Raw genomic sequence first — 61412 nt, 5'->3', positions numbered from 1 at the left:
TGGGCGAGAGGGTCTGGAAACCGCTCTTTGCACCTCTACGCCAGCTCGGTTTTAAGTATTTCTGCACCCATGAATTATCCGGTAGCAAGTTAGGTATAGTGTGAACGCCCTCTCCCTCCGCCATTTCCATTTTGGACACTTGTTGTAGATATGGAATTGTGCCAGAAGCCTTCGTATTCCTCAAAGCACCATGAGATGAGCATTGATATACTCTGCTTTTAGCATAAGAGGAAATTTAAGATCGAAGAATTTAAGTAACTTGTTCAGCGTCACACAGACGGTCTGGATAGGCACCCAAGTATGACACCCTCAACCCTTGGATTTCCCAGTACTTGGCTGTTCCAGTATAGGAGGGCATTGGGAACCACCTCCAAAATGAGCCCTTAACTAGAATTTTTTAAACAGGCTGTTAAGTAAAAATTATTTGGAATTCAAGACTCCGGTGTGGATTAAAAATGAAATCTAGGTTAGAGTCTTGACGTTTTGTGTAATTGGTTATTCCTAGGTTTTGCTTTACACTTTGCAGACTGGTTTATTATTTTCTCCTAATATGAATACACTATAGGAAATAAATTATTGGTGCCATAGAATCCTGACATACAATACTTAGGTGAATTTTAAATAGAAGAGAGAGTAGCAGAAAGATATAGCTGAAGCTTTAAAATAATCTACATCCATGGCCAGGTAATTAAATACAAATATTCTTGTAAATTTCTTTAGCTATATTTAGCTTGTTATCTAAGATTCCCTCATGTCTTCACAAAAACATGACCTGTAAGTCTGTCTGTCTGCGTGTCCTGCATACGGTTGTGCCAGCTGAGGGCAGGCAGAATGAACGTCAGAGAAATTCTCAGGGCAATCCTCTCTTCTCTTTGATGATGTACTTAAGATCGTTTAAAAATCAAAATGGAGTAACTGTGGTACGGGCATGCAAAATGGAGCCAAGTGGCCATTGTGGATATGATTTCAGATGCATTCCTTCATCACTGAGAACTTGAATTTTCTTTACACTGTATCAGACTCAAGGACACTACCAGCTGTTTTCAAAACAGAATCTGCTAGCAGCTGCTAGTTGCAACCTTGTAGTTTCAAATTACCCCCACCTTTGCAATTTTGTAATTGTTTCAGACTCCTAACCAGTCCTTGCTTACCAAGCACCCTCACTTCTTGCCAGCTCCAATCCTAATTCTTGACAAACAGTTTATGTAACCTTGTGGGGTTTTTGCATTTATAAGCCCCCACCATTTTGTAGTCTGGTGGAACACAGTTCAAGTGCTTCTTGGATCTGTGTCTCCTGGGTTGCAGTCCTAACAAACCCCAAATAAACACGTCTTTATTTCAATCAGGTCTCTATTTCTGAAATTTTGTTTAACATTTTTAATACCGAGGAAAGTAGTAGCCAGAAGAGAGGAAAGAAACCCAGTGGGAGCCCAGCTCCAGGAAGTAAATCCGTTTGAGATCTACTTGCTTTGTTTTCTGTTGAGGACGCTAAACTAGCATTTTTGGGATTGCATTCCATGTTAACCATGGTCACGAAAGTCCTAAGTCTGGGAGCACTTTTAACCTCCCTCCCTGCCAGGCTCAACAATCTGAGGAATCTTTGAGCACCTGAGAGTTTTAAATGTCCTGAGAAGTGTTGTAGATAGGAATCTGTTTAGCATTGTTCATCATTTCCCAAACTTATTTGACAGTAAAACCTATTCTATTTGGAGCATCTTGTAGATTAGTATTCCACAAAACACAATTTGGGAAACATTGTGCTAAAGTATTATTTAAATACATGAAAATTTCCTAAAGTAAGTGAAAGATTTCTTTAAAAAAAATTTTTTTAATTGTAGTTGATTTACAATGTTGTGTTAGTTTCAGGTGTACAGCACAGTGATTCAGTTATACATACGTATATATAAGTATATTCTTCTTCACATTCTTTTCCATTATAGGCTATTACAAGATACTGAATATAGTTCCCTGTGCTATATAGTAGGTCCTTGTTGTTTATCTATTTTATATCTGGTAAGTGAAAGATTTCTTATGTACAACTATCCACAAGACAGAAATTATGCTGATATTAAAAATTTTCAGAGAATATCTAATGATATGGGAAAGCTGCTCACAATGTTAACTTAAGAAAAAAAGGATATAGAAAAAGATAAATAATAGGGAAGAAATAGCCCCAGACCTCAGTTGTGGTGGTTCTTTGGTAGTGGGATTGCTGATGAATGTTTCTTTTCTTTTCTTTTTTTCTTTATTTTCTTTTTGATATTGAAATTTCCAAGTTATCTGAAATAGTGTGCGTTAAATTTATTTATTTATTTATTTGGGCTGTATTGCAGTGCAGTGAAAGCACAGAGTCCTAACTACTGGACCACCAGGGAAGTCCCCTAAATTTATTTTTTAAAAGTTTATTTTAAAAAACTACAAGGAAAGTTTATTTGCTTGCACTTGTAATATGATGTTCCTCATCTTAAATCTTGTTTTGCATATTTGTTTAGCAAACTCTTTAGTTCATATAGTGCAGAAATCCACTCAGCAAATAAGATCTTTGAGATGTAGAGACTTAGAGAAGCTGGATCCTAAAGACCTCAGGCTGATTGAGTAGTGATATCTCTGGGCATGGACTCTTAAAGAGACATACCCAAAAGGTAGGACAGAAAATACAGACAGTGGTGTGTGCTTCTAAGAAAAGTGTCAGCATACCTTCTACCCAAGAAGGCCTGGGCCTCAAAAAGGTTGCTTTTAAAGTAATAGCGAAGGGGAGGGGGGAGGGATAAATTGGAAGACTGGGATTGATATATACACATTACTGTATATAAAATGGATAACTAATAAGGACCTACTGTATAGCACAGGGAACTCTACTCAATACTCTGTAATGACCTATATGGGAAAAGAATCTTAAAAAGAGTGGATATATGTATATGTATAACTGATTCACTTTGCTGTACACCTGAAACCAACACAACATTGTAAATCAACTATACTCCAATAAAAAATTTTTTTAAAGTAATATCAAAAATAATAAGACCATTAAGGAAAAGTGCAGGTATAACAGAGGAACAAGTTCTTAACTCCTGTTTTGTTTCTGTCTTCCTTACTAAGGACTGGACAGGGAAAATCACCTTTAGAAAGAGGAAATGGAAGGCCTGGGTAGGTGAAGTGCTTCTGTGAGCTAGGCCTCAACTTGGTGTTAGGAAGCACAGACAGAGCTGTATTCAGATGCCATCAACGTGCATTGTATAGAGGGTCTCCAAGAAGCCTATTGGACTCGGTGATTTTTCAGATCCCTTTTGAGTTTAGACTCTGTGATAGAATTGTCTTTGTTTGAAGCCGTGATAAGCAACCTTGAGTCACCCTAACCCATTATAGCAGAGTAGGAAGAGACTTTGGAGTCAGTATGATTCTGTACTCTGCCCTTATTTATCTGTATGATTTTAGGCAAAATACGTAATTTCTCTGGACATCATTTTCCTCAGCTGCCAGGCCTGTTACATAATAGAGGTTAGTTCTCCCTTTGTGTCACTTCGAAGTTAGTGTCTGCCCACCCTCAGTGGGTACTTCTATGGCCCTAGTTCTCCAAACAGCATTTTTCTTCTCTCCCATTCCTTCTTATTTTTCTTCCCTTTCTGTATTCTTAACGTCATCTCCTTTTCTTCACCCTGCCCTCAACTCTATACGCACACATTTGTATCTTTGAAAGAAGTCTAGTTTTTTTTTGGCAGGGGGGAAGCTCCTGGGATAATGTATATGTGATGAAGGGTAACGCATTTATTTTTCAGAAGCTGCAGAACCTATTGGCGGTCTACAGGAATATTATTATGAGCTATGTATGGAAAAGTCCCAGGAAATTAAACCTTTTATATTGCATATACTCCAAGAAGTGGATGAAGAAATTGAAAAGGGGTAAGGAAGACAAATACTTGATTATATCAGTAACATTCACTGATATTCATCTGTGTGAAAATACTGGAACACTGAGTGATTTGAAAGCCATTTGCAAATGCTTGATAAAGTGGACATACTTTTTGATTCAGCACAGATGATTGACATAGTTAGGTCTTGGAGGTAGTGGAGTTTACTGAGTTCCAGATTTGTCCTTAACTCCTGTGAGCTGGGTTTACTTATGCAAATCACTGAAGTCTTCAATGTCATTATCTGTCAAGTGGGAATACTTTGGTTTTCTTGTGGTTGAGAAATTAAACTATGCATATATATATATATATATATATATATATATATATATATATACACACACATATGTATATATATATATATGCAGGCTCAGCGGCCATGGCTCACGGGCCCAGCCGCTCCACGGCATGTGGGATCTTCCCCGGCTGGGGCACGAACCCGCGTCCCCTCCATCGGCAGGTGGACTCTCACCCACTGCGCCACCAGGGAAGCCCTAAACTATGCATATATTAAGGTGCTTTGCAAAAGCTGTAGCATATTCAGTAGTTTTAAGTTACTTGATATAAATCTGTATTGTGGTACATACTTGGTTCCAGTATATTCTATCCATGATGTTACTAAACATGAAGGAAAACTACTTTTATTTCTTTACTGGATTTCTTTTTTATATTTTAACAGATTGGCAGGAATCACATTAAATGTTGCTGGTAACTGTCACTTAATGCCAGTAGAAAGAGTAACAGGTGAAGATTTTTGGATTCTTTGCAGAATTTTAAAGAATAATCCATATATTAATGGTATGTCTCCTTGAGAATCATTCCTTCCAGCTTTCATTTTCCTGATTTTAAGTGTTCACTAGAAGGAATGTCAGCTTCTATTCATCTGTGTTCTTCAGGTTTGGATGTTAGATATAACCTCATAGGTGATGTTGGTGCATCCTATGCTACAGAACTGCTTCAGGTATTATTTTACTACAAAATGTTCTTGGTTAATTTTTTTTTTCTTCCAGGACCCAGTTAAGAACCAGCCCTTTCTTTGGAACGTGCAGGGTTTCAGCACCCCTAGCCTGCTAAGCTAACCCTTTATTGCAGACTTCACTTTGGAGATACCCAAGCTGAAATGCTGTTTTATGGTTGCATTTTATTTACGAAAGACAGTGTGGTCCACCAATCAGAATAGGTGTCGTTAAAGAAAAGGCTTTGTTTCAACCTCAGAAGATTGGCACATACGTATGTATGTCTGTATTTTCAGTTAAAATAAAATGTTTAAAGCAGCATATATCATTTTTTATCCTTCCCTTAAATTGGCTTTTTAATTTCCTATTTGTTCCTTTCTCACCTGCTACAGGTGCTTCTAATGAGCTTAAAATGAACTTAAAATTCTCATGTCCATGAAATGGCACACAATGTAAGGACAGAGTGAAGATTAAAAAAAAAAAAAGTGAAGTAACCAAGTTATTTTCATCAACCACAAATAAAAATGCTGCAAAAGCATCGTTATCAAAATATTCTTAGTTCTGTTTACGGTGAAATCCCCTAGTCTAATGACACACACACAAAACACTAGTTTTGCAAAATGTCAAGTGTCCTGACTCTGTGCCATATTTATAACATTTGAAATATACTAAAAACCCATTTGTGTATTTGGTCTCAGTAGAGCTGCTACCCAGAGCCTCCTGAGTCATCTTTTGCAAACTCATACACTACGGTTAAGTACATAAAGCACATCCATACTTTGAATCATTGATCAAAAATGAATATAGTTCTTTTCTTTATACTGCCATTATATTTGTTTAAATGATCATGTTGATTTTTTCCCTTAATGGTCCTTTCTTTTGCTGGACCTTGAAATTTCCTGGTTATAAAGATTTTTTTTGGAGGTAAACACTTTTACTTAAAAAGCAGCTCTTACATATTATCGATTTCTAATAATATATATGTAATAGCTTCTTTTCTCTCCTTATTTTAGAAACAACATAATCTCATTTACTTAAACCTTATGTTTAATGACATTGGGCCTGAAGGTGGAGAACTGATTGCTAAAGCACTACATGTAAGCATTCGTATACCTCAAACTAACGTTTTATTTGGGAATTTTAACTTCTTTAGTTTTAGCTTGGAACCAACAGAAACAAATGTTAATGTCAACTTATTTTAATATTGTACGAATGTATATTTTTTATTTCACTTCAATTTATTAAAATCTGGACATTACATGAGCACTTTTGAACTCATTTTTAAAAATAAACAGCTTTATGGATAAACTGTAATGGAAAATATAAAAAAAAAATGTATATATGTGTATAACTGAGTCACTTTGCTGTACAGCAGAAATTAGCACAACATTGTAAATCAACTATACTTCAGTTAAAAAAATAGAGAATAAAAAAATAAAGAGCTTTATTAAGATGTAATTCACGTATACAAAATTTACCCTTTGTAAGTGTTCGATTCAGTGTTTTTTTTAGTATATTGAATGCAGTGGACCCTTGAACAGCACAGGTATATGTAGATTTCTTTCACTAAATACATGCTGCAGTACCACACAATCCACTGTCAGTTGAATCTGAGGATGCAGGACCTCGGATACAGATGGCCAAATGTAAAGTTAAACTCATTTTCAACTGCACAGAGGGTTGTCGCCCCTAACCCCTGTGTTGTTCAACAGTCAGTTATATTCACAGTTATGTGACCATCAGCACCATCACTGTTTTTAGAGCATTTTCCCCCTAAAAAGAAGCCCTGTACCCGTTAGTAATCCCTCTCTCTGCTTCTCTCTCTCACTCTCCAGCACCTGGCAGTCACATCTACTTTCTACCTGTAGATTGCCGATTCTGGCCACTTATAAATGGAATCGTAGAGTTTGTGGCCTTTAGTGACTGGCCTAATGCTTTCAGATTTTATCCATGTTGTAACATGCTTCATTTCTTTTTATTGCCAAGTAATATTCCATTGTTTAGAAATATCACATTTGTTCATCCATTAGTTAATGGACATTTGGGTTTCCACTTTTTGTCTATAATGTATAATGCTGCTATGAATATTTGCACACATTTTTCTATGCATTTATGTTTTCAGTTTTCTAGGGTACATACCTAGGAGTGAAATGGTTCATTTGGAAACTCTGTTTAACATTTTGAGTGACTGCCAAACTTTTCCAAAGTGGCTGTCCCTTTTTACAATTCCACCAACAATGTATGGGTGTTCTGATTTCTCCATATCCTCACCAGTACTTGTTATTGTCTTTTTTTTTTTTGCGGTACGCGGGCCTCTCACTGTTGTGGTCTCTTCCGTTGCGGAGCACAGGCTCCGGACGCGCAGGCTCAGGGGCCCAGCGGCTCCGCGGCATGTGGGATCTTTCCAGACCGGGGCACGAACCCGTGTCCCCTGCATCAGCAGGCAGACTCCCAACCACTGCGCCACCAGGGAAGCCCTATTGTCTCTTTGATTTGAGCTATCGTAGTGGGTATGAAGAGGTTTTGTGGGTTTGATTTGCATTTCCCTAATGAATAAAGATGTTGAGTATCTTTTTATATGCTAATTAGTCATTTGTATATCTTCTTTAGAGAACTATCTGTTCAAATCTTTTGCCCTTTCTGGAGCCCCTTATTAGATACGTGATTTGCAAATATTTTCCCACATTCTGTAGGTTGCCTTTAATTTCCTTAGTGGTGTCGTTTGAAGCACAAAATTTTTTAATTTTGATAAAATTCATTTGATCTATTTTTTCTTTTGTTGTTTTGGGCTTTTGGTGATGTACCTAAGAAGGCTACAACTTCATGACTTTGCCTAATCCAAAGTCATGAAGATTTACACTTACGTTTTCTTTTAACAGCTTTTTGATTTGGCTCTTTGAGTTCTCTGATACATTTTGAGTTAATTTTTATATATGATGTGAAGTAGGAGTCTAATTTCATTCTTTTTCATGTGGATATCCATTTGACCCAACACCTTTTGTTAAGACTGTTCTTTCCCCATTAATTTTGACATCCTTGTTGAAAGTCAGTTGATTATAAATGTGAGGGTTTATTTCTGTACTCTCCATTCTATTCTTTCAATCTATATGTCTATCCTTAGGCCAGTCTCACAATATCTCGACTACTGTAGTTTTGTAGTAAGTTTTAAAGTCAAGAAGTGAGTCCTCTTTGTTTTATTCAAGATTGTGTTGGTTCTTCTGGGTCCCTTGCATTTCCACATGAATTTTAAGATCAGTTTATCAATTTCTGCAAAAAAATGCAACTGGGATTTTGAGAGGGATTGCTTTAAATATTTAGATCAATTTGGGGAATATTGCCATCTTAATATTAAGTCTTCCGATCCAGGAACATGGGATGTGTTTCCATTTACTTAGGTTGTTTTTATTTTAGTTTTTTACTTTTTTAATATTTATTTATTTTTGGCCACATTGCACAACACGTGGGATCTTAGTTCCCCGACGAGGGATTGAACCCATGCGTCTTGCAGTGGAAGTTCGGAGTCTTAACCACTGGACTGCCAGGGAAGTCCCTGTTTAGGTTGTTTTTAATTTCTTTCAACCATGCTTTGATGCTTTGTAGTTTTCAATGTGCAAGTCTTACCCTTTTGTTAAATTTATTCCTAATGTTTTATTCTGATGTTATTATAAATGGAATTTTCTTAATTTCATTTTTGAATTGTTCATTGCTAGTGTATGGAAATACAGTTATTTCTGTATATTGATCTTGTGTCCTGCAGTCTTGCTGAACTCATTTATTAGTTCTTTTTTTTTTTCGCCGGCTTGTGGGATTTTAGTTCCCTGACCAGGGATTGAACCTGGGCCCTCAGCGGTGAGAACACAGAGCCCTAACCACTGGACTGCCAGGGAATTCCCCATTTATTATTTCTAACAGCTTTTGTTTTGTTTTGTTTTGGGTGTTTTTGGTGGATTCCTTAGAATTTTCCACATATAAGATCATGTCGTATGCAAACGAGTTTTACTTCTTTTCCAACCTGGATGCCTTTTTTGTTTCTTTTTCTTGCCTAATTGTCCTATCTAGACCCTTCAGTACAATGTCAAATAGAAGTGGTGAGAGTGGACATCCTTGCCTTCTTCCCACTCTTAAAGGGGTTTGACTTAATTTTAAAGTTAATTATTTACACTTGTATGTCCAAATATTTATTCACTAGGACAATGAAATGTCTGTAATTTTGTGAAAGATTTATCAAAAGAAATGAAATAAGAGAAGGAATTAAACTTTGCAAATGTCTGAGAAATTATATCACTTTCAAAATGATACGGGGGAATGTGAAGTGATTGCTTAATGGGTACAGGGTCTCCTTTAGGGGTGATAAAAATGTTTTGGAATTAGCTAGAGGTGATGGCTACACAGCACTGCGAATGTAGTAAAATCCGTTGAATTGTACATTTTCTTGCTTATTTTTTTTTTTCTGCACCGTGCTGCTTGCGGGATCTTAGCTCCCCAACCAGGGATTGCTCCCAGGCTCTCGGCAGCGAGAGCATGGAGTCCTAACCACTGGACCGCCAGGGAAGTCCCAAATTGTACATTTCAAAATGGTTAATTTTGTGTTATGTGAATTTCATCTCAATTTTAAAAGGTGGTATAATTTCCTTAGAAGATAAATTTATAGATTTTCTAATGAAAGGAAAGTTATTAAAATCTGCTTCATTCACTGGTCATTATTTTGGTATCTATTTCCTGGGCATTCTTTCTACTAAATTATTAAACTAGATTTTTATCTGTTCTGGGAAATTGAATGTTACCTTGAAGGAATATATCCTGTTCTATCTCTATGAAAACCTGATGAGTCTGCAAATAGTAATACAGTCTCCTAACTCATGTAATCTAAAGAGAATTCTGTGGGTTAAAATTTTAACCAAGTTTTGCCTCTTTTCCTTTTCAGAAGAATACAACTCTGAAACACCTAAGAATGACTGGAAACAAGATTGAAAATAAGGGTGGAATGTTTTTTGCTGCAATGCTACAAATTAATTCATCCTTAGAGAAATTAGATCTGGGTGACTGTGATCTGGTGAGTAAAATTGGGTATGAGATAGTCACTCAGATATTGGATCATTCTCCCTGGAAACTAGCATAGAGAAGTGTCAGAGACCAGCTAAATGACAGTCTTATGAATGATTAAGCTTGTCTCTAAGGTCTAATATCAGAGAAAATATTTTTTTAAATAAGAATCAGATTATAATAATATTATGGAAGAATATCCCGTGTAATAAAAATCTTCCTAAACTTCCATCTGTTACCCCTCTTAACTTGTATGGGATTTTCTAAAGAAGATGATTATGTTCCTTTTTTTTTTTTTTTTTTTTTGTGGTACACGGGCCTCTCACTGTTGTGGCCTCTCCCGTTGCGGAGCACAGGCTCCGGACGCACAGGCCCAGCGGCCATGGCTCACAGGCCCAGCCGCTCCACAGCATGTGGGATCCTCCCAGACCGGGGCACGAACCCGCGTCCCCTGCATCGCCAGGCAGGCTCTCAACCACTGCGCCACCAGGGAAGCCCTATGTTCCTTTTAATTAAACAAATACTACTTCATTTGTATAATATAAATTTTTTACTTATGGAAACATCTTGCAGTGAGTAGTTATGTTATAGCATAAAACCTAAGATGATGCTAAGAGCTGCTCTGAGCCTTCATCTGGACTGATAATGAGAAGTTTGTCTGTTTTGCGTGTCTTCAAATTCTAGGCTTCATTTTCTCAAACATGCCTTCAAACCTTCAGGCCTACTGTTAGGAACCTACTGTTGATAGGTTAATGCAAAATTACTGGGACAGGAAAACAGTAAGATGGGCCAAGGAGGCTCTTTGGAGTAATAGGCTCTAAAGCTTAAGAAGCGGGTAGATGCAGCCAGTATGGTCTTGGGAAAGCATTAATTCAATACACAGTTGACTCTTGATAACACGGGTTGAACTGCTGGGGTCCAGTTATATGCAGATTTTTTTCAATAGTAAATACGACAGTTGCTACAGGATTCAAGGTTGTTTGAATCCATGGATACCAAGGTACACAGTTGATCCTTGACCCTTTAAGGGTCAACTGTGTATTGTCTACACATACCAGTCACAATTCTAGATTCTAAGGATACAGGAGTGCATCAGGTATGGTCTCTGCCCTTATAAAGGTTATATTTTAGTTAGGAAAACGTCAGTAAATTAGAGAAAAGTGCTACAAAGTTGGCAAAGTACTCTGATAATGGGCAGAAATATGCATGATAGGATGGTTCCCCGAAGACCTGAGGAGGTCATACTTAGTAGTCGTGAAGGATGAGAAAGAGCTCCCTTGAAGAGGGTCCATAGCAGAACATTCCAGGCAGGGGGTCCAGAACCCACAGACTCTAAGATAGGGCTTCCCCAAGTGTGGTATGGGTAGCATACTGACTGACATAATTTGAGGTAATTTTAATACATATTTATTTTTACAAATGCTTTCTATTTATTTCAAGGGACTGTGGCTTTCCATTTATGGTAGTGAAACAGTTTTAAAATAAATATAAGTGAAAAGTGAGTTGATTTAATGGAAAAGTATTAGGTAAAGAGTAAAACTGATAGAGATGGCAAAAATCATGAGGGGAGTACATGAATGATGAAATACTGAGTCTGAGAACTAAAAAGCCAGAGTAGCTACACAAAGGGAGTTAAATGCAAATTATGGAAAGGCTTTAAGTTGAGGGGTGACATGATATGATTGGTGCTTGTAAACGATCACTCTTGTCTCTGTGGGGAATTAGAGGGTGGTGAGACGAAGCCCAGTGACCACTTAGGCAGTTTCTGCAGTAATTCAGGTGGGTGATGAGGACTGGCGTTGGGGTGGTAGCTACAGAGATGGACTAATTTGAAACATCTTTTGGAGGCAGAAGCTGTAAGACTTGCTGATCAACTGATAGGCGAGTAAGAGGACTGACTGGTGAAGTGCAAGAAAGCCCAGGTTTTCTGGCATAACAACTAGATGTGTGTGCATCACAGAGATGGCGGAGGACTAGGCCCTTCCAATAAGGTAGAGCGAGGCCTGTGGCAGCAGTGAAAAAATGTGATTAGTTAAAAAAAAAAAAAAAAAAATGTGATTAGTAACCCTTTCCTGCCACAAACACACACTTAAAGTACTAGTATGAATGTAAAAGAAAGCTTGCATTAAGGATATACACTATAAGTAGTATAGAGCCCTAGCTGGGATCCACTTGTATGTCTGTATTTCTGTGCATCACATAGAACCTTGAGGGGTTAGGAGCAAACCTAGAGGTAAACACCGGAGGAGATGGATACTGAAACCTTAAGAAGCTCCCCGTGTATGTTACAGATTTTAGGGCAGAGAGAAAATAACACAGTAACAATTCATTTCTGAATTTGATCAACCTACAATTGAAGGATCAGGAAGTTACTTAAACTTTTTAAAAACACGATTTTGATTTGTCAGAATCCAGATTACTGATCTTGAAATATTAGGGGTTAATTTATATACTTTGTCAGTTTCCTTAATGAATTTATCTGTTTTTAGGGAATGCAGAGTGTGATAGCATTCGCTACAGTCCTAACTCAAAACCAAACAATTAAGGGATTAAACCTAAACCGACCTATACTTTATGGTGAACAGGTATGTATTCAAAGTGAGCAGTTAATAAGGCTACATGGGAATAAAACGAATGTACTACTTACTGAAGGTTATGTCAAGATTCATGAATGCATTGTATTTTTAGAACTGTAAACTACTGTTTACAAAGAAAAACTTGAAAATTTAAAATCTTGGTAAGAGTTTTATAAATATGGTTTTAGATGTTGCTTATTTAAACAGAAAACATGTCATCTATTTTTCTTATAAACTCATTCTCAGTGAGTAAACCTGTGAGGGGCAGAGGGCTTAAGATGAAAGCACAAATGATGAAAGTTTTAAAGGCTGGAGGATCATAAGAGCCCAGTGTGAACTGTTTTGTGATCTGTTTGTTCTTACACTGATGTGATGAACCATTGCATTTGAAATCCTGAGCTATAGCGGCAAATTGCATATGAATAGCAGTCTGGGAGGTCTGGACTTGGTGCTTCAGGCAAGCTGCACGCTAGAGACAGAAAGACGGTAAAAACAGGGTTCCAACTCTCAAGGCTTCTCCTTGCCCCTTAACACTCTTTTAGGTGGCTCTCCTCTCTTATCAGCAAAATGCTAGGGAATAAGAACTCATTTTACTATTGGTCTAAACAAAAACAGAGTATCTACTAAAAGAAAAAGTTCAAGGACTTTGGTCTTTAAATCAGCTACTTCACTGTTCCCCATTAGTATGAGTAATTGAGAACCATATTTTAAAAATATTTTTCATATTTGTAAGTATATTTTGCATTCGTTGTCTACATAGCTCTCTCCCTTTGAATTCTCTCTGTACTTTCCTGTACGAAAAATTTTGGAATTTTACATCATGTTAATTGCTTCACGTTTACAAATTTAATCTCAAAAAGACAACCAGAATCCTCAAATAGAAGAAGCTACTTTAAAGACCAGCAAAATACCTGGCTCAAAGTAAGCATTCAGTAAACTGCTTCATTTCTCATTCTTCACTCAGTAAATATTTGAATGCAACCCTAAACAAGAAACAATGCTGGTGCCAGGGATAATGTCAAAGCACATAGCCCTCATTTTCAAAGAGCTTTTTTCCAGTCCACATGGAGGGAGATCCACAAGTCTGGAGAGTGATATGCTCAGGGTGCCTTGGGAGCAGGAGAAAAGACATATAAATCAATGCAGGGGGATGAGCGGTGGCAGGGAAGCTTCTCAGATTGAGGACATGTTAAGAGATATGAAGGCTGAGTCAAACTTTTCCAGATTAAAGCCCTGAGGAAGTTTGTTAAACTATATGAAATTATATTAGAAGCACAATTCCTCTTTTAAATGCTGAGTGGTGTCATTACTCCTAAATCCATCTGAGAATAGTTATTGAAAGCCCAGGGCCCCCACTAGAGAAAGCCCGCATGCGCACAGCAATAAAGACCCAACAGCCAAAAAAAAAAAAAAGCCCGGGGCTCTTTCTCAGGCCCCGGACCTTGCTCTTAGCCTGGTGCTTCTGGGCAGTCAGCTAAACTAGCCTGCTTTCTATTCCTCTCCAAGGCAGCCACCACCTTCTATCCCTGACAGTACTATTCTCTTAAATGGTTGTGGAGTAGAATCCTCTTGTGCTTCCTCATACCTGCTGTTCCCAAATACAAGCCAGCAAACCTATTTCATTTAAGGGTTTTACTGTTCATTATCCGGGGAGCTTAGAAAAATGCTGATGCTAGGTGCCACCCTAGGCCAAACTAAGCCACAAACTGAATGGAGCTATAAAAAACCACCAAAAAACAAAAACCCTTTACTATTTGTGATACTAGTTCCCTTTCTTCATAAGGATGGTCCCTCTTTCAAATTTCTTGACCTAAAAACACAGTCAAGACATACATCATATCTGTATTATGTCCTCTGCTCCAGCACTATTCAGAGCAATACTGGACCTCGTAAGTGGTCAGTTTTCATTTAAGATTTCAGACTACAGCTTCCCTCTGGATATGTATTTTCAGTGTCAAAGCAATAACTTAAATCAGATACCGTATTATAGAATATTGAACAATAATAAATGCTTTGTGGTTTTCTATAGAACACCAGTTTTGTGCCAGGTACTTCTGTTAATTTATTTACTTCTGTGAGGGAAGTAAAATTTTACCTATTTTATATAGAAAAGGGAACTGGGACTCGGCTAGATGAAATAATTAGCCCAAAGTGATAAAGTTAGTACAAGGTAAAGCTAGCATTTGGACAGTTTTATTATAAAGCTCATGTACAATCTGCTATTGCTATATGATTTTAACTTTTATTTTTTTCTCAAAGTACTTTTAGATAATTTGAGCATATATGGCTATCCATGATCAGCATTTCCAGTGACTATAAAACTTAGAAAAACAGCAATAATGCATCAGGACATGCTCTGATTCTGTTAAAAATTTAAAGTGCTTGGTGTTCAGATCCTCACTGAGGTTATACACCTTTTGCCTGGAAGCAGCAGAGGGAGGGAAGAAGGAAGGAAGGGAGGGAGGGAGGGAGGGAGTCTAAAAACTACAAAGAGTGGAGATCAAGAGCAAAGTTTAGAAACATCTGTAAGGGGCAAGAACACCTTGTCTTGAGAGGACAGCAGTAAAGGAGCTTTCATGCTCAATTTTTTTTTTTTTTTTTTTTTTGGCCACACCGTGCAGCTTGTGGGATCTCAGTTCCCTGACCAGGGATTGAACCTGAGTTCCAGCAGTGAAAGCTCCAAGTCCTAACCACTGGACCACCAGGGAATTCCCTCATGCTCAATCGTGGGACCAGTTATTTTATTTTTCCTGCTGAGATGATTGTTGCTTTTTTAGTAATGATTTTTTTTTAACCAGCATCTCTTAAATCACTTAGTCACTGCACTTTACAAGTGCCTGCTGCCTGTTTCTAAGACAGTAAAGATATTTGTGGCAAAATGATTTTTTTAAAAAGCCATGCCAAACAAATTGCAAATCGTAGACTAATAATAGTCTTAACTGATAAAATCTTTTTAAAAAGCTAATTTAAATAACTTTGCATGTTTGGAATAAACATGTACTGCTTCAAAATTATATTCTAGAAAAAAGACTATCTATTTTTAGGAAGAGTCCACAGTTCATCTAGGCCACATGTTGAAAGAAAATCAGTGCCTTGTTGAACTACATGTGTGTAAGCATGACATAAAAAACTGTGGTATGAAACAGTTATGTGATGCACTGTATCTGAACAGAAGCCTGCGCTACCTTGATGTAAGCTGGTAAGTGATAACTTATACATTAATTCAGGAGTTAAATCATGGGAATAATCTCTGTAAATATTCACTGTAGATAAGATTCTTTGTTAGACACTAATTCCAAAAATTAGAAAATGCAACCATTGTTTTCAACTTTTTATCTTGAGCCTTAGTATTTATTCGGCTTATACCGATATAATAACTTGAGAGCAATTTAAATATGTAAACCAGAACAGAAGCAACATTTGATGGCAACTTTTTATTAACTTTTTGGAAATTGAGTGATTAAAATAAATCTTAACTAAAATAGAAAGTACTTGCTACTATATGTTTTCAAGCATGCTATCTCTATGAATAAAAGAATACTTCATATTTCCAAATATAACTACATATTTTTTCCTTTCCCAGCAATAAAATAACTCAGGATGGAATGGTGTGTTTGGCCGATGTACTGAAAAAGAATACTACCCTGGAAGTAATAGATATTTCTTTTAACAGAATAGAAAATGCAGGAGCAAACTATCTCAGTGACACTCTTGCTTCACACAACAGGACTCTTAAAGCGTTAGTATGGTTTTATATTTAAACAAAATAACAAAGAAAACCTTAAATTTTTTAGAATATTAACCTTAAACCTCTTACCTCTTAAGATTCATGGTGAAATATGAAAACTCAGTTTCTAAATTGACATATTAAGTTACAGGAAACATTTCAATTTCTTCTATTTTTCAAAAGTAATCTTTTAAAAATTAGATTGAGTCTAGCTATGATTGCTTAAAATTAATGAGAAAACTCTTATTATTTTATCCTGAATTCTAACAGAAAAATTATAATCATTCAATATGGTCAAGACTCTAAAATAAGAATGAATCAAAGAAAATATTACTTGGATGACTTTATCTTGAAAAATATATCTGTAAAGCACCCCAAACCTTTACTGAATAATAAATAGAAAACAATAGGCTGTTTATTTCCAAAATGTAGGTAGCTCTACTTAGGTACATGAAGTATCCAATTAGAAAACTAAGTTTCTTGGATTTTAGGAATTATTAGGTCAATATTTTGATTATACATTAAATGTATTTAATGCTAAGACTTAACACAAAAAAATGTGTGTAATAAATGCTGTTGCTAGCTTATGCATTCTCTTTGTGGAACTGTTGGTTTCCAGGGTTATTTTTGGTTTTCCAAAGGTTGTCAGTGGTAAGCAACAACATAGAGGGAGAAGGACTTGTTGCACTTTCACAATCAATGAAAACAAATCCCACACTCTCTAATATCTACATTTGGGGAAACAAATTTGATGAAGCTACATGTGTGGTAAGTTTTTTTCTTCACTGAGGCTTTTTCTGGGGTTTTCCCTATAACGTCAGATGTTATATACAGATGCCTTAGACATGATTACAAAGTATAACGAGACACTGCAGTTTTGATAAATTTTAATGTTAAGTCCTAAAAATTAGCTACTGGAAAGTTTTGTGGTTGAAATAGGAAAAGATATCAAATACTACATATCAGTATAAAGATCACTGAATTACACAGTCCCAATTTCTCCAAAGTTAAGTTTTTTTAAATCACAATTGTTGATTTATTTTAAATTTGCTGTGGCACAGTCTCCAATCTGCTACCCAATAATTAAACCAAGACACAGAATTTAGAGAGATATAGTAAAAGCTGTCAAAATATTTGGTGTGTTGCTTATGTAAATACAGAGAACCCTTGATACTGCTTTCAACACACACAAAAAGCATAGTAACAAATAGTTTTCATTTGGAAAGAAGAGAAAGAAAAACAAGATGTTAGGGGACTTCCCTGGTGGCACAGTGGTTAAGGGTCCACCTGCCACTGCAGAGGACGTGGGTTCAAGCCCTGGTCCGGGAAGATCCCACATGTCGCGGAGTAGCTAAGCCCGTGTGCCACAGGTACTGAGCCCGTGTGCCACAGGTACTGAGCCCGTGTGCCACAGGTACTGAGCCCGTGCGCTCTAGAGCCGGTGAGCCACAACTACTGAGCCCATGCGCAGCAACAAAGACCCAAGACAGCCAAAAATATATATATATATGTTAGAATTCTCAAAAATTGCCAAAAGACTAACCAGAATTCTATCACTAAAAAGGCTAATAAAATGTACACTATTAAAAAAAAATCCTTGGGCTTCCCTGGTGGCACAGTGGTTGAAAGTCCGCCTGCCAATGCAGGGGACACGGGTTCGTGCCCCGGTCCGGGAAGATCCCACAGACCGCGGAGCAGCTGGGCCCGTGAGCCATGGCCACTGAGCCTGTGCGTCCGGAGCCTGTGCTCCGCAACGGGAGAGGCCACAACAGTGAGAGGCCCGTGTACCGCAAAAAAAAAAAAAAAAAAAAAAAAAAACCCTTGATTTCAGAAAAACATCATATCCACACTCTATACACTAGAGGCTGAGCTGAGTTGGAACTACTAATGACAAGCTACAGCAGAAAGCAACTAGACTTTTGAATCTTTTCCTGTCTAATTTCTGCCTTTCTCTATAATCGCAACCTTACTGACAAACTAGTTTAACATGTTTGTACAACACTTTTATGTAGATATCAATGATCCATAAGAGATATACAAAGAAAATTCTACAATGAAGAAATAATTAGTGGCCAGCCAGGCCAGCATCTCATACTATGGGAATGGTCTCTAGTCTAAGCCTAAATCTGTAGATTATCTTCAGGGGGTCCATGAACTCCATACAGTTGTATGCCAAAATCTGTGACTGTTTATTTTTCTGAAAAATGGATCCCTGGCTGTCATCGGATCTTCAAGGGCATATACAACAGCACTCCATCCTTATTTATGACTCAGTCACCTTAGGACTTGAAAATTTTGACCATGAGACCTTTGGTCCACAAAATTGGTAATACATAGAATTGTTATCTCTGGGAGTCATGAAACAACAAAACATGCCTAATAACGTTAAAATGTAGAAATAAGTTTTGCAAGATTGTAATTACATTGTGTGGAATTAACAAAAACTACAATGCCTGGAAAATACTAAAATTCAGCAGTGTTACACAGAATATTTTAAACTATAAATTATCACATCTAATTTGAATGTTGATATTTGTTTAAGCACTGTAAAATGAATAAACTATTTTCTTAATGATTCAGTTTTTCTTAAAAATCCTAGGCATATTCAGATTTAATTCACATGGGCCGTCTAAAATCAGACAATACAGATGTGGAGCCATTTGTGGTGGATGGACACGTGTACCTTGCAGAAGTCTCCAATGGCCTTAAAAGGCATTATTACTGGACACCAGGTTATGGAGAAGCTTGCAGCCCATCATCTAATGCAGGTCTTACTCTTGTACCAGTAGGTCAATATCTATGAAAAACAAGCTTTAATTTTCATGTATTTGTCTTATTACTCTTCACGGAGATTACATTTTATTGTCTATTAAATTTTCTTTCATAAATTAGAACAATGAAAAGAGATACTAAACTGTGAATAACTGTCCATTGTGAAAAACTGAGTAGTGTAATTTTTTCAAAGAAATTTAGCAAAATAGGGACTAAAATTTGAACACTTGGAGAAGGAAATCAAGGAACTAATTTCTTTTTATAAAGAAAATATACCCAAAGAGTAAAGTAGCATACAAGGAAAGGTCATTATAGGTATCCTAACTGAAAGTTGTCATGAAGTGGTAAAAAGGTTTCAGGTGGCAGATTCCAGGGACTGTCAAGGGGTTTAGAGGTTGAAAAAGTATTTTAGGTATTTTACAAATGGGTATTGATACAATTTCACAAATACAGGCAAATATATATAAACATATACAAATACATATAAATGTATACTTTCCAAACAAGTCAGTGCAGCCAGTGAACTTTTTTTTTTGCCAGTGAACTTTTAAAAAAGATTAATTCTCTCTTTTGGAGGATGCCAATAACATTTTCATGATTTGATGGCAAACAATTACTGTTGTCTGTGGTCAATCAATCCTGTTTTCAAATTAAAATTTTTATGAAGAGGCAACAGACACCACGATCCTTTGATTACACACCCATGTTCACAAATTAATTCGTACATACCACTTAACTGTTTAATCTGAATGATTTATTACTGCTAAAGCTGGGCAAAGTGTGAGAAAAAAAATTTTATGTGAACAATTTAAAGGGGTTACTTTAAGTTCTGCAGTCTAAATGGAAAAACCATCTATCTCTAAATGTTGAGAGAGGAATAAAGGTGATAGCTTTACAGTTGTCAAAGTATTGGCCTTCACTTAAAGTACTGGGAATTCCTCAAATCACAGCTGTATTTCTTCAAAATTTAACATTACAGAAAACTCCCACATCTGTCATTGTCCATTCCTTTAATAGATTAAAGAATTAAATATGCCCTACTCACTACTTAATGATTCTTAAAGTTTAACAGGTTTTTCCTTATATTCAGCACCTCATACCACACTTCCATACTCCCTGGGGAAACTGGGGTGGTGGTGATGAGGGGGTGGCACAGATGGTGGTGGTGGTTATGAAATGGGAAGAACATCTGAATAAATTATATGAGCCATGATTTGCACTTAATGTTCTAGAGCTACTGAGCCAGAAAAGACCTAAATGCCTTACCAAATCCATTCTCATGCTTTCAGAGAGATGAATCTTATTTTACTCTTAGTTATTAGCTTTTATCAAACTTTAGTTTCCAGTGTTCTCTACATGTTTCAGATCTTACTTTCTTTCCACTTTAAGATCTCCTCTGCAGATATAAAGACTAGCTGTTTTTTACCAAGTTCTTTTACATTATTACAGGCTGAATATAGATAGAAATAATTAACTGTATCTAAAAAAAAGTTGTGTGTCCGAGGAAAGTCATGTCTATAGTGTTAAAAATGCAACAGGAAATTTAAAAAAATTTTGTCTTTTGATCACATTTGAAAAACTGCAGAATTCAATGAGTGCAAGAAAACCATGGTGTAGGAAAAAATACAAACGTTTCTAACAACTGTCATTACATTTGAAAAACATTAAGCTGGTGAGGAAATGCTACTCCTAGCAATTAGATAGCCAATAAAAACTCAGACTTGAGAAACACTATGACAGACTTCTGTCACAGACACTTGAACATCTGTCCAAAGAGTAAAGACAGTTTAAACTGAAGATACTAAATCAGCATTTTTTAAAGTATGGAGCATCAGACTCACCTGGGGCAAATGTTAAAAATACAGATCCTTAGAGTGAGAGCTACTGAATCAGAATTTCTGAGGATAGTCTGGGGAATCCACAGTTTTACAATCGAGGTCATCTTTAATCTCACTGAAGTCTGAAAACCAATGCTCTGGTTTTCTCATTCTTCAAATTAGTTTCTTTAATATATACTTCTTTTAAATGGAAGTTTCTAAGTGAATAGCGAGATGAATTATCACAAAGCTAACCCATCTGTGTTAACCAGGACCCAGATAAAGATAGTAAATGCCATAAGCTTCCCCAGAACCACCTCCAACCATCTTCCAATAGACAACCACTATCATGATGTCTAACATCACAGAGTAGTTTTGCATGTTTTGGAATTTTATATAAATGGAATCATACAGTATATATATGCTTTGTGTCAGACTTCTTTTGTACATTATATTAGTGCAAGTCATTCATGTTGTTTAATGTAGCAGTGTCTATTCAGCTTTCATTGTTTTGAAGTATTCCATAATATGTTGGGTAGTAGAGGAGTCTACAGGATTCTGGAAGAGATACTCCCAGGCTAGGACAGAGCCATATCAAAGTAAACCTTCCTAATGCAGTTTGCTTTCCCAAGCTACTCTCTGTTCCTCTGTGCTACAGAGGGGACCCACAAGTTCCTATATTCTCCCAAGGGGAGACTGACAAGGTAGCTGAGTGGGAAGCAAATAGGTAAATGGGAAGTAGGCTTATCTGGAGCCTGCAGTGGAGTGGCATGTGCTAAACCTGCAACCTGACTTACACGGGACTGCTTGAGACATTTTTGCAGAAGTCTCAGAGCTCTCTCCTCCACATCCAAGAGAACTAAGGTGAAGCCAGGTCAGCCAAGAATTACTGGGCTCTGACCAGGCTAAGGAAAACCTGATGACATATTTTACAAGGTATTGCCTATTGCATAAGAAGCCAGCAGGATGCTCGGAGAATAGAGTGAAGACAGTGTCTTCCCTGATGCCATTTTGTCATGCACGCCTCCTCTCCTCCCCATATATATGGACAGCATTTTAGAGAAAAGACAAAGGGTAGAAATAAGACGGCAATTTTCAAAATGTTTAAGCACTACCTTAAGATATTATAAATTCTAGCTGCTTTGTATCAGATTAGGTTTTAAAGTGCCTAGGACTAAAAGTTAATTTTTTTCTAGACTTCCCACTGGGTGCAAGAGTTCTGTAGGAAAATTCCCCTTCTTCTGCACATCTGAATTGTAACGAGCAAATCTGCAATCATATACATGTTATACATTTCCTTCCATTTTCCTCTTAGCAATCATCCTTTAAGATCCAGCCCAAATTACAGTGTTACAGACTCTATTATGCTCATTATTTAACAAAGTTTCAAGTTTGAAGCAAAAAAGCAAGAAATAAAGTGGTTTATACCTTTTAGATATTTGATAAAATGATCTTGTTTGCTGTACGCACTCTGCTTTTCAAACTAAATGGTAGTATTCATTATGTCTTATCTACTACTCAAACCATATCCATCTGGGTTCTACTCCCACTATTATTACTGCAGCTGCCTTTCTCAGGGGATCACCATGCTCCAATTACCCAACCCAATTACTCAACCCAATGTTGTCTTTGATTTGCATCCTATCTAATTTCTCTGTACCACGTGATCAGTACAAAGCCACTTTTGTCTTCGTGAAACTTGCATCACCCTGGTTTTCTTCCTATTATCACTTTCCATCTCCTTTTCTGTCTTTTGCTCATTCTTAAAATGCATTTCCCCCAAGATTTTGTCCTCATCTTTTGTTCTTCTGTACCATCTCCCAGGGTTGCCTAAATCATTTCTATCACAATAATTATTAGCCTTATGCTGCAAGATCTGTTTCTCTAGCTTTAACCTCTGCTGGGTTTCAGTCCCCATTTCCAACTACTGCTAGACATTTTCACATAGGTATCTCACCACTGATCAAATTCAGCACATACAAAATAAAGTCTTCTCTTCCATAAACCTCCCCCTTATCTTGCCTAGCAGTTAATGGCACCTCCATATACTCAATCGCTGAGGATCAGAACTTAGGGTTCTAAGTTGAAACTGCCTAACTACATGCAACAGAAACTGACTCAAGCCTGCTTCAGAAAAGGTGGATTTAGGGAATTTGTGGGTTCAGTCCCTGGCTGGGGAAGTAAGATGCTGCAGGCCGTGCAGCATGGCAAAAAAAAAAGAAAAAGAAAACAAAAAAGGAAAGGGGGCTTTACTCTAAGAATTTAATAGGCAAAAACCACTGGCATCCAGAACAAGGAAATGAAGCATAGCTGTGTGACCTCAAGAAAGGTCTGCAAAGCCAGAAACCAAGCCATTTCTCTCACAGGGCCTCAGTCGCTTGGTTCTGCAAACCTACTTCATCCTCTTGCTTCGCTCTACAGGTCAGCTTTCTCCGCTTCTTCACTATTATTTCTTTTAGACTTTGGCTTGCTTCAGTGACTCTGGACCAGATCTAAATGGTCTTTTCCATGTACACCAATACCTAGGAAGTCTCTGAATTTCATAGCTCAAATTCTTAAGAAAGTTGCTACGTTTGGCCTAAGAATTGTTTCTCCCTGGTAAGGTGTTCGTCAGCTGTGGTCACAAGTATGGAATCATGTTACAAGTGTGGCTGTCTAATCCCTGCCCTTCAGCAGTCAACTGTAGTTGAGTGTGTGAGATCCTGGATTATAAACATGGCTATCTAATCCCACTCTTTCAGCACAGGCTAAAGGTAGAGGACTATTTCGAGGTGGTATAGATAGTGCTAGATGTGTCTTTGATTCCTATCTCTGCCACCACCTTTCAGATTTTCTCTCCATTCTCCCTACCTCAGTCAGCTGTGTACAGATTCCTCCCATTAGCCGCCATCTCTTGTTTGCCTATCCAGGGGAGTAACAGCCCTTTCTCTGTCCATTCAACTTCCATTGACTGCTCAGCATTTCCTTTCTTTCCTTCCTCCACTTTAACACTCGGCATTCAGGCTTGTCTTTCCCACTTGACTGTAAACTTAAAAGAGGAGATCATTTTATTCATCTTTACAGCTGTATGTATTCTGATTTCAATAATTTTCCAGCATTTGAAATAATGGCCAGATATTTTAATCCAAATATCTGGTTCACATCCATGGTGTTTATTTCAGTATATTCTTGAAATTAAATACCCTATTTCTGAATGATTACTGTGTTTACATGATAATTACCTAAATTCCTTAAGCAAATACACCAAATCTCTGTTCAGTGAAGAGGGGGCAGGGGTTGTAGAGGACAGGCGAGTAGACCATATCACTGTCTCAAGAAATGCTCCAATAACTAAATATCGGTATTGTTCATACATAATGAGTAAAAATGTAGAATTTACAGAAATTGCATTAAAGTACAATTTCTTTTTATTTGGTGGTATTTCTAGCCAAGTTCTAAAGACTCGAAATCTCTGAGTAAAAAGTGAAAAGTTATATCAAGAGCGTCATTTATCAAGAGCCCACAGAGAGACTTCCCTGGCAGTGCAGTGGTTAGGACTCTGCACTTTCACTGCCAAGGGCCCGGGTTCAATCCCTGGTCGGGGAACTAAGATCCCTGCAAGCCGCGTGGCGCGGCCAAAAGAAAAAAAAAAGTAGAGCCTACATATCACATATCAAGAGCCCAAAGGAAGAACACCAAGAAATGTTTAGGATAATAGTTCTCAGTGTTTGGTATGCACTAAGATTACCTATGGAGCTTTTCAGCATGTTCTGGAGATCGTCTGATTCAGAGAGCCTAAGGTGGGGTGGGGCTTGGACACCACTATTTTTAAGCTATGTTTCTGATATGCATCAAATGTCAGTTACTGTTCTAGGATATTTTAAAAAATGAGTACATGTAGATTGTCTTTATATAAGCACATTTCAACTACTCTCATTTGCACAACTGCTGTAGAAATGAAACATACAGAAAAGTAACACACTATTGTTGCAAGAGAAATGACAGAACCTTTTCTTTTGAAAAAAATAAAACAATTTTCTAAAATCTGTCTATCAAAATCATTCTATGAAATTAAACATAAAACAAATACCAGCAAAAAATCATTTATATATAATCTATGGTTTTTTAAAAAGCCTAAAAATCTAACGATACAGAAAGAATAATCTAATACAAATACAAAATTAACTTAGAAAATAATTTCTCAATAAGATGTTCAGCATCCTAAAAAGACTTTCAGAAAACTTAGAAATACTTACATAATTAAGAATAGAACCTTCCCAAAACACTGCATTGTAGCAAATATATTTAAAGATGAATTTAACTGATAATTGTGAGTGTTACAATGATAGCAGATACAACTAAAATATATGCATATTATGATAAAGAATAATACAGCATTATGAGAAGAATGACAAGACAAAGATACTCAGTCTTCAAGCTTTCTTTACATGTCATTCTGGAAGAGCGTCAAGCCATGTCAATTTAAAATAAAATTATTTTAGCTAAGAAGCAGATAATGTGATGAAGAGAATAGATCAACTTCAGTCACTCCAATCCAATAATCCTAAAAATAATAAATTTAAAGGCTAATTTATGTAAAGGCAAATGCTAATTATCATCATGTTAGAGGAAATTTGGTAACTACTACCCTTACAGAATTATGACATCACTACAGCAGTTTTTAAAAAGAAATTTTGTTCATTAGATGCTTGGATTAATGAAGATGTGAATTAAATATAGCCTCTCCATTTCAGCAGACTTCTTAAAAAGGCTGAGTCTTAATTTTCTTTAATTTCTTCACATTCCAATAAATTCCTATTGAATTTAAGCCAGAATAGATTAGTTGAACATTTTTATAACTTTATAAATTGTATTTAAACCCAGTATATTAAATTAATACATATGCATAATTAGATTTCTTAGATAAATTAAATACTAAGTTTGATGTATGTTATACAAAGGCAGTATTTCAAACTCTATTTAATTAAGTCAATCCCACTGGTGGCAATTTATTGTAAAAATGCTGCATGTGCTGTAAAATGGTGATGATCTGTACAGTTTAGAAGAATTTAGTTTTACTAAGTCTTCTACTTGGTTCCTATGACTAGGAACCCCAGAGAAAATACAACTAAAGAAATCAATACCAATAGAAAATACATTAATTTTGTTACAGGTATAGTTTAAAAGCAGAAAACAAATGATGCACGGCAGAAATAGGAAATAATGTCACCATGGTGTTTGATCAGCAGTATAGGAACTGACTTTGAGGAACTGATAATTTACTGTCCAAAGATTAGGCAGTGAAATAAATCAATATGTGGGAAAAATGGGAGGGGGAAGAGTGGTAGTAAATATCAGAATAAATCTGAATTTTCTAAGTTCATTAGGAAGGAAAAGGACTACTGTGAAACTACGACCACCATGAACTGTTGTGGTTTAATCTATAAAAATGTAAAACTCGAAACTTACAGAAAACTCAAGTATAAAATGTTTAATAAACTCACTTTCTGATATCACTCAAATGTTCACTTATAACTGAAGTTAATTTCTTAACTATTTATGAATATAATTATCAAATTCAGAAGACAAGTGTTTTATACTATGCATTAAGTTTCTATTTAGAAAATTCTTTTTAGGATTTTATATTTTAAAAAGTGCATAAGAATATGAGAGGCTTATCAAAAATTATCAAAACTCAGTATATTTTCCTCATCTCCAGTAATCTAGAAACCTATTAAAACAATCTGCATCAAATCTGAAACTGTCTTTAATAAGATAAAAACACCAAATATCTATTTAAAATTCACTTTGAAAATGTAGTCTCAGATAATTCAAATCAAAAGTACTGACCATTGGTTTTATCCAGAATACTGAGTTCTAAATGAACAAAATTTATACATAGTTTTCTAGTTTTTAAGAGAAGCACTTTTTGTTTCATTAGAAAAGTTACCTCCAATGGACTATATTAATAGAGAAATAGCACAATTCTTACTCAGTACCTAAATTTTCTTAGGCAGAGATACGAATTTTTTTTCCCCATAGTTTATGTACTGGTCTGTGGCGCTTAGTAACAGCACCACTCTTGGGCTGATACTATTATGGATTTTGTTTAAATTTTGAGGGGAAGAAAATAAACACATCCCACAGGTCGTAAGTGAATCATAAATTGATAGATTCCACTTGAGTAAATGAAAGGCAATTCTAAAATGAAAATAAATATGGAATTAAGGCAGCTCTAAAAGATAGTAAAACTTATCCACCCCAAATAGTGCTACTGTAGTATAATTCATTCCTTTAAAAGCTGTGTGTATAATGTAGACATAAAAGCCAAACATCAAAATAAGCATTGCACAGTTATGATGCAGCATCAGGTGCTTTTACTTCAGTGAATGAAAAATAATGGCCACAACTCAAATGAAGGGTTAATTTAATATGAATATATGCACCTTACCAGAGATGTTTATGTTTACTACCAGAGACGATTTAGCAATTCCATATTCCTCACAAAGTCAGTATAATTGTTGTAAAAAAATCAACTGTGGTTCTGAATACCCGTTCACAGTTGACCTCAACAATGTATCTGATGTAGGAGACTGACTATCTGTAACAGGCAGAAGCATGTGGTGGTCCTCAGTCCCAAGTGGAAGAGTTAGTGGTAAAGTCATATCAGAAGGCTTCACATCCAAAGTTTCTGATAAAGGACTTTTTTGTATGGAATCTTGTTCACTCAAGGGATGATCCTCTATACTGGAATCTAGAATTTTATCTGTACCTGAAATGGAAGGTAAAAAAATGCACCATCTTTAAAAACAAAACAAAAACCATGAGGAAGACTCAATCTATTTACCACCCCCAGAACTTGCATTTCGACCCCACACCTTTAGTCACACTGTTTCTTTTTTGCTGATTTGCCCTTAGCATTATCTATACAAATCCATTACGGGGCCTCAAGATTAGGTTTAAGCACCATTATAAAAATGGACTTAATTGTGCTAGACCAGGGTAAGCTGTTTCCTATCTACTTTATCACTCATTTGTCAGTTTTTCATATACCACCTTGTGACATCTGTCTATCTTACTGGTATGTAACATTCTACTTAGGTGTGCCTTGAATGCTCAACAGGCTATAAATTCCTTCAAAGTAAATGTCTAATTATACTTCTCTAATTCCTTCAAAGTACCTTATAGTGCTACACACATAGTAAGTACCCAGTTTATTCAGTGAATGTATTAATGAGTAGTTCATATTATTCTGTGAGTTCAAGTTCAGAGGTATGGCACTTTCATTTATTTTCAGAAGTAAGAAGTTCTGTGTTACTCAAGGGAGTAATTACCCCACTGACTAAAGATACATTTTTCCCTTCAAATTTTCCACTAGCTTTACCACGCACGCTCTTCTCACTTCCAAGTACTGACATGATTTCAATCTCACTAACCTTGTTAGACAGAATTGCATATTTGCTTTTTTAAAGTTATGATTCTGTTTTTGCCAGACTATTCTTCAGTTCAGCCAGCCAAGAATACAACCTGCGCTCTCTTGTTGCGATGACTCTCTTCACAATATTCTCTCTGCCTGGGATGAACATTCCCTTTCCCATCTCCACCCTTTGAACTCTTCTGCACCTTTCAGTTTCCCTAGAATTAAGCCTTTCCAATACTCACCTCAGAAGGACTTAATCTCTTCTTCAGTATTCTTGCATCTCTATTACATCCTGTATTTTGTGTTGTAATCAGTTATTTATGTAGATTTCTGGTCTCCCACACCAGATGGTAAGCTCTCTGAGGACTAGGACTATGCCTTGCTCAACTTCATGTACCCTGCATAGTTATGTGTACTTTAGAGGTATTTAATAAAAGCCTGTTGAATTAATGACTCACTGAAGTTTTCAGACATCACTACCTCAATCCTTACAATGTTTATATTTACTATCAAAGACTATCATCTCTACACAGTGAAGAAGACTAGTGTTTTGTTTCTAATCATGACAGAACAGTAAGCACAGTGAAACTTTCTCAAGGATTCATTTTAAATAACAGACTAAAAATTGTGTAGTCTGGCTTTCCATTTCATGCATCATAACAATTTGGGGATACCTGTTTCCCTATTTCCTCTTATACATTTTTGGACTAGCGTTCATGATGCTCCTTTCTTCGCATAACTACAGTAAACCCCAGTTAACCTAGATTCTAGCATGGGAAAGAGTGATATATAGTTGTTTATGTATTCTCTCATTCTTGCAATTGTTCATATATCAGGTTATTTATTTATTTATTTATTAACATCTTTATTGGAGTTTAATTGCTTTATATATATATATATCAGGTTTTTAAAGGAGGAAGTATTTCAAGCAATGTTTATTACAAGGTCAATATGGAAACAAATTCAGAGTGAACTCATCTGCACATTATAAAGCTACCTTCCTCATATGTGTGCACCTAGTTTTTAAAAATATATATCTAATATAAACTGTTACAATGTGTATCTCAGCATTTTAAGGAACAGTACAAATATGAGAGCACCAAATTTAAAAAAAAAAAAAGCATTTACCGGAATGGACTTTTGTTTTGTGCTTCTTTAAATTTTTAATATCTGTGTAAGAATTTCCACATAATTCACAGATAAATGGTCTTTCTCCTGAAAAACAAGTTAAAAAATTAAAATCTCAGGATTTCAGAAGCTACTAAGGCAAATATATCAATGTTCACGAACACAATGCAAACATTATATTGTTTAAATTTAGTTTCAAGTTACCATTTTAATCTCTTGGTTCTAATATAGTGAAATGAAAACTTCTATATACACAGGCACTCCTTTCCTTTAGAATACAAAGTGTACCTATTTCAAGGAAAAATCGAGCATTTTCACTAACAGAACCTTGAAACTAAAAAAAACTTACTTTTTTATTTCTATCAGACATTTAGTGAGTGCCAATTATATGCCAGACTCTGGCTAAGAGATGTAGCTGGAGGAAAAATGCGTTATTATGGTTTCTTATCTCAGGTAGCGTATAAATTAGAAAATCCTTTAAAAATACTCACAGGATAAAAATACTACAAAATTATAATTCTTTTGAAATAAGAACTGTTCATTGCTTTATAATGCAAAGTAAGGAACATGAGGATATAGAAGTTGCCAATAAACTTATTAACTGTTTACTACTAGGTGCTCACACTGCACTAGATAGGAATTACAAGAAATAACTTTTAGAAAGAAAAAAGTACAGTACATTTTCAAAGTGGTGTTCTCCTTTGTTTTAAAAATTTTTTTGTGCATTTCATATTTTCTTCATACTACTTATATACTACCTTTTACAATAACCATGTCAATATTAAAATATATTCCTAAAACGTGCATACTGAACATTGTTTAATAAGAAGATCTGATATTATCTTGGTATTATCTATACCTTTTCATTTTTTGGTATTATCTGTGTAATTTTATCCAAATCATTTAAAAACCATTGATTATCTGGCACAGTTCTTAGAAAATCTACACAATTCTTGACCAAATTTAATCCATAATCCAAACAACTAAAAAAACAAAAATAAATAAAAAGTTGATATTCATACATTAAAATATAGCTACAGTTAGAGTATGATTAGATACCATCTAGTCCATAATGGTTTAAAGTCAAGGTTTACATAAAAAGAAATTAGAGAGAACAAAAAATAATACGTTCTCCCTAAACACAGACCTGTATGGGATCGAAAGTGTTTGTTGAGCTCTCCTGAGGAAATAAAACTTTTCCCACAAATACCACATATGTATGGTTTTTCACCTAGATGGAAAATAAAAGATAGCGAAGTGGTGTACTATACCAATATAATATTTATCAATTACAATAATCTAAAGTAAGCTGTTCTAAAATATTATTTAAATTAAAACCTCTCTGTATTGTATTTCAGAGGTATTTTCAGTGTGATCCAACTTAAATGAACATTAGTAATTACTTTACACTGTGCATGTAACCTGATGCTTTTCATATAATAAAACTTTCTCCAAATATCCTTCTAGTAGACTAGAGGTGGGCAAAAAGTCTGATTTTTATATAATTAAAAACATGAAAATTCATCAATCCATATTTCAATTTTTGCTATCTATAAGATTATTAAAGGGGAATAAAATCATTTAGGAAAGATCTATTAAAAAATTACCCTACAAAAAAATGAAAATTTTTGAACAACAGGTTTTGCTTCAAAATTGATACTTTGGGTTTGAAGTATCTATTTAATTTGCAAATCTTACAATGTCTGTAGAAAAAGTCCTAAGAAGTTATTAAATCAACGTTCTACCCAAATTCACCCCAACCCCTTAACTTTACAGTTTTATCCAAGGGAAATGAAGCTTCAAGACCCTAAGGAGTTCTTCTAAGGTCATAAAAAATGTCTTATTAACTCAAGTTTATATATTGTCAAAATTACCTGATTTTAATGTATATAAGTTACATGATAAAAAATTTCACCCACTGTGTATTATTCTAGAAAATAAGTCTGCTTTTATATCTAATATTTATGTGAAAATCAGAAACACAAAAAGCTTCAAGAAGCACAGACACAACAGATATATAACTACAAAGCCTATAACCTACTTTTTGTAAAGGCTCAATTTCCCTTTTTCTTTTATTTACAACTTTCCTTGTTTTAAGCCACCTCTGTGTCAAATCCTTACCGGTATGTTTTCGAGAATGAGTAATAAGAGAACTAGAGACAGCAAATGCCTTCCCACAGGTGTCACACACATAAGGCTTTTCTCCCGTATGCCTTCGAACATGATAGGTCAATGTGCTGGCTTGGGCAAATCGCTGTCCGCACCTATCACATACATATGGCTTCTCTCCACTATGCTTCCTGTTAGTAAATAAATATAAAGATACATGTTGCCAAGTAAAACAATCTAAGGATCATGCCACACAGCAAACATTTTTCATACAAATTCTTCATGCAGTATCTTATTTCATTTCATCTTAACAGATCAACAATATGTATTTAATATCAACAGTTTTCAATGTATACTGTCAAGAATAAATGTTTTGGTTTTCAAAACATTAGTTCTGAGACAGTTCAAAGTTTTGCCATCAGCCTTATGTGGTAGTCAAGTGTGCCCATAATACTGCAGGCAACTATTTTTGTCTGTCCATTCACTCACTCTTCAAAACTCTTTCCTCAAACCTTCAGCACCTCCTCACCCATCCTCATTCTCAGCTGATGTCCTTGCTTCCTGTTTCACTGAGAAAAATTTAAGGAATCAGAAGTAAATTTCTACCACACAAATCTCCACCTATAGGCATCTGTATCTATAGGGTTTGCTTTTCTTAACTCTGAGAATGACAGTTCTTCCGAATCCAAGTACTCCAGTTTATATACTTAAGATACTATCCTCCTTGCCTACTCAATGATCACTTCTGCAATTTCCTCCATCCTATATCATCTAGTTTCACCTCCCCTTTGGATTGTAGCATACAAATATACTGAAATATCTCCCATCTTAAAAAAAAAAGACCCCTGACCTTACTTGCTCCTCTATTTTCTGTTCCCCTTTAGTAAAATCTTGAGCCTCCAATGGTTCTACTTTCATTTCTTCTCTACTAGCCTCTGCTAACACTGCTTTTGTCAAAACCACTGCTAACCTCTCACTTTGCCAAATCCAATAGTCAATTCTCACTCTTAATCTCCCTATCATCAGAATTTGACACAATGATTACTCCCTCTGAAATCATTTCCTCTACCTGGATTCCAAGACAGCCCAATCTTCTGGTTTGCCCCTATATTGGTTGGTCCTTCCTAGTCACTTATAGAGACTTGCCCATCTCCCAGAACTCTTAGTTAGTGTGCCTTATGACTCCATCCTTTGATCTCCTTTTTATCCATCTTCATTCTCTTGGTGACCTCATCTAATGTTATGACTTTAAATACTATCTACTCAAACCAGTCCCCTGACTTCCAAACTTAGATAACCAACTATCTAATGCACGTTTCCATTCAGATATCTAATAGTCATCTCAAATTTAACATGATCAGAACTCTACTCAACTCCTGTACTCCTACTTAAACTGCTTTGTCCACACATCTCCACTTCAGTTAATGGTAATTCTATCTTTTCAGATGCTCAGGCTCAAAACCTGAGAATCATTTTTAATTCTACTCTTCTTTTTTTCTTTCATACCCCACACCCAATGTGCAGCGAATTGTTTGTTGTACCTTTAAAATACATCCAGAATCTGACTACCACTTATCTCTTCCACTGCTATCTCTCAGACCTGAACCACCGTCACTCTCACTTGGGTTTTATCTATAGCTTCCTAACTGGTAACTTTGCTTCCACTCTTGCAATCCTACAATCTTTTGCTTAACATAGCATCCACAGTGATCCTCTTACAATGCAAGCAAGATTACATCACTTACTTCTCATTCTCAAGAGTAAAAGCTTTATAATGACCTACAAAACCTTCACCATCTGGACACCCTAACACCATTCTGATCTTATTTCCCTCCCTCACTATTCCCCTCCAGGCACCATGGCTCCCTTGCGGTCCCTTCACTGTACAAAGAATACTGTGTGGTGGTACCACAATTAGAACTCTACTGTCCTGAATTCTCATACAATAGTCTATTTAAGGCTATAGTGAATGACAGACTCAAAGATCAAACATCTGTTTTTTTGTTTTTATTTTTACCTTGCATGAATCTTGAGATTGCTAGAAGTTGCAAATTGTAGATTGCATACATCACATTTATAGGGCTTTTCCTCACCATGATGCATGCGACTATGGAAGACGAGCTGGCATTTCTGAGCAAATCCTTTATCACACAATTCACATTTGTATGGCTTCTCACCTAAAAGAAAAGTAAACAAAATTTATATTTAGAAGGAAATATTGTTTTAGTTGCTTAAGCCATACAAGCTTTCAAAAGAGTTCATCAACCAGTACTAGTTTCAGTATTCAGAAAATATTAACTCTAGAAGTAAAAAAGCAAATAGGATATTCTTCCAGATTGATTACTGAAACCACCAGTAGAGTTAAAAGAAATTAGTGTTTCTTAGTCCATAATAGTGAAAAGTGATCAATGAGAGAAATACATAATGCATCTTAAAAAGCACAAATCTAAGTGTACCAATAAAGGTAAATACAGAGGCTGAGGAAGGAATGTATATATAATTTATGTTCAGAAGTTCGACAAAGAAACAGGTGGTGAGATGTGTTGGTAAAATCTGAGAATCAGCCTGAGTTGTAATTACTTTTTATCAGTTTTAATATATTGTCTGTTAAATATTTAGCAAGGTAGAACTAAATTTATGCTTATTTTAATTGTGAGGGAAAATGGTTTAAAGAGTTCACACACTGGGACTTCAGAGTATCAGTTACAACAAAACAAATAGCCATTAAATACTTGGTCACAATTACAAAGACATTTTCAAGTCTAACATGCTCAATACTTTTATGAATACAAGTATATACCAAATTTTGGTCACAAACAGTCAACACTGTATGTTAATATGTTTATAAAAATATTAGTTCGGTCACAATATAAAAACAATTATACTTTCTACAAACCAGTCTTACCTGTATGAGTTCTTACATGCGTTTTCAGCTGGTTACATTGGGTAAATGCCTTTCCACACAAGTGGCAGACATAAGGTTTGACTCCTTTATGTATTCTCATGTGCCTTCGCAAGCTGCTGGCTTCTGAAAACACTTTCCCACACGTGTTACACATTGGTTTGGCCTTGGAATACCTCTGATCCAGCTCTTCACCAGAGCTCTCCAGCTCGTAAGAGTTCTTGACACTGGCTATATTAGACATAGAGTGTTCTTTCAGAGCACAGTTTGGCTGTGATTTTCCACGTTTCCGTTTCACTGTAACAGTTTGCACAATATCTTGTGCTGGAAAAGTATTTTCCACAACTGATGTCAACTCAAGTTCTGAATTATTTCTTTGTGCAACTTGTTCTATTACAGGTGTGGACAATTTATTTGCATCTAGATATACTTCAACTGATGCATTCTCTAAAATGTCACTGGGATATTGCACTGTTTTATTCTGCCCTGTTTTCTGGGAGTTGAAGGCCTTCTTCTTCTTTTTAGTTTGAGATGACTTCTTTGCTAAAGCCCCTTGTTTAGGATTTGCCTGAACTAAATCTGTAGACCCTTCTGATTTCTCCCGACTGTTATAATCTCGTAGAGTAAGGAGACAAGTCTGTTGATTCAATTCAATGTTTCCGGTAATACTAGATATCTCTGTAGAAGAGGGATTAGCAATAAAAGCAAAATCTTCCATCTTTATTTTACATTTAGTGACCACCTCTTCCACTTTGAGATAGTCAGCAGCCTGATGGATTTCTTTAACATTCCAACTGTAAGGAAACAAGGCTAAATGACAATGTTCTGATCAAAGAAAAAACGTTTTTGAAACAGAGCTACACAAATATTTCTGTCTTTTAAAGACTTAATGAAGTAGAATGATACAAAAGGCCTAAGAGAACAAATTTATAAAAAATTTATTCACTCAGAATGTTTAGGCAAAAATGTCCAGTTTTACAGAACTTGAAAAGATGAAAAGTAATGGATTATTCATATGTACAACCATGGAAAAACAAAATGTTAAAATTTCTACTTGTTAAGAAAACAGCTGGAACACGAAAGTGGCTCTTAGCAACTTACTGCCTCCTCCCATTTCTCCTGAGGCCTCTTCAGATACCAACCAACTTTTCTGGACTGGCAACAAGAAGAGTCTAAAGAAATTATTATCTTCCTCTGCTCCCCTGTGAAGAACTTCAACTGCACTTCTCAAACTTTCCTGTGCATGTGAGTCACCCAGGGATTTGTTAAATGTAGATTCTGATTCAGTAGGTCTGCTTTGGGGCCTGAGCATCTGCATTTCTAACATACGCCCTGGTGATGCCAATGCTGCTGGTCCATGGATCACATTTGGAAGAACAAGGTTTTAGAATGCACTAAGCTCTCTCTAGCAACCTTCCCAGCTTTTTTTGTGTATGATCCCCAACCCAAATTAGCTAGAGAGTTTGTCATATTAGAGTTATATAGAAAAAATTAATGTTCAACATTCCAATCAATATTTACTGAGCATTTCACTTTATAAAATGCTTAATCTGCCAACTCAGGAGCCTGCAGTGCGGGGTGGGGTAGGGTGGGCAGCTGCCCATTAGACCAGCAGAGCAGGACTGCAGGGGTGCGGCCCTCCCTCCCCTGCCCTTCTGCACCCCTGGGATCACATGGCCGAACACAGGACCCCAGAAGTTTCCAGAGTCTTTGCCTACCAGAGGGGCTGGGGCGGCCCTGCTGGCCCATCTCTGAGCAGAGCATCCCTGGATGGGGCAGAGCTGCATATGGCTGGGCTAGACAGGGAGGGGTGGGGCAGTGGGCTCTGGAAGGGGCTGATGGTAGCAGATAGGGTGTTGCCGCCTGCCTGCAGGTGGGGAGCACCCTGACTGAGTGGGTGGCAAAGCGTTGGTCACCAGGCCCGACATCCAGCTCCTTTGGCTATAGGCTGACATCGGAGTAGTGGCTCATGGGAAGTGGTTAGCTGGAAGGTCTGAGGCCTGGCTCACAGAGTCAGGGAGGAGCTGGGAGAAGGGGACAGTACCGTGAAGGCAGATAAGGGGCAGCAGCCTCAGGTTTATGGCCCCCACTCCCCTGGTATTTTCCAAGCCAAAGCCAAAGCCTGCAGCTTACTTTTTAAAAAAATTTTTTAAAAAGAAAAGCAAAAAATTAAAAATCTCCTTACTGTTAAATCTTTGAATATGTATTGTTATATGTATTGAATAAAATATGAAAAAAAAAGAAAAGAAAAAGCAAAAAAAAAAAATTTACTGAGCATTTACCATGTGTGGTACTGAGAGCGATATTAAGAAATATCAAATAGTCTCTGCCCTCCAGAAGTTTACAATGTAGTGTAAAGGCTGGCTGTTCAGTTACACTAGCAATGGCTCTGGATCACTAGCTGAATTAATTAGAATAAATCAGCATCTTTGGGTGCTTCAATTTTCTTAGCTGTAAAGTCAGAGAGCTGAGTTGGTATTAACACTAAAAATATGCCCTTTTAATTATCTGACGATGGATACATACATAAACATACACATACATACACACACACACACCCTCAAGTAACCTTCCTACTTGTCATTTTCCCCAGATATTATTTAATTCTTCAGAAAAATTAAGTAGATTTATAAGCTAGTTTGGAAACCTAATCACCACTTTTAGTGAACATTTTATTCTCTGGGAAAATCCATCCCAAGTTCCTAAACATACTACAAATAAACTTTTGGAAAACAATCTGTTTGTAAACTGACTCCCTTAGCTAAGAAAACATTACTTACCATAGTCTTTTCTTATGGCCTTTGGCTATAATTCTGGAGCAAATAAGGAATGATCTTTGTAATCAAGTTAACTCCCTGTTTGCAAAGATATAGCATGAATGCCCCAAACATAAATACAATCTTATTCATCTTCCATACAAAATGCTTTTTGCATGTATATAGCACTGTCACTCTCTAAAAACATTACGTTTCTTAAGCATTTTTATTGATTCTGTTACACAGTCTATTATTAAGTTACAATAAATGAGAGAAACTATTAGAATGAAAACCAAATTTACTCCATCACTTATTATACTTAGGTCTCAAATTATAATTGTGCTCAGTGCTTCATAAAAATGAGTCACCAACAAGGTGAGATTGCCTTTAAGACCAATACAAACTAGTATTGAGTCACACACTAACTGTTCAGTACTGAAACAGTAATTCATACAAATTATTTATCTATTTCACAGATAGCCTATAATCTCAGTTACAGTTAAGAGAATCAGCGTTTGTTTATGTCAATAACTGATCTGCTTTTGTTTATAAGCATGAAGTTAAAGTGCCTGCAAACTTGCTTTCACTTTTTGAATAGTCACTGAAAGTCATTTAATTACATATTGCCAGGTATATGGCTAACTGCTTTATATGAGCAATTATAATCCCCATTTTACATACAAATGAAGGATCAGAGGTCCAAAGAAGCTAAGTAACTTGTCCAAGATCACAGAGTGTTAGAACTAAGATTTGACCAAGGTAATCTAGCTCCTGAGTCCACTTAATTCTTTATTATTCTGTTTTCTTAATCACTAAATTGTACAGACTTTCTATTTTTGGTATATGTCTTCTCTTGCATTTGTGTCTGAGCTCAAACAATTGGCTCCCCAGCTCCCCAGGAAAGACATGTATCAAAAAAGACTGAGCCAGGGACTGCCCTGGCAGTCCAGTGGTTAAGACTTCACCTTCTAATGCAGGGTGTGCGGGTTTATTTCCTGGTCGGGGAGCTAAGATCCCACGTGCCTTGGGGCCAAAAAAACAAAACATAAAAAGAAGCAATGTTGTAACAAATTCAATAAAGACATTAAAAATGGTCCACATCAAAAAAAAAAAAAAAGATTGAGCCAAACATCTGGCTCTTCTTCACATTGGTTTTTTGCATGAAGGCTCAAAGTAAGGCGCTCTTCATTGTGTTCCAATTAGTTCAAGATTTTTGGCAAAGTTATTTGAAAAAGGGAAACCACTAAATTGAAGATCAACCAAAATTCACTGGTTTTGTGATTATTTTATATTATGTATTCTAAATTTTTAGATCAGAGGCACTTGTATAGCCAAATATTCAGTAAATTTAAATAACATCATATGACATTTATCTATGACACTGCTTTATTCCTTTAATCAACTTACACGGAACTGACTCAAAAATTTCATTACATCAAAATTTAAAAGCAATTCCAAACAGCATGAATGGTTCCTTTTCAATAGGATTAAGGAACATCCTAATTCCAGCTTTTCAATAAGTATATTTCCACGATAAGCTGCAGTGTAAAGAGAGGGAAGAACTTTGCTTAATGTGTACATGCATATATCTATAGAGATCATCTGGAAAACAATGAAAGAATATTTACCGAAGTGTTAAGTAGTGGTTATCAGTGGGTGGCAGAATTTCAGGTGTTTCCTTTTTTGTTTTTTCCCTAATTTTTCTCCAATAAATGCGGAATTAATGGGCTTGTAGAGTAGGACAGAGAAGAGGAAATAAAGGAAGGAAAGTAATGTTCATTGGGAGGCAGTAAATCCTAAATCTTCACAGCAACAACCAATGTGGTTATTATCATCTCATTTTTACAAATAGAGAAACTGAGACCCAGAGAGGCTATAGCTTGCTCAGAGACATGGTGACTTGACAGGCAAGATCTAATTCTAAAGCCCATAATCTTTCTATGTCAGATGATGATCTATTCATGTTTACACTTTCATAAAAGATGGAGAAAAGAAGACAGGAGTTAAGTTGATTGGTTTCTCTTTCCTTTTATCCCCACCACCTTTCCCTCAACAATGAGTAAACATATTAGTATTAATCTAATTATACAGTTCATCACGTATGAAAGACACAAAATGCCTGCATTATCAGACTCCTCAGAACCTACTTCTTGTCAGTGCAGTGACAGCATTAAGCATCTCAGAGAAGCACCCTAGCATCTTAGACCAGACTTAAGCATTAGCACTGATAGCTCTACCAGGCAACAGGAGTCATGGCCATTAACACGCCAATGAAGTAATTTTCCTGAATCAAGACCAGGAAGAGGTCCTGCAGGTTGCTATTTACAGCTGGAAATGGGAGCACTATTAAATGAACAGAGATCTTCCTTCTTTCTCCACCTATACCTCCCCACCCCTAACACCTTAAGAGGTAGGGGATAGAGAGTGAGAGAGAAGACCAGAGGAACGTAAAGACCAAAAAGCAAGGGGAAATTGGAATTCAATTAAAATTCATCATATTTTGATCTTTAACTTTACATAACTGAAATCACAAGCTTTGTTTCAGGAGATAAATCAAATGTGTCAAAAACCATACTTTAATTGTATTAACATCTGTACTTTTTGTGCTTATGAAATGTGGTCTGTTTATCTCAAATCAGAGACACTGACTTCTTTATTAAAAACAATACTGTGCACATCAATGTTTGAAGACTCAGAGTTCAGGGACTAAATGGAAAAAAATTAATCTGCTTTAGCTCTAAAGACTATTGACCAGCTTTTATAAGTGGAAATAAAATGTGTACCTTACCTGTCAAGATTTAAAGTTCCTGTGTATATAAATTCCAACAGTTTCTGAAATCCATCAGCCTTCACCTGACTCTGATCAAGAAAGACATTGTTCTCTGAAGTGCTTCTGTAGATCGCACCAAAATACTCACTAAACGAGGCAAGCACATTCCTATGAGCTTTAAACTGGAATTCCCCAATTACTATGGTGCAGTCACAAAGAAAACCTGCTTCCCGTTGTTTGTTCAGTCTCTCTAAAAGGTGCTCACAGTGGTGCGAATACTGCATTTTGATATCAGAATCGAATTTTACCCTTGCTCTAAAAAACAAAAAGAAATAGTATATCAGTAACCCTAAGTTTTCATCAAACTTTTCACCCAAGCAATTGGTGAGTGAAGAGACACAGAACATGAACTAGAATAAAGTCTGTTCTCATTTTATATCCCCAGAAAATTCTTATCAAACAGATATGGATAAAACTGCCGAAGGGATAAATGCCTTTCAAGCTTTTATTTCAACTTGGTAAACTAACACAATCCTTTGGACACGTCAATAAATGGCGATGTGCGAAAACATTTCCCACAAAGTGGAAAAAAAAAAGCACCGCAAAATTTCACGCTTTTGCATCAGTTGAACCTTCAGACTTTCAAGCTCAGCAGGCACACGTATATTACGAAAAAAAATTAATAAACCACTAAGAAATGATTTCTTGGGACAAAGGAGTAAAGGACACGGTATGAGTTCTTTAAAATTGCTCTCAATCGCTTCTCGGCCTTTTGGCTAAGATCAAATGTAAAACTCTCCAATCACTGAAACCTGTTAGCTTCCTCGGAGAATAGTGGCTTCAAACGCAAGGTGGGCGCCCAGGGGGCGGAGAACCAGCAGGGCCAAGAGTTGTCAAAGGTTAGGTCACTCGCCCCAGGAGGCCACACCCCTCCCTACCCCGCCTCCACTCGAGGTGGCATCGGAGAGTGACTGCGAAAGCCGGTCTCTCCTGGCTTCCGCCTCCTTGCCCTTCGCCGAGCTCCCACTCCCGCGAATTCCCACAGCAGAGGTTGTGGCCAAGGCCAACACGGTGGCTGCCTCGCCCAAGCTTTCCACACTAACACCTTCACTCCGACCTGAGCACGAACTCCAAGGAGCCTGCCCTCCAATGTCCCTGGGTCTGGAGAGAGCGGGGACAGCAGGCTGAGGGCGAAGACAGAACTCACCTATAGTAACCCAAAGGGGAACACAGTTTCTTCACTCTCTCTCCGCCATCTTGGAAGGACGTCACCGCGCCACGCTCCACCTCTCCCTTCTTCCTCCACGGCGACGTCACATCCGGCTCCGGGCGTTCCGTGGCAACACCGTAGGCAACATCGGAGGGCCGATGCCGGCCTGTGGGGAATAGTCTGGCGTACAGAGACACCGCTACCTAGCATGCCAGGAGCTAGGGAGAAACAGGGACAGTCTTGGATACGAGATCTAAGGGCTCGCTCACAGCGCCACACCTGTCTTCCTCATTCTGAGCATTCTGGTTGGAGGACACGGTCGGCATCTCGCGCTCCGCCTGCGTTCTGGGCCGAGGCTGAACCGCGCTGCACCACGGGCCTCTTTCCAGGAGCCAAATAGCGCATTGCATGCTGGGGCTTGTAGTTAGTTGCTCGTCTTCTCCCATCATCCTCCCCTTCCTTGTGGCCCCACGAGTAGGAACAGCTGCTGTGTGTACTCGGGCTCTGGGCCATGGGAATTTTTGAGCTGAAACTGATCACCCCTTTTTAATTTACGTACCCGAAAGCTCTTGGGAACCCACGAGTCTGGTTTGCATCAGCCGACTGGAGCCCAGTTTCCAGGATACCCTTACGTGGTGATTGAAGTCTGAGCTGCATGAAAGCGGAGCAAAGCCGTAGGGTACACTGGGCATGCGCATGGGGAAAGGTGGGCTTTGTACCGGAAAGGGTTCTTCTGCGTCTGGACTAGAAAATTTTTAATACAATTATTTACAGATTTTGTACAGTGAGGGAAAGGGGTGCCAGTTATCTGCGTAATATAAAAAGACGCAGAAACGGGAAGATAAGTCGTGCTGATATGTTAGAGTGAATTCTTTCGTACTACCCGCGGAAAACATAATCTAAGAAAACCAAAACGTCAACATTTTTTCTTGTTAAAAGTTGTAGCACAAAATAGATAGCTGGTGGGAGGCAGCTGCATGGCACAGGGAGATCAGCTCGGTGCTTTGTGACCGCCTGGGGGGGTGGGATAGGGAGGGTGGGAGGGAGACGCAAGAGGGAGGAGATGTGGGAACGTGTGTATGTATATAGCTGATTCACTTTGTTATGGAGCGGAAACTAACACACCATTGTAAAGCAATTATACTCCAATAAAGATGTAAAAAAAAAAAGTTGTAGCACAGGGAGCTCAGCTCGGTGCTCTGTGATGACCTAGATGGGTGGGATTGGGGGGTGGGGTGGGAGGGAGGTCCAAGGGAGGGGGGAATATATGTATGTATCCTGATTCATGTAGCTGATTCACTTCGCTGTACTGCAGAAACTAACAAAACATTTTAAAGCAACTATACTCCAACTAAAAAAAAAAGTTGTGTCAGGACCACAGGAAATTTACTCGTGATTTTATATTAAAGGACAGTCTCAACTTGAATTTATTCTTTTCTTCTCTCTTGAGATTTTTTACAACTAGATTCTGTTTGCTCTCTTTGTAAATTCTTTCTTCCCGGTAAGAATCATGTTTGTGAAAAAACCCACAACCGTTAGGTTTATAAGAAAAAAAAAATGAGGCTGGTTCTTTCTTGATTTCATTTTTATGAATATAATTTTTTTCTGATTCCACTTTATTTTTGTCAGAATCCTTTTCAGTAATTTATTAATTCAGAAATATTTGTCTCTACTAGGTGTCAGATACTAAGAATATGGAAAAAGCATAAAACATGGTCTCTGGCGTTTAGAGAAATCAGCAATCTCAGGGGGAAAACTAATGGAAAACCAAATGACTTGTAATACAAAGAGTGCTGGGGGCAACAGAGCTTATTTTTTACGCGGTGTTTGATTACTCTTATTAGGCTGTACATTATATTATTTTTTCAGTATCAGGTTGTGAGTTTTAAAAACTTTTTTAAAGTCTGAAACACTTCTTCCATGTGCAAGCTGTTAATAAAAAAACATTTGGTGAACAAGCAAAATAAAATCCAAGTTGAAAGTTCAAATTCCCAAGGTAGTGCAAATTACTATCAGGATTATGTTTTTTAAAAAGCCAACATAACCCAATCCAAAAATGGGCAGAAGACCTAAACAGATATTTCTCCAAAGAAGATATACAGATTGCCAACAAACACATGAAAGGATGCTCAACATCACTAATCATTAGAGAAATGCAAATCAAAACTACAATGAGGTATCACCTCACACAAGTCAGAATGGCCATCATCAAAAAATCTACAAATGCTGTAGAGGGTATGGAGAAAAGGGAGCCCTCTTTCACTGTTGGTGGGAATGTAAATTGTACAGCCACTATAGAGAACTATATGGAGGTTCCTTAAAAAACTAAAAATAGAACTACCATATGACCGAGCAATCCCACTACTGGGCATATACCCTGAGAAAACCGTAACTCAAAAAGAGTCATGTACCACAATGTTCATTGCAGCACTACTTACAATAGCCAGGACATGGAAGCAACCTAGGTGTCCATTGACAGATGAATGGATAAAGAAGATGTGGCACATATATACAATGGAATATTATTCAGCCATAAAAAGAAACAAAATTGAGTTATTTGCAGTGAGGTGGATGGACCTAGAGTCTGTCATACAGAGTGAAGTAAGTCAGAAAGAGAAAAACAAATACCGTATGCTAACACATATATGAAATCTAAAAAAAAAAAAAAAAGTCTGATGAACCTAGGGGCAGCACAGGAATAAACACGCAGACATAGAGAATGGACTTGAGGACACGGGGTGGGGGAAGGGTAAACTGGGACGAATTGAGAGAGTAGCACTGACATATACACACTCCCAAAAGTAAAGTAGATAGCAAGTGGGAAGCAGCTGCATAGCACAGGGAGATCAGCTCAGTGCTTTGTGACCACCTAGAGGGGTGGGATAGGGAGGGTGGGAGGGAGACGCAAGAGGGAGGGGATGTGGGGATGTACGTATGCATATAGTTGATTCACTTTATTATACAGCAGAAGCTAACACAACATTGTAAAGCACTTATAGTCCAATAAAGATGTTAAAAAAAATAAAAAGCAAACATAAGGAATATCACAAGACCTTGTTTAAGTGGACGTAAACGGGGAAAAGGAGTAAACAAAAATAAAATAAAAAGCAAACGTAAGGATCATCACAAGACCCTGTTAAGTAAGTGGGTAAACATAAAGAGCATCATAAGACTGTTAAGTAAGTGGACGTAAACAGGGGAAAAATAACGCTGTTTCCGCCCGGTTTCGAACCGGGGACCTTTCGCGTGTTAGGCGAACGTGATAACCACTACACTACGGAAACCGGGCTTATAGCAAGAGCTGAGAAAGTCCTTGATATCGCTGTTGTAACGTGCAATTCATAAGCGCTTAAAGGTAGGGTTAGCGTAACTTTTAATAGAAAGAACAATGAAACCAAAAAAAAGGAAAAATTACCGTATGTCCAGTTTAACAGTGCTACCATTTCAAAAGTTGGAATTTGCATACACTTTTTGCAAAGCCCCTAGTTAGAAATCGGGCACCCGTTGGTTGCACTTTTTTGCGGTTTACTTTCTTCTGCGGAAAAGAAGTGTTGTATTTCTTTTCTTCGCGTTACTCTGTTGAGAGTACCGGATGAGTTTCAGGGCTTTGGCGGGCTAGGAAGGGCTGGCCGCACGCGAATCACGGAGTCCCGGCTCCCGCAGCAGGGCGCAGCTCCGCGCAGCACCAAACTCCCTAGCTGTTACTTATTGAGAAAGCGATCCTTTCAGCCTCTGGTGGAGGGACGTGTCGTTAGCTTTTGAATTTCCTCTGCTCTGTGCTTGTTTTAGACGGCACTTGTTTTAAAATCTTCTACAGGGTGTGCAAAATTGAAGAGGTTAAAAAAGAAAATCAGACATCGAGATGCACTTTTTTGGCACGCAACATGAATAAATTTTTCTAAGCCTGAGCTTCATATGACCTAAGGAATATCGTTTTTCCTGCAGAGAGACAGACACATCCTTATGCCTAAAAATCAAGAATTTTTAGGGAATGAGAATGAGCTTCCATATTACACCGGGGGCGGGGGCGTGGGGTGGGTAACCTGATGGGATTGCTTAAAAAAATTAAAAGTGAGATTATACTTTTTTGGTTTTGAGTACATTTTGCTTAGAAAACACGGGGAAAGAACCACAACAAAGTACTGCCCAGAATATATAGAAATAATAATAAAAGTATTTAAAACCCACTTTAAGTCCTAGCACTTTTTCCCTTTCTCTTTTTACAAGTTGACGAAATTCTCTTTTTAGAAGTTCAGAAGCATGAACCGTACCTCCCCTGCTACGACACTTTACCCTGTCAAATCTCTCCACCTTTTTCCAGTTTCGAGGGCGCATTTCAGAGCTTCCCGCAGGCCCTTGGACAGACATCTATTAACCAGAATGTAATGACGGTGAGAAATAAAACTGTTTTTATGGCTCATCGAGGTATTAGAGAAAGCCTCTTGTGAAGGGTTAGATTTGTATCTAGCTTTCTGGGAAGAAAGTCAGGTTTTCCTGATATTGGTATTCCCGGTTTCCAAGGGGGTGAGGAGTGGTCCAACCCGGGTGAGACGCAATCGTGGGTGGCACTTTAGAGTGCACCTTGCATCCATTGAGTCCCCGGCCTGGGACTCCCCCCCGCCTCCCCGCCAGCCCCCGGCTCCCACGAGCCCGGCTCAGGCCCCGCGGGGCCGTGCCGGGGTCTCTATGACGCGGCGTTCCAGGTCGTCTGACCGGCACATCACTTTCCGCGCTCCCCGCCTAGCCCGCAGCCAGGGCAGCCCGAGCGGCCGGGCGACAGGAGGCGGCGGCGTCATGAGCTACTACCAGCTACCGGTGGTGATCGACAACGGCTCAGGAGTGATCAAGGCGGGCCTGGCTGGGTCCCGGGAGCCCCAGTTTGTCTACCCGAACTTTATAGGCCGCGCCAAAGGCCAGACCTGGGGGGCAGAGGGCGCGCAGGAAGTGTGCGTGGGAGACCAAGCGCAGCAGCGGAGAAGCGCACTTTCCATCAGGTACCGCCTTCTCCCGGCGGGCAGGACCCGCGTGGAGGCAAAGTAGGGGGATCCCAGAGGAGAGGCCCAACACTGAGAGAAAGGATAAGAAGTGAGGAACAGGAAAGTCTCTGCCAGCTATCATTATTGCAACGCTCGAGCCGCAAATCTCTGAGGGTACCACATACCTAAAGAGTGAACATTACTTGCTCGCTGTATCTATTCAAATGTATTCAAACGTACAAAGACAGTTATGGTTCATAAAATACAAGTTCATTTAGGAATGTTAATTCAAGGTACCTTTGTCTTCCGGGCTATTTGTTTTCAACTAACTGATATTAAAACTGTGAAGATTTCCCTATATATATATTTAAAGTCAAAAAGGTATTCCAAAGAGGCAGGGAAGATGGAAAGCAACAAAAATCGCAGAGGAAGGTAGCTGGGCTATCTTTTGCTGGCAGTTACCATCTCTGAGAGGTTCTGGCGGGCACTGCCCATAAAGTGCTACTGGTAATAAATACGGGGATTAACCCATGTTTGAAGAGAGTAGGCACTGGAAAAATTTAAAGCTGCCATTTATCTCATTGCTTTTCCTACAGCTACCCAGTGGAGCGTGGTCTCATTACTTGCTGGGGGGACATGGAGATCATGTGGAAGCATATCTACAACGATAACCTGAAGCTAAAGCCCTGTGATGGCCCAGTCTTGATTACAGAGTCAGCACTGAACCCACTGGCCAACCGGCAACGGGTCACTGAAGTGTTTTTTGAGCATCTGGAGGTTCCTGCCTTCTATATGTCCATCCAGGGGGTGCTAGCTCTCTTTGCTGCTGGCCTCACAACTGGCTTTGTGCTGAATTCAGGTGCTGGGGTTACCCAGTGTGTACCCATCTTTGAGGGCTCCTGTCTGCCTCACAGTGTCCAGCAGCTAGATCTGGCAGGTCTTGACCTTACCAACTACCTCATGATGCTGTTGAAGGAGCACGGCATCACGCTGCTTCGTGCTTCAGACAGAAAGATTGTCACAGACATTAAGGAAACCTCTTGTTATGTGGCAATGAACTTTGAAGAGGAAAAGGCCAAGAAAGCTGATTGTATAGAGAAGGTTTACCAACTACCTGATGGGAAGACAATCAAACTCCATGACCAGCTCTTTCATTGTCCAGAGGCCCTCTTCTCTCCAAGTCTCCTGCATCTTGAGACCCCCGGCATTGATAAGATGTGCTTCAGCAGCATAATGAAATGTGATACAGATCTGAGGCATTCCTTTTTCTCCAATATTATCCTTGCTGGGGGATCAACCTCTTTCTCTGGTTTAGATAAGCGGCTAGTTAAAGATATAGCAAAGGTGGTGCCTGCCAACACCCCTGTGCAGGTTTTTGCTCCCCCAGAAAGGAAAATATCAGTGTGGGTGGGAGGCTCTATTCTTGCATCCCTCTCTGCCTTCCAGTACATGTGGATCACCGCTGCAGAGTTTAAAGAAGTCGGACCCAACATAGTACACCAAAGATGCTTCTGAATACAGATGAAATGGTTAGAAGAAAATGTTTTGAGTACATGTGACAGAAAACTTTGGATATTATATGTTTCTGGGAGAACAAAATATTTCAGTTATTGGAAGGTCCATGTCTCTGTTGCATTTCTATAATGGGGGAAAATAATGATGAAGCAGTCAAATAACATATTTATTGAGTAGAACCAAATTAAATGCTAGAGGAGACATTACTCTTTTAATTTTATTTATTTGGCTGTGCCGGGTCTTAGTTGTAGCAGGTGGGCTCCTTAGTTGCAGCATGCATCTGGGATCTAGCTCCCTGACCAGGGATGGAAGCCAGGCCACCTAACATGGGAGCATGGAGTCTTAACCACTGCACCACCAGAGAAGTCCTGAGAAGATGTTATTCTTTACCTTGGAGATCTTACACTTCCTTTGGAGGGAGAGAGCAGTTTGTGGTACAACATGATATGTGCCAAATGAGTGATACAGATTGAAGGTTGTTGAAGTTTATGGAAGGAAGGTTGCTATAAGGGAAGATTTCATAGCAGAGGTATGCCATCATGAATGGGGTGGTATTAGGATGGGTGTGGGAGCATAATAAAAGAGGGCAGATATTCAGAAGAGCATAGTGGAAATGAGCAAGAAGCTAGATATGAGGATGAATAAAGCATACTCAAGGCATGTTTAATACACTGGTTTTGTTAAAAATGAAGAGCTCATCTTGAGCAGACTAAGAGCAATGACTAGGAAGGTAAATTAAGGCCAGAGACTGGAAGGCTTTGTTTTAAATGTCCTATAGGCAAAAAGGAGCCTTTAAAGATTTGAAAACAGGAGACATAAGGAAATTAAGATGAATGTGGTAGTAGTTTGGAGGATAAATTGGACTGGGAAAGGCCCTGGAGATTCAGTGATCAATTAGAAAGTTGTTAGTGTAGATATAAAGTAGTCAAGTCTTATACTCAAGATTATAGGCAATAGGAATTAAAAAGAAGAAATTATGAAAAACTGACAAGTCTTGGTGCCTAATTAGTTATGAAGGGGAAAGAAGGGTCTGAAATGACGAAGGTAGCTGAGAGAATGATGGCAATGTTGACATAACTCAAAGTATGTAGTATCTGCTCTATGGAAAGCACTGTGCTAAGTGCAGTAAGTGCTAAATCAGGAGTCAGATTGTGTCCTTAAGAAGCCCGCAGTCCAGTGTGAGAGGTGAAATTCATACTTTAATTGCAGTAATATAAGGTGGAAAGTGATTTAGTGTTCTAAGAGAAGTATAAAATGGGACTTACAAGGCTTCCCTGGTGGCGCAGTGGTTGAGAGTCCGCTTGCCGATGCAGGGGACACGGGTTCGTGACCCAGTCTGCGAGGATCCCACATGCCGCGGAGCGGCTGGGCCTGTGACCCATGGCCGCGGAGCCTGTGCTCCGCAACAGAAGAGGCCACAACAGTGAGAAGCCCGTGCAAAAAAAAAAAAAAAAAAAAAAGGGACTTATGGGAGGGAAAACAACTTGAAGGCTCAGGGAAGGCTTTTGGGGACTGGGCTTGAAGCTGAACTTTAAACCTAATAGAGTGCCCGTCCTTCTGAATTTAGGGGCAGTATATATGGGTTCAGGTCCAGGCCCTGCCACCTACCAGCTGCATGATTTAAACAAATTGTTTAAATATTTTGAAGATCAATTTCCTCATTGATAGGTGGGGTTGCTAATCCTAATCCCTATCTGTCTCACAGGGTCCTTATGAAATACAAATGAGATAATGTCTCTATGGGAACTTTCACAACGTTATTTTTTGCTTATAGAATTAGACTATTTATAGGTCCAGCTCATGCTACTTCCTCCAGAGTCAAAATCGATTATTTGTATCCTTCAGTACATTATATTACTTGTACTTTTATTGACCATTTAATTTATGCAGCCTTATCTTTTGGTTTGCTTGTCTTTCTCCCTTACTAGATATGTTCTTAGAGGATAGGGATTGTGGGCTTTCTCTTTTCATCTCTGTCCCCTTCCCTGATGACTTCTGTGGTGCACTCCCAGTAGATATGCAGTTATATAGAATTGACCAGAAGCACACTGATGGCAGAGGGAACATTAGGGCAAAGTCTCCAAGGTGTAAAAATCATGGGCATGTACAAGCAGCAGGAAGTAATTCAGTTTGGCCTGAAGCATTTGTGAAGAGGTGCATTTCATTTTTTGACATGTCTTTATCATTTTAGTGATTGTAAGCAAAACTACTAGATTGGATAAGGTGTAGAAAATGATTATCTGAGAGCAGTTTGAATAGTCGATGCTGTACTCACTAGAGTCACAAGCACTGTAGAGAGAATTGTTGCAGGAAGGGGGACCCCTTCCAGGGCCCGAGAATGGGCTCTCGTCTAACACTCAGAAATGAATAGTCCGAGGAGACACACATGCTGACAAAGCAAGAGGCTTTATTGGGAAGGGGCGACGGGGCAGAGAGCAGCAGGGTAAGGGAACACAGGAGAACTGCGCTGCCACGTGGCTCGCAGTCTCGGGTTTTATGGTAATTGGGTTGATTTCTGTGTTGTCTCTGGCCACTCACTCTGACTCAGGATCCTTCCTGGTGGCACACGCATCACTCAGCCAAGATGGATTCTAGCGAGAAGGATTCTGGGAGGTTGGTACAATACATGGACTGGAGTCTCCTCTCTCCTTTTTTTTTTTTTGGTGGGGGGAGTGGTGGTTCGCGGGCCTCTCACTGTTGTGGCCTCTCCCGTTGCGGAGCACAGGCTCCGGACGCGCAGGCTCAGCGGCCATGGCTCACGGGCCCAGTCGCTCCGCGGCACGTGGGATCTTCCCGGACCGGGGCACGAACCCGTGTCGCCTGCATCAGCAGGCGGACTGTCAACCACTGCGCCACCAGGGAAGCCCTCCTCTCTCCTTTTGATCTTTCCCAAATTCTTCCGGTTGGTGGTAGCTTATTAGTTCCGCATTCCTTACCAGGACCTCCTGCTTAAGATAGCTCTTGCAAATGGTTACTATGGTACCTGGCCAGGGCAGGCGGTTTCAGTCAGTGGTTCCCCTAACAGAATGATCCCAACCCCCTCACTTTAGAATTCTTAAAGTGCTTTTTTCCTAAAAGAAATTTCGGCTAACCTGTTTAGATACATTTATCTAATTTAAACTTCAACATCCCAGAGAGATGGGCAAGACAAATAGTATTCCCATTTACAAATTAAGAAGTTGAGATGTAAAGAGGTTAAGAGATGTAAATTTAAAGTGTTCTCTAAAGTAGCTTGCTAGATTAGGCAGGGGCACGGTCCTTAACTGTGGTTTCTTAGGCAGTTAATCCAACAACTAGCCTGGAATATTCTGTACAGACTCTAGCCTCTTCATTGGGGTCATGGATGATCCTTTTCAGGTAATCTAGGGAAAGGAAATAAAATGTGAAATTTCCGTTTAGTTATATTTTCCCCTATCGTAAACCATATCGAACCAATCCCCTTAACATTTTACTTTTCTTTCAGGTCGCGGTGCCACTAGCGACAACTCCATGAAGTTCACCCAATTGAAGAGTTCAACTTTTAAGATTAGCCAATTATATGAAAAACAGCATGTACCGGCCAACATAAAAACCTGCTACAATTTATGGTGCATTGTTCTTTTTTAACACAATCACGACACAACATTAAAGCAAAGTCAATGACTGAAAAGCCTTTATTTCCTAATAAAAGGGAGATTCAGTCCTCAATGTTGAGATCGAGAAGAGGGTAGTTATACGTAATAAAACAACCTCTGTTCAAGAAGGGAACAGGTCAGGATCGCGGAGGCAGCCCAATGAGCCAAGCCAAGATTCTGTTCGGGAATCTATTTTGGTAAAGTTCTCTAACAAACGTGATGATCCGAACTGAGAATTTGGCCCTACAATTTTTATATGAACCCCATTTCTTTAAGATAGTAACGTGCACCTCGCCTGGTCTGTAAGAGATGGAAAACAGCACTAAAAAGCATTCAAGTTAGTTTTCAAATTACAAGTTAATATGTCTGAAGAAAAGATCCAACCTTCCCGTAAGGAACGTGTGGGTGGGGCGGCGATTGTCCTCATGGCGGGAAACAGAACTTTTGAAAAAAAAAAAAATTTTTGCGAGACCGGCTCTCGCGAGAGCCGCGGCGGGCTGGCCCCAGCCAATCCGCGCAGGCGGCGGCCACTCCCTTATAAGGAGACGCTGGAGGAGGCGCTGTGGGTTGCGGAGGGTGGGCCCGGGAGTGGTGGCTGCCATTTCGTGTCTAACCCTAACTGAGACTGGCGTAGGCGCTGCGCTTTTGCTCCCCGCGCGCTGTTTTTCTCGCTGACTTTCAGCGGGCGGAAAAGCCTCGGCCTACCGCCATCCACCATCCAGACTGAAGCAAACAAAAAATGTCAGCCGCTGGCTCGCTCACCTCTCCCGGGAACCTGCATGGCTCGCCCGCCCAGGCCCCGCGCCCCGCCTGAGGCCGCGGTCGGCCGGGGCTTCTCCGGAGGCGCCCACTGCCGCCGCGAAGAGTTGGGCTCTGTCAGCCGCGGGTCGCTTGGGGGGCCGAGGCGAGGCTCTTAACCGCAGGGAAAGGAACGGAGCCGGTCCCCGCGCGCGGTGCGCTTCCCTGAGCTGTGGGACGTGCACCCGGGACTCGGCTCAGACACTTGCAGCCGGAGGAGCTGCGGGGGTGGGGCGCGGGCAGTCTGTTTTCTCCCTGGGAGGGACTCCGTTGGTGCGCGTCCGTCTTCCCTCGCCGTCAGTGGTGGGCCTGTGCGCTTCCAAACTTGTAGATTGGACCACAGTGCGTGCAAATCAACTGTCAGAAGGACACGTGGAGGCACCTCCAAAATTGGTCCCAGTGAATGGGCAGTGAGACGAATAGCCAGCTGGCCGTTCCTGTGTAGGGCTTTTTTGTCCTCCCCCTCCTCTGGTTTTGTTGCCCTTTATCATAGTATCACAACGCAGTTCCTGCTTTGCGGATTTTGTCGAGGTTTTTGCCTCTTCCAAAGTATATCCCGATCAGTCCCGACAATCGGGTATGGAAGAGAAGTGTTTTTTTGTGAGATTATTAAACACTTAATATTTGTTAAGTGGAAGATCTAGTTTGTTCTTAAAACAGTGGAAATTCTGTTCCTTAATGGTCGTTGCTTTTCATCTTTGTCTCCGTCTTTGGGTGCAGAGTATTAAGTGGTGACGGAAAAGTGTACGAAGAAATATATATCCCCCCCCCCCCCAAGAATTGGGTGAGGTTTCTTTGCCAAGGGGGGGGAAAAAAAGAAAAAGGCCCATTAGGAAACAATCAACAGGTCATTCTGCCCATTCGTCTCCGAAATCTAACTTCCAGGTTTATGTGGGGATTGAAGTCAGTGCCTTCACTTCCTTGAGACAGCTATTCTGGCGGCAATTGCTGGGAGAGAGAGTACCCTGCAGCCTGAATTGTAAAGGCAAATTATCAGTGTGATATCCAGCCTGGAGCTGGACCCGACAATGGAAAAGAAAAATCAGGACCATGTCAGTATCTACATGAACATGTCTAGCATTTCATCCTGTTGCCTGAAGTAGGTCCCTCAGTGTCGTCTAATACAATTCTTAGCTTTCAGTTAAGAAATGTGAAAAACCTGGACTGCCCTGTTTCTGGTAATGTTCTCTAAGAAGGAAAAAGTTTTCCCATCAGCATGGTTTTGTGGAAAGAACATGGGGTAAGTTAGTGAATGACGTTCTCGTTCTGATTTTGCCAAAGATTTTTCTTGGTTTTTCAGGTAACTCAGCTAGCTTCACTAAGCTTCCATTTACTCAGAAAGTGACCTTTTAAGATCGCTTTTGAAGACTGCCAGGGTTCCTTGAACTAGAAATAAATAGATGTCTTTTGTTCCTGCTCCATCTAGTGGTACTTTTGCTTCTCCACATGTACAAAATTTGTGATGGAGTCTGCCCTGAGGCAAGGATGGCCACCTACGGGGGACGAGGCCTTTTTTTTTTTTTTTCTTTTTTTCTTTCGGCCTCCTGAGGCCTGCAGGGTTTCCCAAACACATGCCCCCTGCAGTGGAAGCCCAGAGTCTTAACCACTGGACTGCCGGGGAAGTCCCTCTCTCATTTTTAAAAAAGAAAGTAGTGATTTAATAAATACAATTTAAAAGACCACAGCCGTTTTCTAGTTCTTATATTCTCTCCTTCACAAATGTCTTATAAACATTCCAAAGGAAAATTCTCAGTATTATGAACATTTGATATATTTTTTTCTGTTTTGGCAGAATGATTCTCTTCCTTAAATTATATAATTTTGGAGCAAGAAGGGGCCATAGAGTTCAACCAATGAGATAATTTACATGATAACATTTTGGAGATAATAATTATGGCAAATGTGACTTCTTGTTGCTACAAGACTTGAGTCCCTCTACCAGATGAAGAAACTCCCTTGGCTAAGTTAATTTTTTGCAGAGTTGGAACCAGCAATTAGCCCCCTGAACTTTAAAGTCCAGTGTTCTGTTTACTATGTGGCACCTTAATGCTGCATTGGCTTGCCTGGGAAAGATGATTAGTGTTAGCTCCACCACCATTTTCTGGTTTAAAATAAAATAACATCTTCAAAGGTTACTTGCCTGTGAGCTTAGTTTTCATCCCCTGCTCTCTTCCCTCCACAACCTTCTTTGATAGGATTTTGTGCTGGAAAGTCCATTGTGTGTTTCACTAGTTTACAAGTACAGTTCATTCTTGTTATTTGTGGTAGTTTGTTCTATAAAGTCACCTTAACACTGAATTAGTGAATACGAAACCATTTCTCCTAGGGGAAATACAAGATTAGGTTCCTGAGAGCCTCTAGTCACATCATTTTCATCAACTGATCAATGAATAATCTTGTTTTATGTGTGTTTCTATTTAAAGACACCTTATTTAATATATACTATTGATTCATTATCATTGAACTCATGTTCAACAACACTATATATAGCTCTTGCCTGTATATGAGCTTATCTACACATACTTTCTGTAGGCATATCACAGCCTTCTTTCACTTAGGAACACCAGACAGCACTTCAGCACTATACTTGGGGTCATTTTAAACAGCAAAATCATCAACAAGCACAAAAATGAAAAAAAAAAAAAGTTCCACTAAATAGATCACAAAAAGGGCACTTGTTTAGAGTGTTCTTTTTGAAATAAGTAGGCAGCGTGTCACCTTGTTGGACCTCAGTGGGGAAACTTTGTGTCAAATGACTCAAATTTTTCACTGCTCAGCATGTGTCCATGAATGACTGTAAAAACGCTGTAGCTATTGATTTTGGGGTTACAAATAAATTTTAGTAGGTGGATTTACAAATATGGAATCTGCGAATACTGAGGATTGCCTGTACTTCAAGGTCTATGCAACCCCTGTACCTGAGAGAGACTGCATGTATCCACATGGCCCCTGAAGTACTTGGAGCTTATTTCATGCCTTTAAGATTATTTAAACAGTGATTTGCAAAGGGTTTTAATGGGGGAAGGGGTAAATGAAATTTGAAAAAAACTGTTTGTCTCATTTATTTATTTTTAGTTACTTATGATGAATTTCAAATAATAAAGGAGAATGTGAGAATTTAATGCTTGTGAAGGAAATTACATCTTTAAAAATATTGAGAAACATGGGTTTTGTTTTGTCTTTTGAAAGAGAGGCTTCTTTTCCAAGGTCCTGGGTTGGCTGTAGTTTTTGATTCTGAGGATGATGTGAGTTTTAACTTAGTTTGTCCTGGTTCTGCAGTGAAAAATTCCACGTTGGCCTGGCTCAAGACATAAGAGACAAATAGAAGACACCTGCACCAGCACTCACACAAAGTGTAGAGGAAAAGTAGTTTTAAATTAAACTAAGGTGAGAATGAAATGACAAAAGGTAATTGTCATTCCTTCCCCATTTATTCTTTTAAGGTAATAATGTGTGATGGAAGTAAAAACAGCAAAAATACCCAAGGCTTAGGCCAAGGTTTGCAAATTTAAATGTCTGCAGTGCACCAGAAGGAAACAAAAGGAGTGAATCACACCAAGAATAAGACTGTGGAGATGGTGGGGAAATACCCTTTTTAAAGGGGAAGCAGCCTTGTGGGAACGGAGGCCTAAAATTGGAAATATTTCAGGGGGAGACAAAAAGTTTAGTTTATGTGAAGACTGATTTTAAAATGTTGATAGTTAATTTAAAATAAAATTACATATTGTGTGTGTGTATAATAAAGAATTTGGATGACTTTTATTCCTGAGTCCTGAGAAGTAGCTTCCATATCCTCGGAATTTCCTGATTGGTAGGAGTGCCTTTCTTATTCCTGGTGGGCCCCTCAGACAACACCTAATAGCTTATGGGATGACCTAGATGGGACTGGTCACATCAACAAGACCAAACATGTCCTTATCAGCCAGACCTCCTAGGAGAGGAGTGGGGCTAGAGACCGACTAATGACTCAACAAATCATGCTGATGTAATGAAGTCCCAGTCAAAACTCTGGACACTTTGAAGCTTGGGTGAGAAAGCTTCACATTGGGGGCCCTCCCAGACCTCACCCTATACATCTCTCTCTTTGGCTGGTTTGGATTTGAATCCTTTTTCTATAATAAAACTGTAATCGTAAGTATAGCACTTTTCTGAGTTCTGCAAGTCATTCCAGTGAATTATCTAAGCTGAGGGTTAGCCAGCTGAATTGTAGCCAGCTGGTCAGAAGTGGAGATGGCTTGGGGAACCCCAGACTTTAAGCTGGTGTCTGAAGTAAGGGCAGTCTTGTGGAGAACTGTGCCCTTAACCTGTGAAGTTTGGCCTAACTTGGGTGTTGGTGTCAGAAGTCATTGCAATGGGCCACTCAAAAAACCTTTCGAGGAAAAATCTGGCCCATCATAGCTACTAATCTGTGACCTTTGGCCTACGCAAATTCAATGATACTAGAAGTCAGGAATGATTTTCCCAGAAGTATGGGAGTTTGGGCCATCGCACCAGTTAAAGGCCTATGCAAGGTAACTGTATGTGAAAGGAGGCTATGCTCTTAGCATCTTTTATAGGCCCCTGGGAATATCACTAAAGACAGAAATTTCAAAATAAAACTTTAATAATATTCTGAAAATAGAACTGGAACTCCTCCCCCACATTTAGGACACCTACGATATTTGCTCTATGAATCAGCCTGAGGCATAGGCCTGTCCTTCGGTGTCTATTCTGTCAGATCCTGGTGGGGCTGTGAGTGTAACATGGGAGAGCGAAATCTGACTACAAGCTGGATCTGTTTCTTTTACTTTAACCTTTGCTTCCCGTTGCTTTTGTTCACTAAAAGGATACTATCTATACACAATGGCCTGCCTCAGGGAACACTGCCCCTCTGCCTGAATGTTTAACAAAAGTGCCTTTGTTCAGGGAAACATCCTGACCCTGTCCACCTGTAGATAGCTGAAGAAAGAAGAAATTAACATATCCCCTCCCGGAGGCTGGCCATTCCAGGGGACATATGTGAATCTTATGGCCTTCTTACTTTACTTCCTCCCCCTCTCTGTTCTACAAAAGAAACTGGCATCCAAACCCCAGTAAGATGGTTTTTCAGAGACACTAGTGTGTCTGCCATCTTCTTGGCCTGCCAACTTTCCAAATAAAGTCGTATTCCTTATCTCAACACCTCATCTCCCGACTCATTGGCCTGTCATGCAGCAAGCAGAGCGAGCTTGGACTTGGTAACATGAGGAGGCTTATACCATCACCTGGTGGAATTGAGGACATTTCTCCCATACCTTTCCTCCACCTTGGTTTAGATCTCCCTTCTTAGAAAGTCATCACGGTGTGCAGTATTGAAACCAAGCAGGACCCTGTGGGGCTCCTGGGTACAAATCCTTTCTGTGTCGCCCATTTCTATTAGGTTGGCCAAAAAGTTCATTCAGGTATTTCCATAACATTTTTTTTTTTGGCTGCATTGGGTCTTCGTTGATGAGCATGGGCTTTCTCTAGTTGTGGCGAGTAGGGGCTACTCTTCGTTGCGGGCTTCTCATTGCAGTGGGTTCTATTGTTGTGGAACACAGGCTCTAGGCACACAGGCTTCAGTAGTTGCAGCATGTGGGCTCAGTAGTTGTGGCTCGTGGGCTCTAGAGCGCAGGCTCATTAGTTGCACAGGCTTAGTTGCTCCGCGGCATGTGAGATCTTCCCGGACCAGGGATGGAACCCATGTCCCCTGCATTGGCAGGCAGATTCTTAACCACTGTACCTTCCATAACATCTTATGGAAAAACCCCAACACATTTTTTGGCCAACCCAATAGTTTGTAGGAAATAGGCTTCACTTAGCCTCCATGAACTTCCCTGAGCTTCAAAGGGCAGGTTCAAACAGTTGCTAATCAGGGAGGAGAGAGAATGCAGAAACAAGGGAGGAACAGTCAAGAAGCAATAGTGTAGCCTTGGGGCAGGGTCCCAGTCCCTCCTCAAGGAATATTTATAACAATATCTTTGAGTTCTTCGGCAGAACTAAGGTCCCCACCCAGATAGAGGATGGCAAGTTCAGGCTGAGCACGAGATTCCTGGAGCACCACCCTGGGTTACCTCACCACCAGCCAATCAGAAGAAAGTCATACACCCTGCAGCCCTCGCCCCAAATTTTGCCTATAAAAACTCTTCCCCAAAAACCAATGGGGAATTCAAGTTTTCTGAGCACAAGCCACCAGTTCTCTTTGCTTGGCCCTGCAATAAACCTTTCTCTGCTCCAAACTCTGACGTTTTGGTTTATTTGTCCTCACTCTGCATCATGCACACAAACTTTGTTTGATAACAGTATCTTCAAATTCTCATTTCTTCCTTGAGAGAAAAAGGAAACAGGAAGAAATGGTCAAACGATTTTAACCTGGGTTCTGACCTGGCCAAAAGAATCTAGTATAAGTCTCCCAACTTCAAATTCCACATTTATTAAATGGATATACTAAGACTTACCTTTAATGTTTTTTTTTACATCTTTATTGGAGTATAATTGCTTTACAATGGTATGTTAGTTTCTGCTTTATAACAAAGTGAATCAGTTATACATATACATATGTTCCCATACCTCTTCCCTCTTGCGTCTCCCTCCCTCCCACCCTCTCTATCCCACCCCTCCAGGCGGTCACAAAGCACCAAGCTGATCTCCCTGTGCTATGTGGCTGCTTCCCACTAGCTATCTACCTTACGTTTGGTAGTGTATATATGTCCATGCCTCTCTCTCGCTTTGTCACAGCTTACCCTACCCTTAATTTTTTATTTCCTCTTTGATTTCTTCAGTGATCACTTCGTTATTAAGTAGTGTATTGTTTAGCCTCCATGTGTTTGTATTTTTTTACAGATCTTTTCCTGTAATTGATATCTAGTCTCATAGCGTTGTGGTCGGAAAAGATACTTGATACGATTTCAATTTTCTTAAATTTACCAAGGTTTGATTTGTGACCCAAGATATGATCTATCCTGGAGAATGTTCCATGAGCACTTGAGAAAAATGTGTATTCTGTTGTTTTTGGATGGAATGTCCTATAAATATCAATTAAGTCCATCTTGTTTAATGTATCATTTAAAGCTTGTGTTTCCTTATTTATTTTCATTTTGCATGATCAGTCCATTGGTGAAAGTGGGGTGTTAAAGTCCCCTACTATGAATGTGTTACTGTCGATTTCCCCTTTTATGGCTGTTAGTATTTGCCTTATGTATTGAGGTGCTCTTATGTTGGGTGCATAAATATTTACAATTGTTATATCTTCTTCTTGGATTGATCCCTTGATCATTATGTAGTGTCCTTCTTTGTCTCTTCTAATAGTCTTTATTTTAAAGTCTATTTTGTCTGATACGAGAATTGCTACTCCAGCTTACTTTTGGTTTCCATTTGCATGAAGTATCTTTTTCCATCCCCTTACTTTCAGTCTGTATGTGTCTCTAGGTCGGAAGTGGGTCTCTTGTAGACAGCAAATATACGGGTCTTGTTTTGGTATCCATTCAGCCAATCTGTGTCTTTTAGTGGGAGCATTTAATCCATTTACATTTAAGGTAATTATCGATGTGTATGTTCCTATTCCCATTTTCTTAATTGTTTTGGGTTCGTTGTTGTAGGTCTTTTCCTTCTCTTGTGTTTCTTGCCTAGAGAAGTTCCTTTAGCAGCTGTTGTAAAGCTGGTTTGGTGGTGCTGAACTCTCTCAGCTTTTGCTTGTCTGTAAAGGTTTTAATTTCTCCATCAAATCTGAATGAGATCCTTGCTGGGTAGAGTAATCTTGGTTGTAGGTTTTTCTCCTTCATCACTTTAAATATGTTCTGCCAGTCCCTTCTGGCTTGCAGAGTTTCTGCTGAAAGATCAGCTGTTAACCTTATGGGGATTCCCTTGTGTGTTACTTGTTGTTTTTCCCTTGCTGCTTTTAATATGTTTTCTTTGTATTTAATTTTTGACAGTTTGATTAATATGTGTCTTGGCATATTTCTCCTTGGATTTATCCTGTATGGGACTCTCTGTGCTTCCTGGACTTGCTTAACTATTTCCTTTCCCATATTAGGGAAGTTTTCAACTATAATCTCTTCAAATATTTTCTCAGTCCGTTTCTTTTTCTCTTCTTCTTCTGGAACCCCTATACTTCGAATGTTGGTGCGTTTAATGTTGTCCCAGAGGTCTCTGAGACTGTCTTCAGTTCTTTTCATTCTTTTTTCTTTATTCTGCTCTGCAGTAGTTATTTCCACTATTTTATCTTCCAGGTCACTTATCCGTTCTTCTGCCTCAGTTATTCTGCTATTGATCCCATCTAGAGTATTTTTAATTTCATTTATTGTGTTGTTCATCATTGTTTGCTTCATCTTTAGTTCTTCTAGGTCCTTGTTAAATGTTTCTTGCATTTTGTCCATTCTATTTCCAAGATTTTGGATCATCTTTACTATCATTATTCTGAATTCTTTTTCAGGTAGACTGCCTATTTCCTCTTCATTTTTTAGGTCTGGTGGGGTTTTATCTTGCTCCTTCATCTGCTGTGTGTTTTCCTGTCTTCTCATTTTGCTTATCTTACTGTATTTGGGGTCTCCTTTTTGCAGGCTGCAGGTTCGTAGTTCCTGTTGATTTTGGTGTCTGTCCCCAGTGGCTAAGGTTGGTTCAGTGGGTTGTGTAGGCTTCCTGGTGGAGGGGACTAGTGCCTGTGTTCTGGTGGATGAGGCTGGATCTTGTGTTTCTGGTGGGCAGGTACACGTCTGGTGGTGTGTTTTGGGGTGTCTGTGGACTTATTATGATTTTAGGCAGCCTCTCTGCTAATGGGTGGGGTTGTGTTCCTGTCTTGCTAGTTGTTTGGCATAGGATGTCCAGCACTGTAGCTTGCTGGTCGTTGAGTGAAGCTGGGTGCTGGTGTTGAGATGGAGACCTCTGGGAGATTTTTGCCGTTTGATATTATGTGGAGCTGGGACGTCTTTTGTGGACCAGTGTCCTGAAGTTGGCTCTCCCACCTCAGAGGCACAGCATTGACTCCTGACTGCAGCACCAAGAGCCTTTCATCCACACGGCTCAGAATAAAAGGCAGAAAAAGTAGAAAGAAAGAATTAGTAGAAGTAGAAAGAAAGAAGGAAAGCAAGAAAGAATGGAGGGAGGGAGGAAGGAAGGAAGGAAGGAGGGAAGGAAGAAAAGAAAGAAAGAAAGATAAAGTAAAATAAAGTAAGATAAAATATAATAAAGTTATTAAAATAAAAAAATTATTAAGAAAAACAAAAGAAACAAAAAATCCCGGACGGATAGAACCCTAGGACAAATGGTGGAAGCAAAGCTATACAGACAAAATCTCACACAGAAGCATACACATACACACTCACAAAAAGAGGAAAAGCGATAAAAATCATAAATCTTGCTCTCAAAGTCCACCTCCTCAATCCAGGATGATTCGCTGTCTTTTCATGGATTCCACAGACGCAGGGTACATCAAGTTGATTGT

At 38.8% G+C, this 61412-nt stretch overlaps 3 protein-coding genes and 1 non-coding gene across 6 annotated transcripts; 2 read left to right on the top strand and 2 right to left on the bottom strand.

Annotated features, from left to right (window-relative positions):
- The first annotated feature begins 3802 nt into the window (after positions 1-3802).
- LRRC34 (leucine rich repeat containing 34) lies at positions 3803-16244 on the top strand. Its single transcript, XM_065876722.1, has 8 exons — positions 3803-3900; positions 4588-4706; positions 4805-4869; positions 5878-5961; positions 9789-9917; positions 12397-12492; positions 15528-15682; positions 16067-16244. The coding sequence occupies exons 1-8, from the start codon at positions 3827-3829 to the stop codon at positions 16242-16244; spliced, it is 900 nt and encodes a 299-aa protein (XP_065732794.1). The 5' UTR covers positions 3803-3826.
- Positions 16245-27189: 10945 nt separating this feature from the next.
- MYNN (myoneurin) lies at positions 27190-41121 on the bottom strand. Of its 3 annotated transcripts, XM_065876290.1 has the most exons (8): positions 41071-41121; positions 39882-40178; positions 34341-35131; positions 33453-33612; positions 31448-31626; positions 30474-30557; positions 29327-29413; positions 27190-27550 (listed from the first exon to the last, which is right to left on the bottom strand). In XM_065876290.1, the coding sequence occupies exons 2-8, from the start codon at positions 40145-40147 to the stop codon at positions 27288-27290; spliced, it is 1830 nt and encodes a 609-aa protein (XP_065732362.1). In that variant the 5' UTR covers positions 40148-40178; positions 41071-41121; the 3' UTR covers positions 27190-27287. The 3 variants fall into 3 exon arrangements, with proteins under 3 accessions (XP_065732362.1, XP_065732363.1, XP_065732364.1); XM_065876291.1 differs by lacking the exons at positions 30474-30557; positions 41071-41121 and having other exon boundaries at positions 39882-40174; XM_065876292.1 differs by lacking the exons at positions 29327-29413; positions 41071-41121 and having other exon boundaries at positions 39882-40147.
- Positions 41122-44284: 3163 nt separating this feature from the next.
- Positions 44285-44357, bottom strand: TRNAV-AAC (transfer RNA valine (anticodon AAC)). Its single transcript has one exon. It is a non-coding gene; the product is annotated as a tRNA-Val (tRNA).
- Positions 44358-45828: 1471 nt separating this feature from the next.
- On the top strand, positions 45829-47757 carry ACTRT3 (actin related protein T3). The gene is made up of 2 exons (XM_065876806.1): positions 45829-46067; positions 46646-47757. Exons 1-2 carry the CDS (start codon positions 45868-45870, stop codon positions 47562-47564), a joined length of 1119 nt encoding a protein of 372 aa, XP_065732878.1. The 5' UTR covers positions 45829-45867; the 3' UTR covers positions 47565-47757.
- Positions 47758-61412: the final 13655 nt, after the last annotated feature.

The sequence above is a fragment of the Phocoena phocoena genome, chromosome 4, assembly GCF_963924675.1.
Source record: "Phocoena phocoena chromosome 4, mPhoPho1.1, whole genome shotgun sequence".
Taxonomy (NCBI): domain Eukaryota; kingdom Metazoa; phylum Chordata; class Mammalia; order Artiodactyla; family Phocoenidae; genus Phocoena; species Phocoena phocoena.
The sequence above is the reverse complement of the archived record's forward strand: the minus strand, read 5'-3'. Positions and strand labels throughout refer to the sequence as shown.

What these genes read in the sequence shown, in the direction of transcription:
- LRRC34 (XM_065876722.1), top strand. Translation starts at nt 3,827, where the DNA reads ATGGAAAAGTCCCAGGAAATTAAACCTTTTATATTGCATATACTCCAA. An exon ending in CTATACTTTATGGTGAACAG is followed by an intron (nt 12,493 to 15,527) that starts GTATGTATTCAA and finishes ATCTATTTTTAG; the next exon opens with GAAGAGTCCACAGTTCATCT. An exon ending in CGCTACCTTGATGTAAGCTG is followed by an intron (nt 15,683 to 16,066) that starts GTAAGTGATAAC and finishes TTCCTTTCCCAG; the next exon opens with CAATAAAATAACTCAGGATG.
- MYNN (XM_065876290.1), bottom strand. Translation starts at nt 40,147, where the DNA reads ATGCAGTATTCGCACCACTGTGAGCACCTTTTAGAGAGACTGAACAAA. An exon ending in GGAACTTTAAATCTTGACAG is followed by an intron (nt 35,132 to 39,881) that starts GTAAGGTACACA and finishes GTTTCCTTACAG; the next exon opens with TTGGAATGTTAAAGAAATCC. An exon ending in GCATGTAAGAACTCATACAG is followed by an intron (nt 33,613 to 34,340) that starts GTAAGACTGGTT and finishes CTTTTCTTTTAG; the next exon opens with GTGAGAAGCCATACAAATGT.
- ACTRT3 (XM_065876806.1), top strand. Translation starts at nt 45,868, where the DNA reads ATGAGCTACTACCAGCTACCGGTGGTGATCGACAACGGCTCAGGAGTG. An exon ending in AGAAGCGCACTTTCCATCAG is followed by an intron (nt 46,068 to 46,645) that starts GTACCGCCTTCT and finishes CTTTTCCTACAG; the next exon opens with CTACCCAGTGGAGCGTGGTC.